At 39.2% G+C, this 72,089-nt stretch overlaps 1 protein-coding gene across 2 annotated transcripts; it reads left to right on the forward strand.

The window, feature by feature from the left end:
• Window positions 1-2,266: 2,266 nt before the first annotated feature.
• TFAP2D (transcription factor AP-2 delta) lies at window positions 2,267-58,436 on the forward strand (the record flags this gene model as incomplete). Of its 2 annotated transcripts, XM_082730742.1 has the most annotated exons (8): window positions 2,267-2,460; window positions 3,487-3,984; window positions 7,540-7,600; window positions 17,129-17,294; window positions 17,467-17,585; window positions 31,121-31,262; window positions 36,277-36,390; window positions 56,576-58,436. In XM_082730742.1, the coding sequence occupies 8 exons, from the start codon at window positions 2,422-2,424 to the stop codon at window positions 56,793-56,795; spliced, it is 1,359 nt and encodes a 452-aa protein (XP_082586868.1). In that variant the 3' UTR covers window positions 56,796-58,436. The 2 variants fall into 2 exon arrangements, with proteins under 2 accessions (XP_082586868.1, XP_082586867.1); XM_082730741.1 differs by lacking the exon at window positions 2,267-2,460 and having other exon boundaries at window positions 3,436-3,984.
• Between the last annotated feature and the right edge of the window lie 13,653 nt (window positions 58,437-72,089).

A 72,089-nucleotide genomic window follows, 5' to 3' on the forward strand; every position in this document is an offset into this window, starting at 1 on the left:
GGACTTAGAGGGACGAGACAGCTAGAGGTCATTCTGTGGATGTACCCAGCTCCAGGCCAGAGCTCATTACCAAGAGTGTCAGCAGTGCGGGGGCTGCGTGTGGATCTTCTCCCGGACGGGGACAAACACATGGGCCAAACGCGCTGGCACACCAGGCAGAGCAGGCGGCCACCGCGTCCTGAGCCTCCTGGTCATTCCCAGGGGAGAGGGTTTTGCGCCTGCTGCCTGGACCTAAGCCGGGGAAAGAAGGTCCCTTCGCCTTCAATGAAGACGTATCTGACAGTAGAGCAGTTGGGGGAGGGGTTTACAGCTTGTCTGAGAAGGGGCCATCCTTTTCCATTTGAGCTCAGACCAACATCATCTACTTAGAAAAGCGCGTCTGGCAATTCCCAAGATAACCTGCGGGTTCTACCCCCTCCCAGGATGGGGGCTGGTGGTGGTGAGAGAGGTTACACCTTCGCAGAGGCGGGGTATCCTGGGGTAAGATCGAGGGGGCCGGTCGAGCTCCCACAGACGGTTATTTATTTCCTCTGTGGGTGGAATATAGAGGCCTCACTCAGTCCTGACAAACAAAAGATTCCGCTGCAAGCATTTTGGGATTCAGCCCCTCGGTGCCAAGGGCACTCATCTTACCCCCTCCTGCTTAAAGATTAAGTTGGGCATTCTTTCTTTTCATCTTCACTGGGCTTTCATTCTCCTGACTTCATTAGACCAAAATATAGAATTTCAAGTGGGGGTGGGGTGAGGGCGGGGGCGCTTGCGCACCTTGAAAAAGGGTGCAAGTGTTGGGGGCTGACCCTTGTGCAGGACTGAAGTATCACGGATCTCCATTTCAGACAGTGCATTTCAATTCTTGTCGTGTGCCTTTGTCCATTTATATAAAGCAAAGAGCGCTGAGTGACAGCCCCAGTTAGCCTGCATGAGCAGATCCTAATAAACCCTCCCAAACCCCGACCTAAAAAAAAAAAAAAAAAAAAAAAAGCCACATGCCTGTTTGCCTGCGGCTTATTATTAAGACACCTTCCCAGCTTAAACACTTAAAAGCTAACCAAATGAAATGGCAATTAAGACTAAATTACTCCTTCTATCTCTGAGATGAGTCTGTGGGGCCAGCCAGTTCTGACGGGATAGGGTTGGAGAGCGGACCTTGCAAAGCCTCAGTATTCCCGGCATGTAGCCACCGCTACCCCCACCAGGTGCTGGAACACTTGGTGCAGGAAGCTGAATTTTGAACGAAGTAAAGCTCAAATACTGTTTGAAAGTCAAGAAATCCATCAAAGAGACAGAGATAGGTGTACACTGCCTCCTTTCTGCCCTCTCTTTGTAAAATATAACTTTCAAACATTTAAGGGTTATTTTGGGGTAGTAGTGTTCAAATACCTGGTGTCACTGCTAAATGGTCTTCACCCTCCTCCCCAATCCAGCTCTGTTTCAGAAAGGGATAAAGGAAAACACAAAAGAGGGGGAAAATGGGCTGGGTTGGGGAGTGGAAGACAACGTTTTACCTAAATGTAGAATCTTGCCACACGTCTTTATTCTCTTGTATTTTTCTTAAATATATTGCCAGTTACACCATTTCTTTATGATGAAAAGTTGGGGCTGTCCACCGTGGCTATTTATTTTAAAAGCTGCTGAAAGTGTAAGCTACCACAGGGTGTTGCCTTTCAAAAAAGGGAAAAGAACCCAAATTCGATGTAAATATGGAAAGAGCAATATTGTTTCCACTTGGGTAAAGGCAGACACCCCAATCTGGGTGAAATTGATTTGGGTGCTTGTTGGAAAAAGCAGTCTTCAGCATCTAGGGAGTGGAACCAATAGGAATGAACACTTACTCATGTAAAAGGAAGCTTTAATTACTATATATTTCTATCTCTAATATACACATATCGGGGCTGGATCTTTATCTTCACAATAAAATGTGTGCAAATGCTCTCTTTAGAGATGAGTCCCCACCTCAGTCGGTATAGAAAAGCATGATAAAGGTTGGAAAAAATGGATAAAAATGTTGAAAGAACCTCCAGTTCCTTATTAGGCGAAGATACAATATTTATTCCTTGTCTCCTGGGATAAATCTCTTCTGCCTATTGTCCTCCCAGTTCTCAGTGCTGATGCTTAATTTTCAAAACTTCTATATTACCAAGGGACCTACGACATCAGCCAAAGAAATACTCAGCAAGTACAAAATCTGTTCCAGGGAGCTGCTTTTGTGCAGAGGGAAAATTTTGTTCCTACAGGTTTTTAAGTGGGTACGAGGCAAGGAGCTATCTGATCCGGGCAAAGCCATTACAATTTAGATCTCTATCTATAGAACATTTTTTTTTTCCTTAAAAAAAAATTGGAAAATACAAGAAGTTTGGATTTTTTTCCCGATTCTTTTTTTGGAGAGGGAAATTGCATCGTAAGCTTTCGGAGAAACCCAACATGTCAACTACCTTTCCGGGACTAGTCCACGATGCCGAGGTATTATTACTTTTTTTTTTTTTTTTTTTTTTTTTTGAGCGCGCGTGTGTGTGGCGGCGGCGGCGGCGGTGGCTGCGGTGGTGGCAGCTTTCCCTGTCTCTAATCTATATTGGACCGTTACGTTTAATTATAATCTGGCTTTCGGGAGAAGTTAAGGAAGGAAAGGGGAGAAAGTTCGTTATGACATCTGTCGCCAGGAAGGGCAACTCTCTGCCATGTTAAGAAACATTTGCCATAATGAGGGGGAAAACATAATCCTAATAATAAAGAAAGGAAGGAGGGGGTGAGGAGAAAGAGATAAAGATGGAAAAAAAGATACTCAGAAAGGCAAAGTAAAGAGATTGATGGGGGGCGGTAGGTGGACAAGGGGGTGGGGAACAACGCACCCCTTTGGAATGGGCTTATTCTAGGAAAGTGAAGCCGAAAGAGGGGAGTCGGATTCCTTGCCCCAAATGGTTAAGGAAATGAACAAGTTGAACGATTTGCACAGACTGGATTTTGTAAATATATGGATAATGATTTTGAGCAGCTCTGGCGGAACAACTCAGCAAGGACAGCCGCGGAATCCCGGTGTTGGGATCTGGTTGCAGCGGCGAGGTGCCGGCCTGCGTTCTGTGCGTGTGGACTCGGGTTCTGCTCCCCGCCGCCCCGGAGTCAGGCGTAAACCTGGCTCTCAGCGCCCAGCTCCCTGTGCAAGTTAGGCTGTGTGTGTGTGTGTGTGTGTGTGTGTGTGCGCGCGCGTGTGTGTGTATGTGTGTGTGGTGTGTCACCCGCACCTATATAGGGTGGGGGATTTTTTTCCGCCCTCTCGACTGTGAGGACGAGGCCGCCCACCCCCAGTTCGCCTGCTCGCAAAGGCTCTCTGGCAAAGGCGCTGAGCCGGGGCTGCGGCTCGGCCCCAGCCCTGCGTGCTCGCTCCCCTTGGAGAGCCAGAGAAAGCTTCTGGCTCCGGGAGAGCGGCGTCTCGGTTGCAAAATGACAAACCTCAAGTTTTTCTGCTCTCCCTTTTCCCCCTCTTCCTTCCAGATACGTCACGACGGATCAAACAGCTACCGTTTGATGCAGCTTGGCTGTCTGGAGTCCGTAGCCAATTCCACTGTCGCCTATTCCTCCTCCTCTCCTTTAACTTACTCCACCACCGGCACCGAGTTCGCGTCCCCCTACTTCTCCACTAACCACCAGTACACCCCGCTCCACCACCAGTCCTTCCATTACGAGTTTCAGCACAGCCACCCGGCCGTCACCCCCGACGCCTACTCTCTGAACTCGCTCCACCACTCGCAACAGTACTACCAGCAGATCCACCACGGGGAGCCCACCGACTTTATTAACCTGCACAATGCGCGGGCGCTCAAGTCGTCCTGCCTGGACGAGCAGAGGCGGGAGCTGGGCTGCCTCGATGCCTACCGCCGGCACGACCTGTCCCTCATGAGCCATGGCTCTCAGTATGGAATGCACCCAGATCAAAGACTCCTGCCAGGGCCCAGCCTGGGGCTGGCCGCCGCGGGAGCGGACGACTTGCAGGTAAATAAGCATGCAGCGAATTTGTCTGCGCCCTCCCCTCTTTGCCCTCCCCCTCCCGAACCGTTAAAGCTCTAACTGTAAGCCGCCTCTCCTCTCCTCTCCTCTACCCTCCTCTCCTCTCTTCTCCTCTCTCTGTCTCTCTGTCTCTCTCTCTCTCTCTCTCTCTCTCTCTCACACACACACACACACACACACACACACACACACACCACTTATTATGGAAAGTTATCAAAACAATTAGAGGAGGCGTGCGCCATTCTGTCACTCTCATTGGATCAAGGCATTTCACCTGGACGCCCGGGAGTCTGGCTAGCTGCGGGCCCCCACTTTCAGTTGGTCTGCACAGAAATCGGTTGTGAATCCTCATTTCTGTCCCTGAGGGGATGGGGCGGAGGAGATCGGGGAGGCTGGGTTGAGCCGACTGGACTCCGAGTAAGACTCGATAAGATGATGACCAATCGCACCTTCAGTCTCTGCGTTTTGCTGGGTCTACCCGCCGGCGTCTTAGGTGTCTGTCCCAGACCGAGCTTGTGGAAACTTACTATGACCTGGGCGGGGAGGGGGGGCTGGTTTGTACTGCGACTTTGTTGGGCTCTAGCAAAAGTTTCCCCGAATATACTAGATTGCTGTGGATAGTAAAGAATTGCAAATGAAAGTCTCAAAATTCACACCAATCAAAGAATCTGCACAATGCAGTTCACCAGGCTGTGGAGTTGAACCCAAGTCTGTCTAAGGAGACCCAATCCCACCACTCAGTTGGGTAATTCACAACTTTATTTTTCTCACCGGGTTATTAACTTTTACACAAGATGCAACTTCTTAAAAAGAAAGAAATTAGGAAATAAATGAGGGGAGAGGGGAAAGAAATAAGGAACGAAGAAGTGAGAAAAAGAAAGGAGGGATGAGAGAGAGAGCAAAAAGAGAGGAAGGAAGGAAGGGGGGAGGGGGGAGGGATCTAGTACTGCGGAAGCCATCAATCAGATGATCTCTCTCTTACATTTTTCTTAATGTATTTTTGCGCATTTTTTTGCCAACAATAGAATTTATAATTTTTCAGACATACTGCCACAACCACATTGCAAACAAATAAACCCACAAATATCCCAAAAAAGAACTGAAAAGACATGAATTTGTAGCTTCTTCTAGCTGAAAGGACAGCTGTAGCTGAGTGTCTACTTTTTCAGTCCGCACAAAGCTGGCCACCCTCTCCTTCCTCCATAAGGAAAGGAGAGATACTCCAAGAGCACAAGTTGGAGACGTAAGAGATCCCTTTTTGCGCACGGAAAATCTTTGCCTCTCATTTACCTCCAAGCAAGGGATCATTTTAAAATTAAAGTGAAAGCCCTTACAGTCCCAACAGAGAGCCGTGGGCACAAGATCGGCACACAAGAAAAAAGATTTGGCTCCATAAACCTTGACTTTCTACATTTATATTCACAAAATAATTTTATACGCTCAGAACATTTTTACATTTTTCACAAGGATCCCCTTATGTCTCAAGGGGGGAAAAATCTGCCATTCAATGCTTAGCTCAACTAAAACCTATTTACTCCTTTTAATAGCCGCGTCTGCTGCTGATTTTTTTGTATCTGTACAAATTTTTTTTCTGTGCTAGGCACAAAGCCGGGCATTTTTCAAAAGAGGGGATTAGAACATTTGCAAGCACCAAACAAAGGGCGAATCCCGTGCAAAAGAACACCGTAGTTTATCCAATTTTCGACTTAGTGCCATTCAACTGGTCATTTATGCAATGTCATCCGACCAAACAACATGTTTTACTTATGAGGGGGAAAAGTTTGTTAAGTGTAGAGACCAAGATTCGTTTCTTCTGAGAAAATAAACATCTTAACAGTGCGCCAGAGAACGGGAGGGAGAGTGGTTCGCTCCCTTGGAGAGCTTCGAGGCTCTTTACCTTCTACATTTCAGATATTTTAGGACCTTTTCTTCAGTTTATGTCTTTTTTATATTTATAGTCTTTTTTTAGTTTTTTAGTTTATTGCTCATACTGAGGGAATATTCATACTGAGAAACACTCCAACATTTTTGAAGAAGTTGAAGAGTTTGATATGTGATGTATTTATGTATCTATGTCTATAGACATATCTATATATGTACATATCATTGTGTATGTGTGTGTATATAAATGCTATATATGTGTGTGTGTGTATATATATTATATATATATATGAAACAAGTTGTAAATCTAGTAAGTTATTTTCTTGCACTCCTCTTGGACTTAGTTGGCAGAATGAAAAGGAAAGAGAAAAAAAGTAATAGCTACTTTTAAAAAGAGAAATAGGGAGGGGATGTGTGGGAGAAACCCGTCTCTCTCCTTTTATTTCTTCCTTTTTAAAACATTCATCAGCATATGCCTCATTTCAAATGCAACAAATGTAAATATACTTTTCCCTGCACAGAATTTTAAGTGAAAGTCCAATGGTTTGCAGGGCGGTCTAAGTCTGCCTAACAGATGCAAACAGTCTTGTGGCTTCAGTTCCATCTTTGAGTCCCCTAAAAAGATTTGCTATGGCCAACAAAGGAAACTGTCACACCTTTTCCCATCACCGCTTTAATTTATGCTCAGTCTCCAAGTTTTTTTTTTTTTCATATTGATTTGATAATCACTTTAAGGCAGAACATTTAAAATAAGAAAGAGCTCGTGAGTAGGTTGAAAAGGGGGGTCTTACAGGCCTGCCTCAATATGGTGAAAATGGGGAAGCAAAAGGGAGCCAGGGCTGTAAAGGTTGTTTTGTAAAGTGGGTTTTTATTATGCACCGACTCTCTCCGCATTTACTTAACTCTTCACGGGCTGTTGGGTAGGTTAACACCCTTCAAGGCCTCTTTCATGTCCAATACCTCGTTTGTTTGTAAAGGAAAATGAGCCTTTAACACATTTCAACTCAGGGGAAAAAAGACAGAGAGAGAAATTTTTATTTTTCTTTATCAAAAATCAGCAAACCCTTTCCTTCTTCCCAGCTCAAATGATCCCTCAATCCATTAGGAGCCTGAAGATCTACAGTGAGTGAACCTGAAGGTGTTTCCCCTCTAAGGCATATTTTGGGTAGGATACTACTACTTCTGTGGTAAAGCAGAACCAACATCAGATATCTTGAAGGCTGCACTTGAAATGGCTCCTCTGAGCTCCCCAGAAACCCACAGTGCCAGACTTGACACTTTTAGTATAATTTGCTCCACGCAGAAAGTGCCGTGGAAACTGTCTGTATATATGCTATCTGCCTTGATGGGGACTCAAAGGGCTTCTCATTCCCTTATGCCAAGATGAAAGACTCTCAGGTACTTTGAAGTGTAATAGTGTATGGTGCTGCAAAATGCATACCTTAAGATTTATACAACTTTTAGATTGTGGTTTTTCTGGCACTTTTTCCCCCTTAAAATCATGTGTGCTGCCAAACTTGTTCCAGCTCAGTGGTTGCTTTTAACTGTCTACTACAGGAATATGGGGTTCAGGAATGGGGCAGATTGAAAGACTTAACTCATGTGGTCATACCTATTAGTACCTATTTGAGTGCTTTTATTTATTTTTCTTTTGTTAAGGGCTCCGTGGAAGCCCAGTGTGGACTTGTTCTCAATGGTCAAGGTGGAGTGATAAGAAGAGGTAAGTGACATGTTAAAATGAAACGTTCTTCTCTCATCTGATACTTTGAAGATCTGGTGGTGTTTTTGAGCATTGGATCCCTTGCCTGATGATTAAGAAAACAATTACTCTTGGTCGATTACTTTGGTCCCACATAGGCATACTCCCCTCCTTCACTGAGGCTTGAACCCAGACTGTGCCCCCAAAGAGCTATGATAGAAGAGATTTGCTATTCTCCATGGAACAGTGACACAATCAAAGTTAGAGGGGGAGAAAAAGAAAAAAAGAAGAAAGCAAGAAAAGAAAGGGGAAAAAATCCTTGTCACACCTCCTTTCCCCATCACCACATCCTCAAGCAGAATTTCTGGTCTCTTTTAGTCCTGAATGTGCCAGCCACAGCCTGGGTGATTGAGGTGATGGTGTTAGCTTGAGGCTTTGAAGGATTCTATGAAAGGCTAGATTCATTGAGGCTTCGGGGAAGGCTAATGAAACACCAATATTGTAGCTGCCCTTATTTTTCTAAGTGTCCAGAACATTTCTTTCTTTAAGGGAGGTGGGAGGAGGAGGTGGTGTTAACTGTACCGGATAAAGCTTTCTTGTTCCCATCTGTTGAGGAAAACATCTGAATCCAGAGTTACCCATGGAATTGGAAGGTGGGGGAAGGCAAGAGTTGAGAGCTGTTGATTTTGGCTCAGACACTGAAGGGGGCTGCATCTCAGATGTTCCATTTTGACAAAAGGTTTTGAACTATGACATTTCAAGGGCCTCAAGGCGGTGCAGATTTTGCTGGCTTCCCCACTTAACTGTACCCAGAGCCTCTGAAGCTTATTTTCCCAGCAAAGCTGAGTAACCCGAGGAGCACACAGGCAAGGGGACCAGCTGTTATCCCAACTTCATACGAATTAATAAGATGTGGCCTATTCACCAGGACTAATTCCAGCTCCAGGGCCGCAGTTGTCTTTAGTAACAGAACTACTAAAGACTGAGTCACTTCTGATGGTACCAAATAAATGTCCTTCAGTCCCTGTCCATCCTCTTCAAAGCTTATTGAAAGAGTCCAGTGCTTTTCCAAAGAAAGCAATGGATTCTTTCATGTTTAAAGTACAGGTTTTACAACCCAGTGTCCAATGTGAAATTCCATGTAAATTTAGGAGGAACAAAAACAAAGACTTCTTTTCTTTTGGAACTTAAGGATTGTCATAGTGGACACTTGGAACTTCCACTAAATGTAAAATAGCTATTAGACTCCGTTGTTTTACTCCAGGCAGATTTGAAACTATTTTTCAAAAAACCACTAGTGTGGTTCAGTAAGGATTTTTTTTTTTTTTTTTTTTTTTTTTTTAGTGAGTAATAGTAAGCTTGTCAGTTAGGCTAATATTCAGCCATGTTAAAGTGAGATGAAATAGGCCCAAGACTAGTAAAAATGAAATAAAATTCACATGCTATTGGAGGGAGGGATTAATATGCCTGGTGAAAGAAGGGTCAGATGAGGTGTGCAGACCTGGGTCTGTAGCGGCGGTCACGCTAAAGGTGAGGCTGAGCAGTCAGGGCGCACGGAGATGTCGGTGGTGCTGAAGGACAGCGCCACTAATTAGCGCCCGAAGCCGGCTCCTCCCAGAGCCCGGCTGGCGCGACTGCGGTAGACGCATTCAGTTGCGCATTTAGTCCAAGATCACCTTCTCAAACCCTTGGAAATCGCATCAGACCTTACAATAGCTGGCAGAGGGTGGGAATTATTTGAGACCGAGGGCGAGAGCTGGCAGGGAAGTGGCTGTGTAATCAGTTGAAGTTTTTGGAGAGAGATTTAGGGGACACATGCTCAGCATTCCCCCGAGAAAGGCCTACGATCCTGGATAGCTACAAAATGGGAACTGTGGTCCTGTCCTATTAAAGCCACAGAAATGGCCTTCCTTGGGTAATGTTTTATTTACAGAATTCCGTGTCACCTCGTTTCACCTGAAAATCAGCATGGAGCCTGTGATTTTAAACCAAACATTGATCTTTTAGGAGAACAGCATAGCTCCAAAGAGAAAGGGGTGGTAACTTGGGGCGTCTATCTGTATTGTTTGACTAAATCCCAGGCCTCACCCCCCCCCCCAGCCCCGCTCCCTGCAAAGGAATTCAGACTTTAGCTGCTGAATTTATTGCATTTCCACATGTCTTAGAGGAAGGCCAATTAACTTGGTTGAGCTCTGGAGACCAAGTGTGTGTCTGTTACTCTGAAACAATCAATGTTCATGACAGTTTACAAATGGAGAGCAAGGAATTCTTGCTTAAAAGGTTTTGTACATCCTACTGGAACCTGCCCAGCCCCTCATCTCAGGACTCCTCATTTTTGAAGAAAAGCTGAGGAAGGCCCTTCTCTGTCTTGTCATGGTAGTGCACCAGAATCTTAAACTAAATAGCTCGAGTCACCTTCGTTCATCAAAAACCAGGAGGGTATTACGTTAAGCACTCTGCCGTATTGCCATATTGTGTAATGGTTTTGTTTAGGTAGGAATGTCTGTTTCTCTTCTAATCCATGTTTACAGGTAACTCTCCACAGGAAACATGATTTCTTGAAAACCACAACTTTTTGCCAATTTTCCCTCCCTTGCCATGTTCTCTGATAAACTTACATTTCTAATGATTTCTAGGATTTATTGTGGGAGGAACAAAACAGATTTCACTTCCAAAGTCTCCTGAGTATTCTTCTAGAAGAAAGATCCCTAAGTGCCTCCTATGAGTTCACCAGGGAGAGGCTGTCCTGGTTTGCAGGGTGTGTGTTGGTGGGGGGGGCACTCAGTTCTTTAAATTTAGCCATCTCTATTTGCAAAGAACAAAATACCATTTCTCTGACTCACTTCAGTAAGTGGCAGTTACATTGTCTTTGCCTATAATGAAGGCCAAGGAGCCAAAGGAAGCGTGGAAGAGGGGCAGCGGCAAGGTAATTACCACCTAGATAAAATATTTGCCACCGCCTCTGAGATGCAGCTCCCGCACGCTCACTCTCACTTAATGGTGTGCGTGATTTTGCCCGCAGCTCCGCCACTCCAACCATCAGAACCAATAATCTTTACTTTACCCTGTGCTCTCCTATCGATAGCTTCTCTCGCCTCCGGCTTCGGCTTTGATATGTTAATATTTCTGAGTAGCAAATTCTGCAGAGATCATATTAATGTTGTACGTACAGAGTGGAGCTTTGCCTTCGTTGAATATTCAGATACTAGGTTTCAAAAGGCGTCTCTTGAAGAAATGAGGCTTCTATTTACAGGAGTCGTCTGTGTTTTTAATCATTAAAAAAAGAAAGGAAAACCCACTCTTCTTTTCCCCATGAATCTTCTGAGGCTCCCTCATGGTCCCCTCCTCTTTGTCAGGCACTGGTCCCTTTCATTTCTCACTCTGAGAATTTAATAGTAGGAGAACAATGTTGATGACGACGACGATGATGATGATGTTGCTAAGAATGAATGGATCCAGGTTGGAATGGCAGGGGTAGGGGTTCGAGTGGGTAGGGGGCTATGGCCTGCAGACGCAGATGGAGATGAGATGAGAAGACCCAGCTTTTCCATATGTGGGTGGGAAGTGACATTTTGGCCCTGGTCTTTTTTGAGAAATCGGAATGGCAACTCTGAAAAAAAAAAAAAAAAAAAGGAAGAAAGAAAAAAATGAAAAAAGTGAAGAGGGGAAGCGCCCTTGTTTTGCTTTGTGATCACTCTGCCTTGCAGCCCCAGGCTAATTTCAGACGCTTAAATACCGCCATAGCCTCTGGGCCACGCAGAGAGGGAGCGGACCCGGCTATGGGCAGGCAGGAGCACTTTCCGGATTGCCCGTGGCTACACAAAATACAAACTACTTTGAATCAAACATTTTGGGGGAATTAATATGATCTGAACTCTGCACGTTTTAAGGGAGCTGGAATTTGTCAGATCACTTAGAGGTGACTGGCACGCTGAGGAGGAGGCATTTACGCTGAGGTACAAACATTGTCAGATCTGATTTAATTTTTTAAAAATGCTTCTGTGAAACGGAGTTTAGCAGCACTCGCCCAGTCTGCCAATAAGAGGGTGGATGGACCTGACCGCTCTCCCCTTCTACAGTCCCCACAGCTGGCTGCCCACAAGCTGCTTGGGCAGGAAGATGAGCTGCTTCTGCTCTTTCAGTTTTGCCGGGGCTCTGAGTTTTGGAACTCGAGTTAGAAAGAGCCTCTGGCTTTTTAAGTGACTTCCAGGAGGAGTACAATTGAAGTGGGGTGGGAAGCCTTCCTCTTCTTCTTTTGTCAGGGCCCCCAGAACCTCTCTTCACTAGAATTGCCCCAAATCATCTGTATAGCTCATCCATTTTGAAAATAGAACCAGAAACACACTTCTCCTGCCTTGTTAGTCCCCAAATACAGATGCTGCAGATTCGGAATTCAATCTCCTTTATATGAAGACGAAAATTCATATACCAAAGGATCTATAGGCATGGTTTTGGGGGGAAAAATTCTGTGGGGGAGGGGAGCTCCTTTCCGTAGCCCACTGCCATCTCTCCATTTTCTTTATCGCTGTGAAAATCACCAAAACCAAAGCAATCCCTGCATTGAGAAATGGGGATTAATACACACACACACACATACAATTACACACCCACCGGCACATTAAACCAATGTCTCTCTGTGCAGACCTCCCTTTCTTTTGTTCTGCCTGGAATCTGCTCAGGGAGGAGCGTGTCCAAACCTCGTAATCCAGTTATACCTGGAAGGATACATTCTCCCCCTCAAACAGCGCAGTAAGCGGCTGATGCATCATTTGAGGCCCATTTGATTGCAGTTAAACCGCTATCCCTTTGCTGTTTGATTACAATGAGTATCTGCGGCCGGCGAAGGGGTGGGGAGAAGCGGGGAGGGGATTACCCGAGGGGTTTGGGATTGAGCAGGGCGAGGGGCTAGAAAGGAAGCAGCCGAGAATGATCCTACCCCACCCAGTTTACACGCGCACCTCACAGAAATGCACCCGCAGAACAAACAGGGACAGGAAACTCCTATAATCGCTTACACATTTTTAATGTGTCAGAAAAAACGAGCGATCACTGGAGATGAAGAAGGGGAGAAAAAAATCCCTGCCGTTTGTATTTCTTTCATTTGAATTGTAAACATCTGTTTGGCTGTAAGGCGAACAGAACATTTATTTTGCTCTCAAGATTTGGTCTAATTATGTCAACACCGAAGCGACGGGGAGTGGGGCGGCGCTGCGGCTTTGGAGAGGCTGCGCGCGTCAGGCCCGCGCCCGGAAGCCAGCCAGGAAGTATTGATTGCACCTGGAGAGCGCGCAGGGCCTCTAGCCATCTAGCTCTGTTCTTTGAGAGGAAGGCACCCAGAGGGGCTGCGTGGCTAACAGGCAGCCTTAGGGGCGCCAGGAGAGCCACAGCTCCTTGGAGACGGTCGCGGCTGTTTCCTCTGCCCTAATTGCCTGGATAAGAAAAGGAAAAGCGCACTCAGGCGTGGGCGCTTGTCTTTCTATCCCATAGCCGCGCAAAAGGTGGATGGGGATCTTGTTGCGCTCCAAAGCTCGCGCCCCTGAGCGGTGGTAGTTGCTCAACACGATGGTGGAGTTCGGTGGGCTCTATTCAGGATGCTGAGCACGTGTGCGTCCCTTTCCCGTTGCACCTCCCACGAGCTGGGGAATTAAGTTGAGCAGGCGTGAGCATCCCCATTTTTCAGATGGACAGACCAGGGCCCAGAGTTATTCATCAGAGGTCCCATGGGTCGCTAGTTGGCCAACCTCTTACTTGCAGCCCAGTCTTTTTCCCACTCCCTAGGCTGTGCCTGCCAACACAGGGCCAGATATCTCCAGCCACTCCAGGAAGGGCACAGCCCCACTCCGTTTTTCTTTGGCCTCATGAGTTCTAACAAGGTCTGGCAGCTGAAGGATCTGCTTCTGTGTGTTTTGTCCCCAGTTTTGTCCCCTGCACAGTTTCTTTGCCTGATATTTCCCTATAGCTATGGCAGAGTTATCCGTTTTATGATAGTCATGTTCTAGACAAATGACCTTAAGTAGATAGTCCCTGACTTCTTATGCTGTTTCTATCGCTACAGATCTGAGTTTGAGCATCACTGGAAATAGGAAGCCCCATGGCCAAATTTCAGTTTTGGAAATAGTGTCCTCCATAGGAGTATTGCTTCTGTGCACTATGATGGAAAAGGGATGTACTCGAGAAAAGCTCTGTATGAGTGCCCTGGTTCTGGCGCCATAGGCATCTCTAATTGGAGTGCTGGATCTAGAATGAACGTTATGTAATTTCAATAAGAGCCCACCTGCAACACAGGTACCATGAAGAACTGGTAACCCTGGGGATGAATACTGCACATGCCTTGGCATGGATGACTCTCATGGCTTTCCTTTGAAATCTCGTCATTGCTATCTCTAGTCTGGGTCCCCTCCTCGGACCTTCATTCTAAACACAAAAATCTGGTTATGTTGACCTATTAATCTCTTCTTCTTCCCCCAAAAATTAACCACTGGGAAGAAAGATATCAGGTTCCCCAAGCTGCTGTAAACTCTACAAGTTGCCAAATCTTTAGCCAGGACGAGAGAGTTCCCCAAGGCTGCAGCAATGCCAACTATCAAAGCAACAGAAATTCCCTTTAAAGATGCTGTGACATAAAAAATAAAAGACTCTAGAGTTGATGGCTAATCCTGAATACAAAATAAATCTTCCAGGCAGTTTGTGTGTGCATAAAGCATACTCTTAATATACAGCTGGTGTAACTTACTTAATAAATGCTTATTTGAGCAGGAAAGACCCAGAGCCCAGGGTGGTAGCACTTGGCTAGATAGCAGATCCAATGACTTCCCTGGAAGCAGCTAGCTTTCACCACACAGGGTTCACTTTGCCAAAAGGGGGCAATTTTTCAGTTGGAGAAAATCTTATTTGACTCTCTTTTTTTTTTTTTTCAACAAAGATCTTTTATAATCTTCTTCTGTATCTCCCTAAATTAGGTTTCTGACCCACTGTAGATTGGTGAATATAGGAAAGGTCTAAAGCTGTGTCCTTTTCCCTTGACTTACCGGGAAAGTAGCACATGCACAAATATTCTTCTCTCATAATTTACTTGAGACCCATTAGGTGAGACTGCTTGTGTCCTCAGTTGCGTATTGGCTATTTTACCAGAGAGGAAGGTTTATGTAAAGTGTAAATTTGTTTATGATTCCATAACAATAGATGGAAGCCCATTTTCAGAAGAGGGCTCTGTGAATTCTGAATATAGATATTATGATTCTTTAACATGTTTTACTTCAGATGGCCCCACAGTGACCAAAGTCCTAAAGTTACCAGGCTCCTGATTCTGACAATAGGATGCTAAAGGCCAGCTTCACTGATAGCCTGTTCATCATAATTTTTGAGAAGTCACGATTTTTCTGTAAAATACATTTTGTATCTATAGGTATAAAGGGAGAGCATCAATGAATGAGGATAATGGTAGTTCCCGGCCCCCAAATCTGGGAAAACTATGATGATGAGGAAGAGGAGGGACAAGGGAGGAGGATCAGCTTTAAAATTCTCTGTGACAAGGTTAAGTGGGATAGTGCAGATGAATTCCTGTTTGGGGCTCCCAAGACAGGCATTTGCATGGTTTTCCATTATGTTGACCACAAGTTTAATGCCAGGAAAAGGATTTCAAATTGACAGATGAAATTGTGACCTCTCAGATTTCAGACTGAGGGTCAGTTTCCCGGCACCAGCACTAACAGTGGGAATGTGGCCAAACATGCAGGACTCATCTTCCAGTCTGGAGAGGGCTGGTTACTCTAAGGTTCTCAGTATCCTCTCTTCTGTTTGGGGGAGTCATTCAGGGTGATTGCCAGCCTTAGAATGCTTAAGGAGAAAGAGTTGCAGCACTTTCAGGGGAAACTTGGATGACTCTAAGACAGCCTGGAAGAATTCCAGGTAGTACAGGGGTAGAAACATTTTAAGAGAGGGGTAAAACTAACCTGTTCTTTCCACCCAGGTCCAGGACCCCTTCACCGTTTTAAACATCCTCCCTGGTTCCTTAACCACTGTGCTCAGAGAACATACGCAAATCTGAATGCCAGAGACTCCAGCAACACAACATCCTCCCTGAGCAGCTTAGTAAAGGAGGGGAGGAGCTTTGTGGGAGGCAAGTGGTGAGCCCTAGACTAGGACGTCTCAAACTTTAATGTGCCCATGAACCCCATGGGGATCTTGTTAAAATGCAGATTCTGACTCAGAAGGTCTGGAGTTAGGCTTGGGATTCCACATGTTTATCAAGCTCTCAGGAGATGCCAATGCTGTCAGTTGAGAACCACCCTTTGTGTAAAAGGATTTGGGGCAACACTCTCCTGCTTGTTTTTCTTCTTCCAGCTACTTTTCTCTCTTTTCTCTCATAGAACTTGACCTTTTGTAGAGATGAGTCCTAAGATCTCCCATAGTTGAAGAAATCAAATGCATGCTTAGGAAAGCAAGCCTTGAATTGGAACTTGCCAGTGAACCTCATTAGCTCTGCCCTCAGATGGCTCAGTACATGAAGAGGCAGCCTTGAATGCCAGGGCTGTGTAGCCACCATGTTGGTAGTATGGACACTGGATCAGGATTTTTGCAGTATGGGAAGACTGGGCAGCAGGAAACTCTAAGGGATTACCATCTTGGGTTCTCAAGCCTCCTTCAGGTGCCTGAGGCTAGGGAATGTACTCTTTTGTCTTGGAGGAGAGTAAAGCTCTAGGGGCTTTCTGGAGCTCAGAGGTCAAAGGCAAGATTGCTTTGGTGATTTTGCTATTACCAGTTATATTGCTTTGTTCCCTAATAGTAATAATGAAAACTACAACCAAAACAATAATATTATTGGCCACTAACACTTAACGTGGCTCTTATTATGTTCTCCTCTTGTGCTGTATTTGACTGTGTGTGCCAGTCCTGAGGGCTGACATGTGATAGAGAGATGTGATCTACCATCTACCCACATGGGTTGAAAGTTTATGACAATGGGCAGATTATTTTTGGTGGTGCCTGAGAAGTGAGGGATTCTAGTCCCTATAGTTGGTAGGTGGAGGAGGGAAAAGAGATGGTAGTTTTCAAGCAATTTGGAAAAGAGATTCCAAAACTTTGGTCTGTATAATAAATCATGGATAAAATATAACCATCCATTGTGTCTATTGCACAGACAAGCACACACATATACAGAGCCATGGAAAAGTAATACAGACCCTCTGTGGGTTCAACTGGCAGAGTTTGGGATTTTCAATTAATTGAAGTGGTTTTTTTGTGTGTATGATGTCAAAATTAGCACTGATGGGCCAGCCAGCAATATGTAGGATAATTTTTGCTTAAATTAAAAAACTGTACCCCCACAAGCATGTTCTATATGATATTTGAATGGTAAAACTTTTATTGTTATCTGAAAGGACATCTTCAGAGCAGCTTTCTGAGATGATCCCGATGATGTATATATGAGAACAATTGTTGTTGTGTATTCCCAAATCCCAAGTGGTGCCTTGATGTTAACTGTCTTTCATGCAATTATCTTCTCTCACTGTGACTAATATGTAATATACTTCCCCTCCCCCCAACAAGGTGGCACCTGTGTGGTGAACCCCACAGACTTGTTTTGCTCTGTCCCTGGCCGTTTGTCCCTTCTCAGTTCAACTTCCAAATACAAAGTGACGATTGCCGAGGTGAAGAGACGCCTCTCACCACCGGAATGCCTCAATGCTTCACTCTTGGGAGGCATTTTGAGAAGGTAAGATAACTGTTTTCTGGCACATCGTGTCTTCTAATTGTACTGACACCGTACTCCTCAACCCTCAGTCCTTCGGCCTTCTGTCTCACGTTGAATTGGTGGTCAAATCTTCTCATCATTTCCCTCAGAATATGAACTTCCAAAACTTAGTTTTTATTTTGTTTTTGGACAGAGCAAAATCGAAGAATGGGGGCCGCTGCCTGAGAGAGAAACTGGATAGGCTTGGCCTGAATTTGCCAGCAGGAAGACGGAAAGCAGCCAACGTTACCCTCCTCACTTCCTTAGTTGAAGGTATGATTTTTCAGCTCAGCAAAGTAATGGTACAAAGTTAACAATTCTTGGAACTCAGGCTTGTTAGAATATGCTGTTTTATTTTTGACTATAGTATTAAGTAGGACAGGTAACAAATTGGGTGAATTTCCCAATCAATCATGATAAAGATGACTACATTAGACAGCATAAGGCTCAGATAATTCATAAAATGTCATTTAATATGCTAATCTTGACAATAATATGGAAGATAATACAAGATTTAAGTACTTCAACCAGTATTTCCTAAATAACAGTAACCAAAAAGCTGGCTGGGTTTTGTCATTTTTATTAGTGTTTATTTTAGGGTTCAGATAAATCCAGCTTAACTTATTATTCAGTGCACCCTGATCTATAGGAGAATTAATCACCCTTTATATAGGGATCACAGGAGTCTAGGCATGATACGAAGCCTGAGAGCATATTGGGTTAATCCTAGTAGGCATCTCTTAAGGTACAGTGGCATTCCATGGCTTTCTAGGTGCATGATCTGAGTCCCAGAAGGTTAAGGTTAATCAGTGATATAGAGACGGAGGTAACAATATCTTCCCAGAAGTTATTTTTTTTCCCAACTCCCCCTTTCCCTTTTGTTTCTTCTGTAAGGACTAAACTACAAAATCTTATTCCAACTTATTTTAAGAAGAGGTATTATCAGAGACTTATTTTTGACTTTATGGGAGAACTTTGGAATGCCAGATTAGAGTTCTCCCATAACCCAGAATGCTGTTATTTTCATTCTCACCTGAACTCACCTGAACACACCTGTGACACTTTTCTTGCACTGGGTACTCTCTTGTCTACAAGGCACTATGGGAAGTGAGGAGTAAGGAAAACACACACACAAACATCTTGACTTTATCCAGATTATCAATTCATACCTTTTACGGTACCACTTTCTGAAGTAGTATGTTCTAGACATTAGTCTGGGCAAAATTGGTTGGTGATTTTGCAATTCATTATTATCTTCACTTTGTTCCCTAATTATAATAGTGATAACAACAGTAATATTACTGACCACCCACATTTAACAAGTTAGTTACTGTTACTGCATTTTATGTCTTATGATGTGTTTGCTTGTCGATGCTGATACTAAGAACTAACAGACGCCAGAGGAAGTGGATGTGTCATCCACTCATATGGGTTGGAGGTACTGGGGAAGGACATGGTAGAAAAAATGACACATGGGTTGATTCTAAAGGGAGACAGATTCCTGCTCAACTTAAGGAAGAAGATAATTATAATTATAGCTGTTTAACAATAGAATAAAGCACTTCTTCAGAATATAATGAGGTGGATTCAAGAATCATATGGGTATGGGCCCGGGTGGCTCAGCCATTAAGCATCTGCCTTTGGCTCAGGTCATGATCCCAGGATCCTGGGATCGAGCCCCACATCAGGCATCCTGTTCAATGGGAAGTCTGCTTCTCCCTCTCCCACTCCTCCTGCTTGTTCCCTCTCTCGCTGTCTCTCTCCTTTCTCTCTCTCTCTCTCTCTCTCTCTCTGTCAAATAAATAAATCTTTAAAAACAAACAAAAAAAGAATCATATGGGTAGTAAGAGTTGACTAGCTTTTAAACCCAACTCTGTAGGAGAATCAGCTCTGGAGGTTTATTAAAAAATACCTGGGACCCTTCCCTAAACCAATTGAAACTCAGTCTGTAGGGGGGTATGACCCAGGCATCTACACTTCTTTTTCAACATCCCCAGTGAATCTAATGAATATGAAGTTTAAGGATCATTGGTCTAAATGTTTCTTGAGATCCTTTCCACTTCCTAGGATGCACTGACTGAATTCTTGTGAGATTTGTAACTGGTGTGAAAATTAAAGGCCCTAAGAAAGACCATTTTCTGGGGTGTCCTTGAATATCCTGGCTAATAGAAGCTGAAGAGCCATACATGAAAGGGTATATTCACAAACCTTCTTACTGATTTTTTATGGAGGCCAAGCACTAAAGTATTCTGAGTGGGAATTCTCAATCTGTGGTAACAGAGGAGGTGAAAGTTAAATATGTGAACTCCTAGGGTGATCTTTAAGGTACCACAGAAATATCTAACTGTGTTCTCTGTTCTTCTGGCTTGTGTTCATGGAGGAGTCACAATTAGCCTTGGTGGACGAAACCCAAGATTTAATTCTTTCCAGATACTTTAATTGGATCCTTTTGAAATCCCCCAAATATTCATGATATAAAGAAATACATATTTTTTGTTTAATTCCAGACTGTGATGGAACTGAGGAAAAGAACTTTAGAGGCAAAGGACCTCTTGCATCCCTTAACTCCCCACATATTATAACCCACAAATACACATGCACACTTTCTCTCTATCTCTCTCTCTCACACATACACTTAAAAGTTTTATTACAGTGTGTTATATTCTCTGATTTCTATTCTGGTCCATATTTTTGTGTTCTTTCTAATATTGATGATAAACCTACTGAATTTATTTCAAGACTCACCCTGAGTCATGACACACAGTTTAAAAAACTACAAGTTGTCTGAGGACATGGAGAGAACTTAATACTCGAAGAACAGGGACATTCCATCTAAATTAAAATAGGCTTTATTTTATCCCTGGCTAACAGGAAGAGCAGTTTTAGAGTTGAGGACTCTCCTGTATCTTTTTATTCCCTCATTTTGGTTGGGTTGATGATGACAGCCGATGACCTTCTCCAGCCACCAAGATGTCATTTTCTTTCTGCATTAGGCTCATAGTCATTGGAACGATGTAGATGATGCTGGATGGATACGAAATAACAGTGACTCAGTTTGGATTTGTCAAGCCCCTGAAGATTGACATAGCTAATGCTTCTCTTCAGTACTTTTGGAAACTTGATCTTTTTTGAACTAACATGGGTCTGATTTAGTTCTTTTGGATTTGTTTTGCTTGTGTAGTTTTAAGTGGTAAATTAAAACTTTCCCATATTTACCAGTTGGTGTCCCTAAGACTTTGAGTTGAGCCTGTCTTTGAGTGATCCTTTTTTTCTCTTTCTATCCAACATATTCTGTAAGAGCCAGCAACATTTCAGGTTGATTTTTTCAGAAATTCCAAAACTAGATTCCTAGTCATCAAGAGATGGTCCATCAACTCTCTTATGAATCTGTGGTCTTATGGGAAGGAATAGTATTTTTCTTACCATTTGTATTGATATCTCCTTTTTACCTCCTAGATTTTCTGCAATAACCCACATATATATTTGAATACCCAAACCTAGTAATTTAGCTTCTCTTAAATGGCTTTTTTAAAAGTTTGTCTTTTAATTTATTAGTTAAGTTACAGTATAATATTAAGTTCAGATGTGCAATATAGTAATTCAACAAATTCATACGTCACCTGGTGCTCATCATAGTAAGTGTCTTGCTTCATCCCCATTGCCAAATTACCCCATCTCTCCCCTGACCCCTGTAACCCTTGGTTTGTTCTCTATAGTAAAGAATCTGTTTCTTGGTTTGTCCCCCCTCTCTCTTTTTCTCCTCCCCCTTACTCATTTGTTTTGTTTCCTGAATTCCGCATATGAGTGAAATGATATGGTATTTGTCTTTCTCTGACCGACTTATTAACCCTAGCTTCCTCCATGTCATTGCAAATGGCAAGATATCATTCTTGTCTTTGACTGAATAATATTCCATTATATATACCACAGCTTCTTTATCCATTGATCAATCGATGGACACTTGGACTGTTTCCCTATCTTGGCTATTGTAAATAAGGCTGCTATAAACATGAGGGTGCATGTATCCCTTTGAATTAGTGTAAATACCCAGCAGTGTGATTGCTGGATGGTAGGGCACTTTTATTTTTAATTTTTTAAGGATCCTCCATACTGTTTTCCACAGTGGTTCCACTAGTTTGCGTTCCCACCAACAGTGTACCAGTGCTCTTTTCCTCTACGTTCTCTCCAACACCTGTTGTTTCTTGGGTTGTTGATTTTAGCCATTCTGAAAGATGTGAGGTGATATCTTACCATGGTTTTGATTTGTATTTCCCTGACGGTAAGTGATGATGGACATCTTTTCATGTGTCTGTTAGTCATCTGGATGTCTTCTTTGGGAAAATGTCTATTCAGGTCCTCTGCCCATTTTTAGATTGGATTATTTGTCTTTTGGAGTTTGAGTTTTCTAAGCTCTTTATATCTTTTGGGTGCTAACAATTTATCAGATATATCATTTGAAAATATCTTTTCCCATTCTGTAGGTTGCCTTTTAGTTTTGTTGATTATTTCTTTTGCTATACAACTTTTTATTTTGATGCATCTTAAATGTCTCTTAAGGCCCTTGATTAAGACTCTTATAGTTCTTTCTCAAACATCCTGATGGTCCAATATATTATTAGCATTAAATCACACACCCCATGCCATCCCCATTTTGCTACAGGACTTGAGCATAAGTGAGATAATATCTAACTGGCTTCATTTCTCATACACCAGACTTTGAAATAAAGTTCATGAAAGTCCGCTTTCCATGATGTTACCATACTTGTCAGGCCTTTTCTGGGGAGGATTTGAATATAGCCTTGCCATTGTTTCTATTTCGATAGAAATTTTTTTTTTAAAAAAGGGTAGTTCATGGAAACTCTGGTAGACATCCCATGCAGAAATTATATAACTGGGGCACCTGGGTGGCTCAGCGGGTTAAAGCCTCTGCCTCTGGCTCAGGTCATGATCCCAGAGTTCTGGGATTGAGCTCCGCATTGGGCTCTCTGCTCGCTGGGGAGCCTGCTTCCTTCTCACTCTCTGCCTACTTGTGATCTCTCTCTCTGTCAAATAAATAAATAAAATATTTAAAAATAAATAAGTAAATAAATAAGGAAATGTTTGAAAAAAAAAGAAATTATATAACCTTTGTAAAGATCCAATTGGTGAACAGCAGGGTGCATTTTATAATGGATATTGAAATTAGCAAATAAAAACACCCAAACATTGGTTTTTCAAGAACTATCCCTCTCACTGACATAAATAACATTACTTTCATTATGATAGTCCAAATTTCCATGCTTGCCTCGGGCTTTACCATCATTCTGTTTTTAATTGTTTTAAAATAAATCTCCTGTGTTTCTTTTAAATGGAGTCACTCAATTGATAGGACCACCCTAGCATTGTTCCCAAATCAACATATTGAAGTAATTATTTGGGGATTATTTTAGGAATTTAAGGGAGAGGACTATTTAATGCAAATTTATACTTAAATCACAACATTTGTTACAAATATCGTTGTACCTAGTGAGCACCGGATGAAGAACTTAAAACTGACTTCTTTTCCCCTCATAGAGTTGTTTGAAAAGTGAACATTCTGGTAAGGCAGTTATTGGGGGGGGGGGGTCCATGTAACAGACATAACTGAGCTAGAATATGATATGAATATTTGAATCCAGAGTCCTCAGAATGTAGTAGTAGATCATTTCCCCTTTTTATACATCTTCACCGAATGGGTTTTAGATATATAACTAATGGTTGGAACATCTTCCCCACTTTATCATAAACTTGATGTCCTTTTTCTTTCCCCTTGTTTTAGTTATATTCCTGTGACTTCTCTTTTGTCTCTTTCTGGTTATCTATGACATCAGAGAGATGCTACTCTCCAGAAAATGTGGTGGGTTAGAGCTGTTTAACTCAATGCATGATTCTTCCTGAGGAGATCGTGGGGTAATCCCTACCTCTTGTATAGTGGTAATAATTCTATCTTTGGAAAACATTCAAAGAATATGGCCAATATTATTGCTCTGATTCTAATACTCTTACTATATATTTATTATTTATGAATCAGCAGTTTCTGTTAACTGCCTCCTCTGTATTTTATTCCAGAATAATCTTTGTGGAGTTGGTGGTTGTTAAAATAAACATGAGGAGTCAATGATGTAGTTATTCGTATCCATTGCTTCCCCCTCACTTGACGTTTTCCAGGATGGCCAAAGCTGCAGGGTGTTGCACAAAACCAGAGTGTTGCTGGTTTTGTGCTCCAGAGTGGGGTGTTTTCCTGGGACAGTTCTGCTGAATTTGGAAAAGCTCATGTAACATTCTCGGGCAACACCAGGAGTTCTGAAAGCACCATTTAAGTCCCTAAACATGAATACCTTGACGTGTAGTTTGTTGTGACAGGGGGTCCAATCCTCTGTGTGTGTGTATGTGTGTGTGTGTATGTGTGTGTGTGTGTGTGTGTGTATTTCAAAACCATGGGGCAGAGAAGGATGTGAATATACACCAGCAACAGGAAAGGGATCATTTACAAATATTGTAAAATAATCTCCATTCAGGAGTCAAAGGATTTTGAGTTTAAATCCTTCTTTGTTGTTGTTTCATTCTTTAGTTTAAAAAAATGTAACCTTCCAGACCCTGCCCTGCACATCTTCACATGAACTAGTTGTCCCGCATGAGCTAGATGTATTTTCCCTTGGGCAAGTATGCCTCCCGAGTCCCCAATAAAGTCACTGTTGAAATTTTGTCAGACTTTGAGGTGGTTACTTAACCTGACTCAGCTTTATTTTCTTAGTTTATAAATAAAGATAATAACTATAATGGTTAGGATAATGTTAGTTATTATAACAGTTAATTCCCAAATTATGAGTGGCTTACCATGATAGAAGCCGATTTCTCGTCATAGTCTGATGTGGGTGTACCTCACCAAGGGCCTTTTCTCACAGTTTCAGTCAAGGACCCAGAGTCCTTCCCTCTGTAACTATTCCCTTCTCTAGGTCCTCGGAACCCCATTCATTAAGCTCACAAGAAAGAGAGACATGGTGGCAGAAGTACACAGCTTCTTACCCACTTGGCTGAGTCCTGCCTGCCCTTGCCCACTTTGGTCCTTTTCACTTCTCAGTCTTGCAGGCTGTGCTACTCAAAAACACACCACTGTGTTACTTCCCTCATGATTTTATTTTCTTCTTTCCATTATTCTCTCTTTCAACACATATGCCTTGACTAAAGTACTTTTCAAACACTCAGTTTCTTCTTTATTTCCATGATTTAGACTTATCAAAATTCATAGACATTTTAATAAAAGTGTAGAGCGTAGTTCTTCCTACTGATGTCCATATCCTGCTGAATAGCAATAGCAGTTTTAGAATTGTTTGTATTTTAATTTACGACAAATATTTGAGTTTAGAATGAAATCTCTCTAAGAATGGAGTCAAAGAGTAATTTTACTTTTGAATTAATATAATTTAAGTAGATAATTTATTCAGATATTAGAAGAAAATTTAAAAGTTACAGAAGAGCATACAGTAAAATATTTGTTTTTCACTCTATTCCCTAGTTGGCTAGTTCCCCTCCTGGCAAAAAACAAATGTTCTATTAAACAAACGGTTTCTCTATTTCCTTACAATGATGTGTGTGTGTGTATGTGTGGAATATTTTCATTTTTTTAAAGAAATTCTAGTATTCTGTACACACTATTCTACTGTTGGGTTCTTTTTTCACACCTTATAATAGTGTTTTTTCTCAGGGCTTACAACTTGCCCATTCCTTTAAACACTCATGATATTCCTTATTTGAGTGTTTCATAATTTATTTAACCAGTTCCCTACTGAATATTATATAGATGTTTTCAATCTTCAGCTATCACAGATCGTGCTACAATGAGTAACCTCACACTTACATAAATAATTCTGCAGATAGGCAACTTTCGGATCTTTGCTAATCTGATGGGTTAAAAAAAGGGGGGGATACCTTGGTTATGAAAGAGGTTGAGTTGAGTATTCCTAGAAGAATTTAGAGAGCTTCGCTGCCTATTCATTTGCTTTGTCCTTATGGGATATTTTTAAATATTTTCTTATTGATTCGTAAGTGCTCATTATGTAACAGGAAGCTGGCTGTGTGTCTCTGATCTGCATTGCAAGGACTCCCAACCACGAGCTTTGGTTTGTCTGTTTACCGTTATGAGTTTTCTGTTGGTTTGCTTATTTGTTTAGGTCTGTGTCTTACAGAATTTTTGATATGAGTATAATCATATGTCTCATATATTTTATATCATAGTTTTTAGTTTGACTTGTAATATTTTAAAAGACTTTTTTATCCCCAGACTGTGAAAGAATTCTGTCATGTTCTAATTACTTTGTGGTTCTACCTTTTATGTTTAAATTGTTGATCCATCTGGACCTTGTTGTTAGATGCATGGTATAGATCCAATTTTATTTGCTTATTTCCAGATGGCCACCCAGTTGTCCCAACACCTTTTCTTGAAAACCTATCTTTTCCCTACTAGTAAAAGAAAAGCAAGCTTCATTTCACACTACATCTCTCCATACACATAGACTTTTTCAGTAGACTTATTTCATTTCCTTAACAGCGCTATCTGTTTCTCCTTCTACCATTACATTTCAGTTTTTTTGTTTTTATTTTTTAAAACATTTATTTATTTATTTAAAGTGGGCTCTACTCCCAGTGTGGGGCTTGAACTCATGACCCTGAGATCAAAATTTGAATGCCCTATCAACTGAGCCAGCCGGGTGCCTCTCCTTTTTTTTTTTTTTTTAATTTTTGTTTTGTTTTTAGAGTTTATATTATGTCAGCCAAGTAAGGCAGAACCCTTTATGCAAAAGCCCTGATAGACAGAGATCTTTATAGTTTAAAATTGACTGTATAGTGACTGCTTTCCTTTTGTATAAGCCACAGAATTCTTGTATTTCATGACAGTGTACAATTAATCCCTACGTAACACTTTCCCTTCACCTTGGGACAGTAGGTCTTAATGTTGGCCTGAGATTATTTCAGGAGCCTCAAAATAGGCAAATACCCTGAGACTGATATGGAGTGACACCCGGACATTAAAAACAAAAACACAAACCCCAGGTTATGGGAGTAGCGAGTGTTAAAAAGTATAGGTATAGTCTATTTTATAAAATGGTTCCACTGATAGAAGGATATACTCTATTTTTGTGGATCTTCTAGAATGAACTATATGTTCATTCTTTCTACCAATTCTTTGTTCTAGTTTTTCACCATTTTCATTAGAAGTCTTCACAAGACTATTGTTGTAATTAACCAATAAGATATTTCAAAGCTTTTTCACATGACAGATGTTTACTGAGTACCTATTTTGAATCAGGGCTGTGCTAATGGCATGTGATGGGGAATAAAACTATTGCTTTGAAAAACAAAGCGTTGTTTAAATAAAATCATCATTAAACTAGGGAATTACTAAATTATAAGACAATTACTTATAACATAGGTTATATTATATGTAGTGATATAGAGTACATCCTTTTCTGAATAGTTTGGGAAACCTATAATATATTAATTTTGTCCTTCAGCTCTAGGGTTTACTATGGCTTGGTATTACAGTTTATTTAATCGAGTACCTTATCCAGGTTTAAAAATATTCTCAAATTTGTTTTTTTGTTGTTGTTGTTTTCTTTTGTTTGTTAAGATTTTGTTTTTAAGTAATCTCTACACCCAGTGTGGAGCTCAAACTCACAATCTTGAGATCAAGAGTCACATGCTCTACGGACTGAGGAAGTCAGGTGTCTCTCAGATTTGCTTTCTAATAGGTACTTCTTAGAATAATCCCACAGATAGATTTCAGCGTGCTAGTTTCCCATACATATAAGTAAAATTGAAATCATAGACATGTGACTAGAGGTTAACAAATATGAATCATTGCTTTTATCTAATAACATCGGGTATTGCAATACTAAGTTAAACAAATTGTTGTTAAGGCAATACTGTTACAGTGGCAGTATCTGGTAATCACAATATAGAGGTATTCTTTAGTGCAAATTAGTGTACTAGATGTTGATTTTTCATTATCTGAAGTACATTTTTCTCTAAAATACGACAATTCTAAAGGAAGGGAAAAGTCCTTAGTGACATAGAAGGTTGACATGCTGGTTATTTATTTCTATTTAAAAATACATTTAAGGGAGCCTGGGTGGCTCAGTGTGTTAAAGCCTCTGCCTTTGGCTCTGGTGATGATCTCAGAGTTCTGGGATCGAGCCCCACCTTGGGCTCTCTGCTCAGCGGGGAGCTTGCTTCCCACCGCCCCACCACCACCTGCCTTTCTGCCTACTTGTCATCTCTGTCTGTCAAATGAATAAATAAAATCTTTAAAAATAAATAAATAAATGTACATTTAGATCTTCTTGTAAAATAATGTAGGAGCCCAGAAACTTGGTAAAACAGGTAATCCAGAAAACATTTCCCATTAACTTTCTACTTCTAGGCTGCATCAGTGAAGTTCATTTAAACTTTTCTTAATAATTTCCCCTAGTTGTTAACTTTTTGCTTTTGAGTGAAAAATGAGTGCCCTGACATCAGGGAGCAAATTCTTTTTTAAAAAGAAAGCATGTGTATAATATTCTAGGGGATCTGACTGATTTGTGAAGGTAAAGATCAATGGGCTTCTGTGTCTCCTTGGTAGGGCAAAAGCAGGTATAGCAACCTGTGGTAGAAGAATGATTCAGGAAGCGCTGAGAACATTTTTTCTTCTGTTTCCGTATGGCAAATACTGCCATGTCACCTCATAGCCTTGTAAGATGAGGTAGGATGCCCTAGTTTTTGTTTGCAAAACAAGTTTAAGTCATTTTGAAATCTTAATGCACTGTGCCACTTGACCAACCAGGACCTTCCACCCTTTTTCACACGACCAGGCAATACACTGACTCCAGCATGGATGACCACCTTATACTGTATTATTTCAAGGATATTTTAGATGTAGGATGGATGTTTGGGGTTAGGGTTATTGTTTGTATGAGAGTATGTTAAGTGCAAGTCTTTAGGGTCTATAATCTAAGTAGTCCTTATCTCCCTTTCCAAAATGAAATAGAAACCCCTAAGAAGTATTCATTTTTTTCAATGCTAACATCAGCAGTAGGTGACACACTGCGTAACTCTCTCAAAAAGTTAACAGAAGTAAAATTACAGAATATGATATGAGCATCAAACAGACTCCCCACTGAGCATGGACACCCCCCCAACATTGTGGGGTTTGATCTCATAACCCACAAGATCATGACCTGAGTGGAAACTAAAGAGTCTGATGCTTAACTTACTGGGTGCAGGCTCCCCTTCAAATGCTTTTTATGATCCTAAAATTTCTATTTTTCTTAAACTTGTTCATTCTAAGGTACCTGCTGTACAGAATTTAAATACAGATTTGTCCTCCTTGCTGGATATCATGTGTATTTTAATTCACGATTCATTTACTCATTCATTCTTGGGTCCTTACACACAAAGCTTTTGTGGCGTGATACACATATTTTAACTACGTATCAGAGTGCCTTCACTTGCCATTTCTTTTAATGTAACATAGCTATACATCCAGTAACAATGTTACATTGCAAACCAGAGAAAGCAGTAAACAGAACTAAGGAAAAGAAGGATCTGGCTGTCAGTGTAAATGTAAATAGCAGCTGCTCCATTCAAACTGCTTTAAAAACTACACACGGTGAGAGCTTTGCATATAATGGACCAGAGTCAGGTTTTAACATCAAATTTAAGGGACATGCGGCCACCCTCCCATTTGCACTGTTTCATTTCTCTCACTACTGCAAAAGCAGTAGAGGACAAATTGTGTGTGTGTGTGTGTGTGTGTGTGTGTGTGTGTGTGTGTGTGTGTGTCTGTGAAAATGCTTTCCAAATATCTGTGACAGTATTGCAATATGCAGATATATCAATATCCATAACTCAACACAATGTACAAAGATGACACTGCGAATGGGTTATTGTGTTAGTGGCAAGATACTTGTAAATCCCAAGATCACACGAGCTTATCCTCTGTCATGTGTTAGGGTCACTGCTTTAGACTATATGCCTCAAATTTGAAATGTCTTGAATTATCTCCCTTCTGTCATTTTTCTAGCAAAAGTGACCGTCCTATATGGCATTGCAATGTCTTTTTTTTTTTTTTTTAAGATTTTGTTTATTGGTTTACCAGAGAGAAAGCGAGCATAAGCAGGGGGAATGGCAGGCAAGGCGAGAAGCAGGCTCCCCACTGAGCAGGGAGCCTGATACAGAACTTGGTCCCAGAACCCTGGAATCATGACCTGAGCCAAAGGCCGACACTTAACCGACTGAGCCACCCAAGCATCCCACAATGCCTTTATTTATTTTTTTCCAAAAAAAAACTTTGTGCCATTTTTCTGTCAAATATGCATAAATTTTCTTTCTCAATTGGTTAGGGGGATAAACTGCTAGTAATAAGCCCTTTAAAAATATTTCTTGTACATTGCAGCTTTATCTAAAACCGTGACCCTTCAATAACCAGCGCTATCCAGACTCCTCAACATAGGGACCCTCTGCATGTAGTTATGCCCTCTTCCTGTTTAGAGTGGATGACTAAGAAGGATATTTCCTACCATGTGAATATTGAATCTTAACTAAAAACTGGCCACTGCTTTGAAATTGGGGGGGGGGTGGAAATCATGATCCCTATCACAAAGCATTATCTGACCTAATTCCCCCATGTTGACCACCTTTTCCCCCTTTGAACATCAATAAAACGTTTTCTCTCTAACACTCACATGATGCTTGTAGTACAATAGCTTGTGTTATAAATAATAACAACATGATGTCAGTAAACATGAACAGATGATAGTGCTCATAAAGGTTGCTGCGTGAATTAGAAAGTGCTACTAAGGTGTTTTTGCTACTGTTATGGGAGTGGTTGTCATTGTCCTTTTATATCCCTCGTTACTCCTACATATGCACTGCACCTTGAGCAAAGTAGGAGCTCAGTATATGTGCAGTGAAAGCTTGTTTTTGTTTTTGTTTTGTTTTTTTGAGTTTTCGTGCTCAAGTGAAATTTGGCTTGAGCTTTAAAACTACTATTGTTTTCAAGGTTGAACTTTATCCCCAAATCTTACTTGGCAGATAAGCCATTTTTACCTCATTTCTTACCAATTTATTCAGGTTTAAGATTTTTGTGGAAGACTAAAAGTTACTTATGATTTTACTATACTTAAAAAGCACTATGTTTTTATTAGTGTGCATAAGAAGCATTGCACACTGTGCTAAAAGGTACTGAAGACTGCCATGAAGCCTGATATGCTGGTACTATGATCACAGAATATTGCATCCTTGCAAATAGAGTGGTGTGAAATCGATAAAATTCATTGTTCTCCCTTTTCCAATGTGTTCCAGGTTCTTTGGAAAGTTACTTGGACCCTTTGTCAATATTTTGATAGATCTCCTAGGAAAGATATCTGAATGTTTCAAATACACTAAGGTTAGGTTTTAGGTTGATCAACAACAGAATGGCAAACCCATTGAGTTTTTCCCTCTGGCATTAACCTGTAGGATCTGAGAAGCTAAACTGGTCTCTAGGAAAATCAAAACTCCTAGATTGTTTTTCTTGTTTTCCCCGCAGTTTTTCACACGCCCCTGCCTGGTAAGTAGCTTCTCTGTTCCTCAGTTTCTCCTCCTCCTAATCTACCCCCACCCCAAAAGTCTTCTCCTTAGTATTATTTAGAACAAATAGGGAAAAAATGATCTATCTGACCACAAAGAAGGAGGAGGCTTGAGGAAAATATAAAGTGTTACTCTTACTGAGTTTAGACATTTGTGGAAAACTGACTTTTATTGTCTGCCAACAGGGGAAGCTTTACACTTGGCTCGGGATTTTGGCTACACTTGTGAAACAGAGTTTCCAGCCAAAGCTGTAGGAGAACATCTTGCCAGACAACATATGGAACAGAAAGAACAGACAGCACGAAAAAAGATGATCCTAGCGACCAAGTAAGCAGAATGGGAAGCTCTGTATGCCTTCTCTCAGTTTTTCCATTTTCTTTGAGTGAGAGAAAGAGTCTAGAAAGTACCAGCTCTCTAAAGCAGGGGGTCTCACGTTTCAGCAGATATATTACACAAGGACACACCTTTAGCCCCGGCCTTGTGCCATAGCAAGATTTACAAACTGCCTTTGTTTAGTGATGATGAGTTTTTAGAAAACCTCTTCAGAATATGCAGGCATTCTTAGGAGAAAAGTATTAGGAAATGTAGATTCCAGGCAAATATGTCATTAACTTCTATGTGATTTGGTCTAAACCACTCACTGCACCTTGGTACATGAGGATGAAGATCTCTAAACACTGTGAATGTCTGGAGAATATGAAAAAAGAGGACCCAGGTATGTGAGAGGTAACACAGAGTCCTCTAGGACCAAGGGATCACCATCACTGCCCCCATCTTTTCTAGTGTATAATGAAGCAAACAATCCCTATCCTGCCCCACCTGAAGTGTTGATACTGTCAAAAAGAAAAGATGGCATGTATGAGAAAGCTTCTGAAAATTGTAAAAAGTCCAACAAAAATGTGAATTAAAATAATGACAGAGATGATGTAAGAAAGGGGAAGCTTGCATAAGATGAGTTCACACTCCCTCAAACTTGACAGTTCTTTGATAAGGAATGGAAGAACTACCATAGAATCTGTGAAAAGCCAACAAAATAGTCAAACTGTGCTGCAAGTCATGTTCAAACTTTTAGAGAAAAATCTTTCAGACAGTAGCTAATTCTTACTCTCTTCTCTTTATTAAAATAAGTTATGCTACATAATAGACTTAATAATCTTGCTAATTTCCTAACTGTATATTCAAATTTTAGAACTAATAGTCTCAAGTGGGTTAAACTATCATCTCTAAATTAGTTTCTTATTTGGGGAAAACTTTCAAAGAGAGAGTGTAAGGTAGATCGCATTAAAGACGTTGGTTCTTAGAAACTGATGGAAAAAGACTTCACAACAGGTTAGCTAAAATCTAAATGGCCTCAAAATGCATAAAATCAAAACTAAATATTTCTTCTACCAACTTCTAATGTCACATAGGTCTTTTTGTGTGTTTTTACAAGTTTAAGGGCTTAAATGGGATACCTACCATCCAACAGTCTTGCTCACGATATTGAGTCCCTTATTTGGGATTGGTGCTGCTTGTGGCTGCACTGTTTGGGTTTGGGATATACCTTTGTATTACTCTTCTGAGAATAACTTAGATGGTTCGTCTTGCCCCAGAGAGAAGGAAAACAAAAGGTGGAGGCAAAAGGAGAAAAAAAAGTAAAACAAGAAAACAAAAGGGAAAGGAACAGCTGAGAAAGAAAATGAAGACCAAGAGTTAGAAAAGAAATTTATAAGGCAGGTATAAAATGTGGATTTAAGATTTTGGAATAGATCTTATTGTGTGCAAGCTCCTGAAAACTTGCTATTAGAAAGAGCTGAACCTGGATTTTTTGTGTGGCTTATCTCCTGGGGGATCTTTTCTTCGGTTTTGCTTCTGCTCTTACCCCTTACACGGAAGGACCTAGAGGGGTCTTTATCAGTAATATTTCAGTTTCTCCAGGAGGAGCAGAAAGTACACATAGTCAGTACGAATTCTCAATATCATAAAGACATGTTCAGATCAAGAGAATAATACACTGCTAGAAGTTAGCTACTGTCCTGCAGGTGTTTCCAAAGCTTGGTCTCTTTCTAGCCAGCAGGATTACACAGATTTTTCCAATATGTATACCCATAAGACACTTATGAATGACTCGGTTATCCCCAGATATGCGTTATCCAAGAGAAGTCACCTTTATATTTTCTACCTCAAAATTAGTTTGTTATAGTCTCATCAGGCTTATTCTAAGACTTTCTCTCCCTACTCTAGAGCAGTCCTTCCTTTTGTGCCCCTTACCCCATAAGGGTTCCATAGCTGCTCACCTCTACCGCCCACAGCAATGCCACCATTAACATTCAAGTATCCATTTTCTTGAGAGTTCCCGTAACTCTGTTTAAATGTCTGTACATTCAAACCAATGCAGAGATTTTGTTTTCATGGAAGTCCAATGTTAGAACTTGAGGAGATTAAGAGAAGTATTTTCATATTTGCCCAAGTTGTGCTGAGACATTTATTTTACAGTAGTGGAGTCAACTTGGGAGTAGTATTTTCCTTTTGCCTAGGTTCTCAAAAATGTCTATTTTTAGATGATATTTTGAACTTTGGTTTCATAAAATATTGTGAGAACAGAAAACATGTACTTTTCTTCAATCTTTCTGCCCATAGCTGGACATTTGTAAACCATTAAATAATCAAGAATTGGGCTCACTGATTTCAGTAACCTTAAGTTTTATATGAGTAAATAGGTCATAAACATTTAGAAATTAGGAGAGAGCCTGTATAATTTTTCTTTGTCTTTTTGGTTGTGTATATCTGCCCCATCTTCTTATTGGACAATGTGAAACAAGAATGAGAGACTGTGTAGTCATTACAAATATATACAAGACAAGGAGTTATCAACCTAAGTGGATAAGTTAAGGGATGTGTAGGAATAACAAGCTTTTCCTACAATATATGAATGGATCCAATATGTGTTCTGAGCAGTTTCTAATTTTCTAATAGTGAAGTTTTGGATATTTTCAATTAAAATCTTCAACATTGAAATTAAATAGCCTACATGGATACCCATGCATTCTAGTTAGCTCGTCTTTGTTCACAAGACTGTGACAATGGCATCAAAAATACATATGAATTTCAAAATCTTTGGATAAGAGATCCAATAACTGATCTGCATTGTTGGATTGGCTTACATGTTTCTCTTTTACTTCTATGAATAATGGATTCAGTTGTATGTAATTGTGTTGCCAACTGTATAATTAAATGAAAGGCCTATTGACGAAGGGTAGAGCCTCCTAATTCCCCTTAATTTCTTGTGTTTTGTTGATTAACCAAATATCTTGGTGTAATTAGACAATTATATAGGAAAGACAGACACTGAAATAGACCATTTTTGAATTCTAAAAATGTACTGGACAAAACATTTGATTCATAGAAAACACATTAAACTTCTTCATTGAATTTAGAACTAAATATGCTTAACATTTGATCTGCATTAAGGTAAAGCAGAATCATTAACACGTTTTAATTGTTACCATAACAATAATTGTCAAAAAGGGAAACACAAAACTTGAAATTCAGACATCGGCTTAAAAATTATGTCCTTATGGACAGTGACGTAAGTGATAAAGTTAGAATTTATGATTCACCGAAGATCATCTTGTGTTACATAATTCATAATGTGTCATTTTGTTTTGAGAAACGAGTATTTCTTATTGTAGTTTTATAAATAAAATTTAAAATAAGGACGAAACTAGTCATAAAAGTAATAACTCCGTAACTGTCATAATGAGATGATGATCATAATTGCCCAAGGGGAGTCTACAAAATTGTCATCTGTTTTTAAGTCAAGAAGCTGTCCTAAATCAGTGAGTTAAGAGCAGCAGAATCAAATACCAGAGGTCGAGAATTCTGGAACTGCTCCTGGTACAGCTTCCTTTATAGTGTAGCTGAATTGCTTAGCATAAGTTCAATTTTTCCACACTTGGCCTTTTTCTCGTTTCTTCAGCAACTTTAAGTTTATTATAACTTGCTGTATTATTTATACAGTATAAGGAAGTTGATTTACCAGCTTATAAGCTAATTTATTCAATCATCCAAATAATTCCAATATCATACCACAAGAACTAAAGCAATGTTTTGACATTCAAATTTTTAAATATATTTTAATCTGATATAAAATTAAAAGACTCATCTTAAACAACTCCAATATTTTTTATAATAATGGTTCCTACTGATGACCTACCAAATAGTAATTCATATTGCCAGTCTGAAAAATGATAGCATGAATCTGGATTTTTTAAATTTTATTTAGAAATTGCCTAAAAAATAAAGATAACAGTATATCTAACTCTATTCAGTAACACAAAGTAACAGATAATGATGCCCTACCAAATTACATCATTTGAGGCTACCGACTGGCATCAAAAACTTAGTTTAAATTGTAGTAAATCTGAAAGTCAATCAACTAAGTCTAACTCAGAACAGAAAAAGTAATAAATTCAGATCAAATATTCTTAATGAACATATACACATGCAGTTGTTAAAAGCATGCATTAAGATGCTATATCTCAGAGACTAAAATATTAGCTGGAGGATATGGAGGATCCTGTTTGATTTAGAGCAGATCAGGGCTCTTTCTGGTTTTTTGTTTTTCCTCTCCTTATGATCCGCTTTTACTTTCAATTAGGTTCACAATGGAAAGGGCAATTTCCGTGAACTCACACTATCTGAAAATCACACTTAAGGGTACCTTTTGCAAGAAACAGTATTACATGGGATATAACAATCATTTTTGTGAACCTAGTGGGCTGAATTGTAGTAAATGACTTTGTACTTTAAATAGTAAAATATGAATTCAGTTCACAGCAGTCTAAATTCTAATGAAATGCTGGGAAACAGAATTTTCCAAAGTTTGCTTGAATCATGGCCTTGAAAGGAAACTGTAACTTGATTTAAACTTTTTACAAATGTGATATCCCCTCCAAAACTCATATTTTAATTTCTTAAAAAAACAATGGTTCAGTGCGATTCTTTTATATAGATATTTTTATGCTGAGGTTGATCTTTGAATATTCACCTTTAAAATGAACACAGTTTTGTCAGTGTCATGGGCTGTTGATCACTTCCAAAATTTTTACAGTTTTCCTCTAGTTTGGGAGCAAAGTCACCATTGTGAACCTCATCTGTTTGTTGTAGATGGAACTTTGGAGGTTGCTTTATGAACATTAACCTAGTCCTCTTTTAATTAATTAATTAGCTAATTAATTAATTATAATTTTTTAATCTCATCCTCCTTTAAGTGAGAAAACAGACTTTTGGTAAATATCGTGGGATGAAATTAAAGCCCCATATTAAGAGTTCAACTTCAATGATGAATCTTTTATTTTAGACAAATTTGTAAAGAATTCCAAGATCTCTTGAGCCAAGACAGATCACCACTGGGATCCTCCAGACCCACTCCAATTCTAGACCTTGACATCCAGAGACACCTAACACATTTCAGGTAAGACTAGTTTTCCAATCTCCGCAGACTCTCTTTTAAATTCTTAAGTCATCTTTATGAACCCAGATACTTTCGTATTCCTATCACAGTTCTATTTAAAGACAGCACTTATATATTCATATAGTGACTGACTGGATCTTTTGAAATTGTAAGCATATAAGATCAAATTATAAAAATAACTAACGCATGAAACATTTTAGATCAGAAAATTTAGCGTCTTTTTGCAATTTTGAGGAAATTGTGACTTTGCAAGTGAACAATATTATTTCAAGTAAAGACACTTTTGTTTTTGTGTTTTTTTTTTTAAGATTTTATTTATTTATGTGACAGACAGAGATTACAAGTAGGCAGAGAGGCAGGCAGAGAGAGAGGAAGGGAAGCAGGCTCCCTGCCGAGCAGAGAGCCTGACGCAGGGCTCAATCCCAGGACCCTGAGATCATGACCTGAGCCGAAGGCAGAGGCTTTAACCCACTGACCCACCCAGGCGCCCCAAGTAAAAACACTTTTGAATCAGGATTCTGAAACCATTTAAATAACTTCTTTATCTTGGTGAGGTACATTGTTGAATGGACAGGTGATATGACACAAACTAATGGGACATCATACACTGATTTTACAAGTGTATATTAATAATTTCTGCCCAATTAGAAGCTGCAAATGACTCAAATTAGACCACACACGTATATTTTAAAGCTCCTGGAATGTGTTATTCAAAGCACATTTAATATTTTATTTTCTGATTTGCTTTGGAGAAGAATAGAATTTTTTTTCTGGTTAATTTATACCCTACATGCAATATGGAAAGGAAGAAGATAATTACTCAGATAACTTCCAGTTTCAAAGCCCTAAAATTCTAAGCCTTACACGATATTTCTCATCAATGTAAAAAAATATTTTATCCTCTTTTAACTATCACTATTTGGTTTAAAAAACAATGTTAAGCAGGGGGTCCTGGGTGGTTCAGTTGGCTCACCATGTTGATCTCAGCTCAGGTCTTGAGTTCAAGTCCCACGTTGGGCTCTGCACTGGCTTGGAGCCTACTTAAAACAAAACAAAGCAAGCAAACAAATAAAAACAATGTTAAATAAAGACAATTGTACATTAAATTTTAAAATGTTTTCAGTACCTCTCACTAATGATAATGCTATCAGGGAGGACACTGCATTATATAAAATAGTAGATATTTTGATGAGTTGGAATTTTATCTGCAACACCAGAAACTTTTAAATAGAGTATTTTATCTGGCATCATGCCACAAGTCTCCTTAAGATATGGTAGATACATCTTTGAAGACTATATTTTGGGTTTACTTTCTAAAAATGCACCAGATAGACCAAAAATCTATCTCACAGGAACTTTTCTCCCAGCACTCAATTGGGTTAGTGAAAGTGAGTATAATAACATTGGTAGAAATTGCAATGCCCAGAAGTTAAGGGGAAGAGGCTTCAAAGTCCATAGAACCATCTTCAAATCCAGACCCTCATTCTGGTGAGCTGGGTAGTTTTGGGGTGGCATGCATTCTTTCCAACCCTCAATCTCCCTAGCTTTAAATCAAACAAGAACCCTTCCATTATATGACAGTAGTAAGCTAACATGACAGAATGCATATAGGGGAGCCGGCCTGGCTTGTAATTCTGGATCTTGAGGCTGTGAGTTCAAGTCCCACCTGGGGCATAGAGCTTACTTTAAATAAATTAATATGTGAAAAATAAAGTGAGATAATGAATATAAAGTAAGCATTTAGTGAATGACGGGTTGTTTACTTTGCTGCCAGTCAAGGTTTAGAAGGTATGGTTTGCTCCACTGTCCTATCTGTACAAATATTTTTCATATTTTTTATCCACACTAAAGATATTTGTAATTTTTACAGAAGTACAGTTCTGAACTTAATTTTTATGCAAAATCAAGTCTTGATTTAAGGAAGTTTGTGAAGTGACAAATACCCTCTATAGAAGAATTTACTGTTAAAACACAAGGAATTCAGATTTTATATCATAGCTACGAGGTTATTTCTAGTTACAGGTACCACAACCTTTGTCAGACAGTGAGCTGTCCTTTTTCAGACTCAAAACAAAATATAGCATCAATGTGTAAATTGAATACTAGCGACAGTGTAAAATAAATAGGCAAGCCATGTATTTGCTCAGCATAGGCACAATCTGCTAATTTATTGATACTGTAGTTAGTTGCCAAATCAATGTCATAGAACTCCTTAAAGAGAAAACTTTGACTTCTAAACTTGAGCTGAGTGTTTCCTTCCTAGGCTTTATTTGCTTGTATTTACCTCCCCCCTATGCAGAATATGGTAATAAGCTAGTCTGGTGCTGTCCAGAAAAAAGCTACATATACTGAAAATTGCTCCCCCCTCCTCCCATCCTCAGTTAAAAAAGAGATTATATTTTGGGTTAAAACTCTTAAGGTTACGTATGGCTGCAGATTCTTAGTCACAGCAACTCGAATTATACAGCCATATGTTAAAAGAATTTAACACTACATGGTCTATCTACTTATAAAAGTATCATCAATAAAGTTTTGGTATTATTATTTATATATTAATATATATGGGCACAAATATAATATATTATTATTATGAATATTGTTATATATTAAGTATTTTGTTATTTTAAGTATTATTTAAGTATTATAAATATTGTTATATATTAAGTATACTTAAGTATATATTAAGTATCAGAAAGTTATGATTTCCTATTTATTATCCCTTTTTAAGATTCTCCAGATTTTTTATTTGCTTTGCTTTCACTACATTCCAGATTATTTATTTTGATGAGATGTTCCGATTTCATAATGGAAGGTCGTAGGAGGATAGAAATCACTTAACTAAAATTCACTTTATAGCAAACTTCCTAAATTATATCTTTTTTAATTGTGATAATAAGCACTTACATAAAATTTACCATCTTAACCACTTTTGAATGAACAATTTAGCAGTGTTAAGTACAGGCACATTGTTGTGCCAACAACTCTCCAGGACTTTTTCATTTGGCAACTCTGAAACTCTATAACCATTAAACAACTCCGCATTTCCTCTCCCCCTAGCCCATGGCAGCTCTCATTCTACTTTCTGTCTCTGCGATTTTAATTTTAACTCTGTGTCTCTAGATGACTCATGTAAGTAGAATCCTACAGTATGTCTTTTTGTGCCTAGTTTATTTCACTTAGTATAATGTTCTCAAGGTTCATCCATATTGTAGCGTGTGTCAGAATTTCCTTCCTTTTTAAAACTGAGTAATAGTCATTGTCTGTATATGCTACATTTGCTTATCTACTGGTTCCTTAATGGGTACTTGCTTCTACCTCTTGGCTGTTGTGAACAGTACTGCTATCAAAATGGATATGCAAATGCCTCTTTGAGATCTTGCTTCAATTCTTTTGGATATATACCCAGAAAAGAATTCGTATATTCTATAGTAATTCTTTTTAATTTTTTCAGAAATTATCATAGACCTATAATACATGAAAGAGATTTTATAATAGAAGATTAAGCAGAGTACAGTAACTACCTGGGGTAGTTAGATAATGCATTCATCTTTCTATCCACAGTACTTGACACATGGTATGTACCCACTTAAATATGTTAGTTGTTTTTCTTAGCGTCTGCACCATTTTACATTCCCACCAACAGGACACAAGGGTTCTAATTCCCCCACATCCATACCAACACTTACTATTTACTCTTTCTATTTTTTTTAGAAGATTTTATTTATTTATTTGACAAATACAGATCACAAGTAAGCAGAGAGGCAGGCAGAGAGAGAAAGAGGAGGAAGCAGGCTCCCTGCTGAGCAGAGAGCCCGATGTGGGGCTCGATCCCAGGACTCTGGAATCATGACTTGAGCCGGAGGCAGAGGCTTTAACCCACTGAGCCACTGAGGTGCCACTCTATTTTTATTTTTAATAGCAGCTATCCTAATGTGTATGAAGTGATATCTCATTGTGGTTTTGATTTGTATGTCCCTAGGGATGAATGATGTGAGGCATCTTTACATAAGCCTTTGACTGTTTCTATGCCATTTTTTGAAGAAAGGAGTATTCACGTCCTTTACCCATTTTTAATCTGGTTATTCCCTTTTTGCTATTGAATTGTAAGCTCTTTATATAGTCTGGATATTAGCCTCTTTTAGATATAGGATTTGAAAATATTTTCTTTCATTCTGTCGGTTGCCTTTTTATTCTGTTGATTATGTCCTTCGATGTACCAAAATTTTTATGTTGTTCATCTTGCCTTTTTTTTTTATTTAACTTTTGTTGCCTGTGTCATATCCATGAAATCCTTGGCAAATTCAAAGTCATGAAGCTTTCCCCCATTTTCTTCCTAAGAGTTTTATAGTTGTAGGTCTTATGTTTAGGTCTTTGATGGATTTTGAGTTAATTTTTATATATAAGATAAGGTAGATGTCCACTTTCATTTTTCTACATGTCTTAAACTATATGTCCTTTTAAACAAAAGATACATGGTTAACATTTCCAGTTAAAACCCAAATCAAAGTCTCCTGATGTATATCAAGTTTAAATGTATGTCTTTTTTTTTTTTACTCTGCATATTTATCTAAAAAATCCTCAAAAGAATAGCTTAATAGGGCAATAAAGGTCAGTTTGTAGCCTGACCTTGAAAAAGACTTCATTCACACTTTTTAAGTGTAGCCCTTAAACCTGGTTTCACAGCAAAATCTCTCTTGGAGCTTCTTAAAAAAAAAAAAAAAAAAAACTCAAAGACAGGAGTACAATTTAAAAGTTCTAATTTAACAGGTCAAGTCTAGCAATTGGACTTGAGCATCTGGGTTGTTTGCCGAATTCTGAAGTTGGTTCTAATAGTTAGACAGCTTTAGGAACTGCAGCCCTAGGATGTTTCTAGACTATTAGCTTTGTTTTTTTTTACTTTGGAAGAAAAACAGTTCTAATTCATTTTTAAAGTGACACTGAGAATTATATAAAGTTCTGTCTTGTATACCAATGTATTGAAAGGATTCTACATTTATTATTCTGCTAATAATCTGGGTAAAAACATGTCAGCATGGAATGTGTCTCTTTCACAATTTCCTACTGACAGCGGTAACTTTAATTTTGATAGAAGGATAAGGTCAAGAGAAAAATGAGTTAGAGAAGAAGCATAACACATTCGATTTTGAGAATAGCCCATTGGTGGAATCTGATTTTTCTACTGTGTTTGCTGAGTTCTGGCTGGGAAAGAAGTAAGGAGAGAGTGTAATCAGATAAGCATAGAGAATGCTCTGATTAGTAACATTGACTTTTGCTATTATTTTATTTGGTCAAAAATACTTCCTAATGTGGACCACTTGAATTACACCTTACAGGGTGGTTGATTTGGTACCTCAAGGGCTGTGGCTTCCTTTCAGTCCATTGAATATGTCCAGATAAAGCTAGGGAATGATCTGACCTCATAAAGCACAGATAACTACTTCCAGTCTTCTGTGGTAGTTGACATACCTGTGTGCTCTGGGAAACTGTACAGCAGTGACCTTTCTCACAACCTATAGCCTGGAAACCTGCTTGTTTCCATCAAAATGACAGCAGTCAGGCTCATTCATTATTTATAATGTACCGAGTACCACCCAAAGTGTAGAGCACACCGCAGACACTCTAACACTCCTGGAAAGGGGAAGAGAATTGATTGAAATCTGCACAAGACCCCACAGATACAATTCCCAGGAACAACAGTGGCAATTAGACAAAGGTGGTATGGGGCCTCATGGACAGAACAGATTCAGCTCAGACAGAAGCCCAGGGCCCTCATTTTCTGCAATGTTAAGAACTTCCCTGTTTGCAATCTCAAGGAGGTCTTAGCAACTTTTCCCTTCTTTATCTCTTACGTTCTCATAATCACCTTGAATCTGAAGTCAAGCAAAAACATGTCTGACAATATAAGGAAGGGGAGGGAGTCAGACTATCTTTAATGCTCTGTTCAGAAAAAAACAGCCAATCAGAAAAAGGAGGAAGCTTTCTTTCTCAGCACCCACCTTGGGAGCCTGAAATGTTATTGTTTCTTGTATTTTACAGTGGTAATGGCCAGTGGTGCAAAGATTGGGACTCAAGGATTGTCCCATTCTTAGGAACTTGCAATGTGGAGGAAAATTACTTTCAAAAACTTATAATATATGAGAGATTTTGTAAGAAAGGATTAAGCACAATACAGGTAATTACCTGCAGTAATTAGGAAATACTTTCCTCTATCTATCCATAGTACTTAGCGTGTAGTATATACCCGATAAATATGTTCATTGATGTGGATTATGATAATATCTTTATTAGGTCCTGGATGTATTCTCCACTGGGTTATTCCCAGGGCCGTGATGTTTTAAATGAAGCATGGGTTAGGGAAGTGAAATAATCAATAGGCTCAATTCTTCCCTTTTAGTCAAAAAGTGAATTGACATCACACCTTCTTAGAAATAAACCCTCCTACTCTTCCCATAATTCCTGAAAGCAAGAAATAGATAGGTACTTCCCAGAGATCTGTATATTTGCTGGTGACAACATCTTCTTCATTGATTCTCAATGTTAGGAGGTCCCTTACAATTTCTACTCTCCTTCAACATTTGGATCTTCTCTCCAGGGTACTTGTTAGGTTGTCACCCATTCCAGATTTAAAAACTTTCAATGATAGGCTGTTCTTTCATTGCTTACATGTCCTTTCTACCTCTGACAATCTATCTGAAATGCCTTTCTTCCACTGAGGCAACATCTGTCTCCTTAATGTCCCACTCCTTGGGGGCCTTCCATAGTCATTTTAATTCCATTTCCCTCTCAATTTCTGAGACAGCTCTGGTGTCTGAGTTTTCTCTTGCTGGGCCGTTCATCCCCCTTTTCTTTTCTTTTCTATTTTTTTTTAATTTTTTATTTTTTATAAACATATATTTTTATCCCCAGGGGTACACGTCTGTGAATCACCAGGTTTACACACTTCTCAGCACTCACCAAAGCACATACCCTCCCCAATGTCCATAACCCCACCTCTCCTTCTCCCAACCCCCCTCCCCCCAGCAACCCTCAGTTTGTTTTGTGAGATTAAGAGTCACTTATGGTTTGTCTCCCTCCCAATCCCATCTTGTTTCATTGATTCTTCTCCTACCCACTTAAGCCCCCATGTTGCATCACCACTTCCTCATATCAGGGAGATCATATGATAGTTGTCTTTCTCTGCTTGACTTATTTCGCTAAGCATGATACGCTCTAGTTCCATCCATGTTGTCGCAAATGGCAAGATTTCATTTATTTTGATTTTTTTTAATTTTATTTACTTATTTGAGAGAGAGAATGAGAGAGAGAGAGAGAGCACGAGAGGGGGAGGGTCAGAGGGAGAAGCAGACTCCCTGCTGAGCAGGTAGCCCAATGCGTAACTCCATCCAGGGACTCCAGGATCACAACCTGAGCCGAAGGCAGTCACCCAACCAACTGAGCCACCCAGATGCGCCATCCCTGTTTTCTTTTTGTTCCACATATGACATGAATTCCAGTCAGCTACTCTCTTCTAAAAGCTATACTTTCGGCAGCTGACACAGGAAAGTGCACATGTCTCTACTTGAACGCGACGTGTTTGGTTGCCTCTAAGGAGCCTAAAGTGTATATAGATTTTTTTTTCTCCTTTTAGTTGAATGAGAAAGTGGTAGGGAAGGTAATCAGCAATGGGTGATTCTATTAATCCTATGAAATCACTCAGCGTCAGAAGAGAAATGAAGAAATTTCCATTTAATCTCTAATCTCAAAAGAAAACAACATGAATTGAATCATACAATGAGGCTTCTTAGCATGTAAGAAATAAAATTAGTAAGCCTCCTTCTGGATGTTCTGCGCATTCAAGAGGACTTCCAGGACCATTTTGTTTAAGAATATTCAAAATAACAGGACTGAACTATGAAGGAAAAAAAGTCCAGTATTTCCACTTAACCTTTTCTATGTAAGATTGAAATTCAACTTTAAAACTCAAACTTCAAAAACTGTGTGGCATTCCCAGGTGCAAAGAAAAACATACCTGTAAATGTTCAGGTCTTATTCACTAGTTAAATATGGATAATTTCTATTTACATAAGAGTAAAAATAGTCTCCCTTGAAGTAAAATTTTCACTAGTAAAAATGTCGGCTAAAAATAAAACAGGCAACAGTTTCCACAACCTTAGCAGACAGGTGGAACTATGATGAACTTCTTGTATGAATCTACATTAAGTTACTTACGTTTATTTAACATTAAGCAGGAAATTGAATAAATCAGTTGCCAATATTTATTGTATTTCACAAGTTGCATGGCACCAAACCAAAGCCTGCTGGAGATCTATGTATAAAGCATCCCTCGAAGATCACTTGATGACATGTTAAATGATTTTTAGGTATAGCACATGGGAGACTGGTAATTCAAACGACAGAAATGAGAAGCAACTGTTTCTAACAAGTTCCAAACATGGCACATAGAAACAACATGTGTGAATAATTGGGGAATGCATAGTTGGTGAAGATATTTGGGAATTTAAATAATTTCTGTCTTTGTTGAACTGTGGATTGGAGGACAGTCTGGAGAGAGAGAGCACAGGACTGCAGGAAGCACTCAGGATGGGTTTCAGGAACCTACCTCGGTGTCCTCTTGTTACCAGTTGATAGTGTGGATTTAGAGGAGAACTTTTACCAGTCTGGCCTCTGTACATTCATCCACATATTGATACAGTTAAGCTGGATGATCTCTAAGGCTTCTTCTAGACCAATGATATTTTACCCCATTCTCCATTCACCTTTCTGCGTTAGTTAAATCATTATTTATGCTGTGTTTCTGTATGATCTCATCTTTTCCTCTTTATGTTTTAAAAATTTGTTCATTTTAAAAAGTCAATAATTGGGGCACTTAAGTGGCTCAGTCAGTTAAGAACCTGCCTGCAGCTCGGGTCAGGACCCCAGGGTCCTGGGATCAAGCCCCACATTGGGCTCCCGGCTCAGCTGGGAGCCTGCTTCTCTCTCAGACCCTCTGCCTTGTTTGTGGTCATGCATGCTCTCTCTCTCTCTTTCTGTATGAAATAAATAAATAAAATCTAAACCAAAGAGAGAGAGAGAGAGAAGTAAAAAAGTCAATAACTGAATAGAATTCATCTAAAAAAGCACAAGAGCCCTAAACTCAGCCTTTCCATTCCCTTATTCTATATAGAAAATATGAATTGTCTGATAGGGAGAAATGTAAGGAGATAGTCCATTTATTCCTAATCTGTATTCTTATATGCAAAAGTAGGGTGCAAGTGTTAAAAATGTCTTTACCTTCAGAAAGTTGACTTGAATGTGATTGACTTTGGTGTTTCAAATGCGTGTGCATTGATTATATCCGTAGCCTCCTTTGCTAATGAGCTGGACTGAAGTAAAATGGAATCACAAGGACTCAATCCCCTTTGGGACCTGAGTAAGTAGCTGAGAAGAGCAGGAGGAACATGACCTTAGGGCAGTAGATGGGCAGCACATATCCCAATCTGGCAGAGATTAAGGCAATCATAAATAAACTTCTCCAAAGAGAGGTTTTGAATTTTGTAGAACTCTAGCCCCATGAGGTACTCCTTGAAAGTGTCTCATGGTCAACTGTTATATGGCTCAGGAAACCCTGCCTATTATAATCTGCTTGACATATGCCAGTTACAAATTAGCATTTCAAAAACTCCCAGTACCCTTTTTGAATAGAAGAAATACTCAGCTCCATGTTTCCAAAACGTGATCACAGGAACTCTTTTTATCTCAGAGTCACTATTAACAGCCCATGGAACTAAGGTTCTACAGACGTTCTAGGGGAAAATGCTGAAGTTCTTCATTCTGTTTTTCCTGGGAAGGATAGCAGCCTATCCTTCCTAAGAAGGGTTTACTTCTTGGGAAGGATAGCAGCCTATCCTTCCTAAGAAGGGTTTACTTCTTGGCCCTATGGGAACATACCCAGCTTCCTGGCTGCATTTAAATTGAATAGGTATTATTTTAACAATGCTGATGTTTTGGACCTATGCCAAGTAAATTAAATCAGGATCTCTGGAAGGGAACCTACACATTGATATATTTTTTTAATAAGCTCTCCGGGTGACTTTTCTATGTATCTGTGGTTCAGAAGCACTAGCTGAAGGAAGCACAGAAAGTTTGTGAGTGCTGTCAAGGTCTTGCTAGTGAGTAGATTTCAATAATTTCTCACCACCAGAGAACTGTATACCTTCATTATGCACTTTAATTAAACCCCACTGGAACCATTTAATGGAGTTTAATTAAACTCCACTGGGGCCATGGGACAATATAATCTATGTAGAAAATCAGCACAATCAGACAGTCCCTCTCTTCCTCTGTGTCCATGGCCAAGACATAGGCTACAAAGGGTAGATATTATCAACTTTTAAGAGGATAAGCCCCAGCTACTTTCCTCTACTCTCTGTTCACGACTTATATTCAGGATTTGCGCTGCTTCCAAGAGATGAAGTGCCTTACCCTCCTAGCTCTGAAAAGAAGTAAGGTTCTGCAGAGAAGCCCCGTAATCCTTTGCTGGTATTCTCCAGGGGTGTTCCCCAGCCTGCTGCACTCACCACTGTTCTCATGAGTGGAAGAAGGCATTTTTCTGACTGCCCCCTAAAACCATAGTGGGGAGTACAGACTGAGCCTCAGGCTACATTTGGACCTAAACTTGTAGTAGCTGAATAATCCAGGAGGGAAAGAGACAGAGGCTTATCTTCCCTTTAAAACTTGCTGCCTGCCTGCCTCCCGGGCGGCCAAAACAGAGCTGAGGTTGGTGACAGTTGCATCTGTATGTAATTCGGGGAATCAAAGATACATGATAGCAAATACCCATTGGAATGATGCAACATAACAAAGTAATGAGAATAATAACGCAACTTTTTCAACTTTTATACGCACTGAAAGAAGAAGAGATGGTTGCTTGTCAGACATTTTCCAGGTAGAAAGTTGAAATTTGACAAAATAAAGTCAGCTTTTACTCAGATACCTAAATGATGACAATGGGCTATTTTCTACTCATGTTCCGTCTCCTAGTTTGTAGTATAAAAAATATCTAAATACATTCAGCTTTTTGTATCTCAAAAGAAAGCTAGAAAAATCCATCCACTGTTGTCATAGACACATGAAAATGCTAACGAGACTGGCATTTCCTTTTCGGTATGTTTTATTTATTTATTTGCTATTCTTTACTTTTTTTTCTTTTTTTAATTATTAAGTAGACTCCACCCCTGATGTGGGGCTTGAACTGACAACCCCAAGATCAAGAGTCACATGGTCTACTGACTGAGCCAGCCAGGTGCCCCACCTTTTCAATACATTTTAAACTAGTGTTTCCTTATTAGTATTTAGAAAGGATGTGCTGGACCCTAGGCCGAACTCTTTAGGTAGAAAGAATTCAGGGGGAGTTTCCATAGGCATTTGCTCTAGGCTATGTTTTAGAAAATAGCTTTAGTGTTTTAATTTAAATCAGTTTAGACAGATCAATTAAAGCATTTCTGAAGGACAGCTAGAGCAATATGGAAACAGTTTTGTAACATTTCTCTAGCATACAACAAAGCTACTGAAGTATAAACCATATTTACTTAGATTACGGGAAGTAAAATAGCTCTTATTCCTTAGGCAGTTGTCTTTTCAGAATCCTCTATTAATTTATATTCCAAGTAAGGGCTGAAGCTTTGGAGATTGTCTCCTTCTTTTTTTCTAATATTTTATTTATTTATTTGGCAGAGAGAGAGAGGGAGAAGCAGGCTCCCTGCTGAGCAGGGAGACCCATGTGGGAGTTAATCCCAGAACTCTGGGATCATGACCCAAGCTGAAAGCAGACGCTTAACCAACTGAGCCACTCAGGTGTCCCTCCTTTTTTTTTTTTTTAATAAAAGATTTTATTTAGCTATTTGACACAGAGAGCGCATGCACAAAAGCTGGGGGAGCAGCAGGCAGAGGGAGAAGGAAAAGCAGTGCCCTCATGGAGCAAGGACTCTGATGCAGGGCTCCATGTGAGCTTACTGCCTGGCTTAATCCCAGGACCCCAGGATCAGGACTTGAGCTATAGGCAAATGCTTAACCGACTGAGCTGCCCAGCCATGCCTGAAGATTTTCAAGAAAAACTTACTTATAAGGCCTTAGCCACAAACAAAAAATGCACTTAATGAGATACCACAAGGTGTGATGAGAAGTTTGTGAAATTTCAATTATACAGAAGTTTCCTGATAGATTCTCCTCATTCATGGCAAGTAGTTTATAAGCATAAACCCTGAGTTAAAGCTGGATTTTTCCTAATGTCTTATTGGCAAAACCACACAGGGAAAAAGAAGAGGATTATAATTTATTCTCTCTCAAATAGCAATTTCTTCTTTTCCATCTTCTATTATTACCTCTGTCATTTCTGTCTCCATTTCTTCATTTTTAACCTTATTGGTAGAGGATACAGTTTGAACTATGATAATATATTTTCCCTTAAAAAGTTGAAGTCTAGGGGCACCTGGGTGGCTCAGTGGGTTAAGGCCTCTGCCTTCGGCTCAGGTCATGATCCCAGGGTCCTGGGATCGAGCCCCACATCATGCTTTCTGCTCGGTGGGGAGCCTGCTTCCTCCTCTCTCTGCCTGCCTCTCTGCCTACTTGTGATCTCTGTCTGTCAAATGAATAAATAAAAAAATCTTAAAAAAAAAAAGTTGAAGTCTATAATCAGTAGAATTTATTCAGGTCAAGCCCATTGGTCAAGAGGAAACCAGAATGCCACCTTATATTTTAATTATTTTATTTTACTTTAATTTTATTCATTCATTCATTCATTCATTCATTTATTCATTCATTCATTTATGTATTTATCTTAAGGAGTCTCCCTGCCCAGCATGATGCCCAATGCAGGGAGCTTGAACTCACAACCCTTAGATCATAACCTGAGCTGAGATCAAAGAGTCTGATGCTTAACGGGCTGAGCCACCTGGGTAACCCCGGAATGCCACCTTATAAAAGACAAAGAACAGTATAACTCGGCAGGTACATGTGTACACACAGTCATATTCTCTCCCTAAAAAGGATGGTTATGCTCTGAGCCATCCCTCCAATTGCTGTAATCTGAACATATCCTAACACTTAGGGGAAAAGTCAGAAGTAGAATTTCATCTTTTAGATCCAGCCATAGTTACTGTCTCTGAGCTCAGCCAATTTGAAAAGATGGTTTATGTTGCAGAAAGATGCTCTCGAGAATGTTTATTGGCGGATCTAGCAGAATAGGAGTTTTTAAAACCATGAATAAAATTAAGACCATGACAATTAAATAGAAGTTGCATTTTCTCTGACATCAGGTGCCATAAACTTAGCAGCCTGGATTTTCTCAATGGGTAATTGTGTTGCTCACAGTGAGTTGTCAGAACCTTCCTGTTCCTCGGTATGAAACTGTAATAGGAAAATGAAATCAATGAGCTGGAATCTAGTTAGGGAGAGAGAGAGAGAATAGTTCAAGGTAAATACAGCTTGTAAGCCTGACTAGTTGTGATCCAAACCTAAAATTTGACTCTTGCTTTTTTTTGTTTTTTGTTTTTTGGGTTTTTGTTTTTGTTTTTGTTTTTAGCTTAGATTTACTGATTTGCTGAGCCTTTCCCAAAGAATTGCTCTTGGGTCAGATCTCTCTGTCAGGATACTGCAAATGGATATGTTTTTAATCTCCCCTAAATTTCACACCTTTGATTTTGGCCCACCACAATGCTTTTTTTTAACCACATTAAGATATTTTAAAATGTTGGTTCCATTATCCAAGGCAGGAATTTTCCTCTCTATTTTAATGCCAGCACTTAAATCTAGGATGCCTTCAATCTTACTGTCAGTTAACATGGCAGGCAGAGGGGGATGCATGGGAGAGTCTTGGGTGCACTCATCCAGAAACGTCCTTCAAGGCTGACAAGTGCCCTAGGTCTACACTTTGGGTCTTATTGTCCAACCAGCTGTGAGTCTCCCTAAGTCGGCCTTCATCTATTCACGTGTCCTCTCAACTTATCACATGGTATTTGGGGAGATTTTTGTAAGATGCTTTGTAAAAAGCCTATAGTAACATGCTTTTTTAGTCCTTGATAATACTTTGTTAAAAAATACTACTACTGGGGTTTGGCTGCCTCAATCAGTGGAACATGCAACTGTGGATCTCAGGGTTATAAGTTGAAGCCCCATGTTGGTGTAGAGATTACTTAAAAATAAAAAAATCTTTTTAAAAAATGCAGTTACTTTATTGGGCTCCTTACTGAACCCTTCCATGGTCTCTTAAAATATTAACATTTCAGAATTGTAAGGGCCCATTATATGAACAAATGGTAATTAAATCCATTCAATGGAATACTTAACCAGCAATAAAAAATGATCTATTGATAAGCACCGCAACATGGATGAATCTCAAAATTATTATGCCAAGTTATAACAGTCTACAGACTTTATTATTCAGTTTATATGACAGTTGGGAAAAAGTAATAACTACATGGATAGAAATTAGAGCACTGATTCCCAGGAGCTGGGAGAGAAGGCATTGATGGGCAAGGAACATGAGAAAACATTTTGGGTAATTGTAGTGGTAACACAACTGCATGCGTTTGTCAAAATTCAACAGTCTGTGTTCCTTAAAAGGGTCAATCTTACCCTATGTAAACTAACATTCAATGCTCCTGATTTTAAAAATGTCCCATTACCGGGGCGCCTGGGTGGCACAGTGAGGTCAGTATGCCACTCTTGGTTTCGGCTTGGGGTTGTAACGTCAGGATCCTGATCCAGCCCAGCCCCAAGCTTAGCTCATCAGTGTCTGCTGGAGATTCTTTCTCTCGTTCTCCCTTCTCCTCTGTTCCTCCCTTCTCCTCTGTTCCTCCCTTCTCCTCTGTTCCTCCCTACTCTCTTTCTGTCTCTAAAATAAATAAATCTTCATTTTTTTAAATGTCCCATTGCAAGAAACTTGTTAAGGGATGAATTAAATGTAATTTAATAAACTAGAGTTCCCAAAGTCTGTCTCCTTCCACTCCCCCCCCTTGATTATTAAGGAAGATTGCTCTGTTCTCTTTCACACCTTCTCTCCCATCTTCTAGATTTTTTAAAGATTACTTAGCAACTCCAGTCTCTCAAAAGCACATGCCTATTTTCTTTATCCTGAAATAAGAGTTTCCTATACTTAAAAAAAAAAAAAAGTCTCAACTCCATTCATTATATCATTGCCAGTTTTAACATTAAACTGTTTGAAAAGAAGGCCGAGTATCTTAATTACCATTTAATCTTTCTTCTGCTAACATAGCACCATCTCCCCTCCCCTCCTGCCCTTCTCTGCAGCATTCCTCTTTCCCATTCTTGGAACCTAACCTTACACTGAATCTTACTACCATGGGCTTCAGAGACTCCCAAATGAAGCCTGGGAAACGTTAGCCTTTCACCAAGTCAGTCATTCCAGACACTGAGGTACCCCGCCCCCTCTCACCACTCTCGCCTGAGGCTCCTGCCTCTGGAGGTCAGCAGTAGTTAAGTGCTGGCCGCTGATAGAGTACAGGTTGATGATAGTGTCCTAACACAGCCCTGTTTATTTTTGTTGCTGTTGTTCATTCGTGGTTTATTTTTATTTTAACAACTTTGTATTTTTTAAAGAGTTTTTAATTTTCTTTCTTTTGAAGATTTTTTTTTATTTATTTGACAGAGAGACACAGTGAGAGAGGGAACAGGAGCAGGGGGAGTGGAAGAGGGAGAAGCAGACTTCCTGCTAAGCAGGGAGCCTGATGCGGGGCTCGATCCTAGGACGCTAGGATCATGAACTGAGCTGAAGGCAGACACAACGACCTAGCCTCCCAGGTGCTCCTGTTTTTTTTTTTTTTTTTAAGATGAGACTATAACTTTAGATTACTGATTTAGATTTATATTACCACAGAATTTTAGAGACACATATAGCATATTATTCATCATTCTACTAAGATCTAGCATACTTGGATTATCAGTGGACTATGAGTCCACGAATATGGCTCCCAGGGCTTTTCATCCCTTTGTGACTGAGATCTAGCCCTGTCCTCCTGTGATCCTTCCAGGCTCTGGTTTTACACTTTGGTAGCAGGGGGAAGAGACGTTATTCCTTTCTCCTAAAAATTCTATTTAAGTTCTTTTATCACTTTGGCAAGTTTCTATCCTTCGGCAGGAGCACATCTTTTTCAATGTCTTAATCAAGGGACCAGGAAACTAACTCCCCCCCCCATATCATCCAAGGAGCTTTAGTGGGTCAGTGGACTTCAAGTTCAGCTGAGAAAAAAAGGGAGGTCAAATGAAGGTGCCCAAGTAGGAATGACCAGGTTTGGGGATAGAGAAGTGAGGAACCTGAGATCAGCCTTTCAAAAATAAAGACCTAAAACACATCATTGCAAAGAGGGGAGGAAGGAGGCCTGAGAAATGCAAATATGACAGGAAATCTGATACAGCATTTATCTTGGCTGCCACCTTCAACAGTTTTGAAAATGTGGCATGATGAGGACACGTGGAGCACAATGCTACCTGGCTCTTTCACTTGTTTTGTTCCTGAGGATACACTTTTAGATGAATTTGAATTTAGAAGAACTTCTAAATTTTGCCTACCTACTTCAAACCGTTCATGGCTACCATTTAACCCAGGTAATACTTGCCTGTGAAATGCCCTCTCCTGTTGATCTGATGAAAATATGTGCACATGCCAAGTATAACATCAATATTAAGTCTGTGCTGAAAAATATACTTCTAAAGGCAAAATTGATCTCTGTTACCAAAGATTTTAGAGATCATAAACAGATGACCTCAGTTTATTTTCCAAGACTGAAAGTCAGCCTTAATATTTCTCTTTTTTCTTTTATTTTTTTTCTGTGGACTCTACATTATTCCTTTCCACCTTTTTGTCTGCCACTATGAATGAGATATGCACCTGTTTTCAGCACTATTCTTTTTTTTTAATATTTTATTTATTTATTTGACAGAGAGAGATCACAAGCAGGCAGAGAGGCAGGCAGAGCGAGAGAGATAGGAAGAGGAAGCAGGCTCCCTGCTGAGCAGAGAGCCCGATATGGGACTCGATCCCAGGACCCTAAGATCATGACCTGAGCCGAAGGCAGAGGCTTTAACCCACTGAGCCAACCAGGTGCCCCTTTTCAGCACTATTCTAACACAATATTAAATTGCTTTAATTATTGGATTAGTAAACCTCACTGAAAACTGCTAGAACAGAGGCTATATTTTGTACTTATTATCATCCTACATAGTGTCTTTTTTGATATGCAGGTAGTGTTAAATGAAAGAAACTAACAATTTATGTGGTGTTTCCCATGTTGAAAGATAACATTCCAAACTTTTTTTTTTAAGTTTTGTTTATTTTTATTGAAGTACACTATTATATTAAGTTTCAGGCATACAACATAAACAGTTACTTTCCTGGTGTTGAAGATTCCACAATCCATTTTAGACTTCTCAGTTGAGCTCAGTGGTCTTCCAGTTTTCATAACCTTCTTTCCATGTCCTGGCTTTAAAGAAGAGCATTAGCACCTGTGGGTTGAAGGTCAGGGTTGGAAAGAACTTGCAGATGTCCTAGTCAGACTATTGTCATCTTACCAAACTAAATAACTTCTTCCAGATCACAAAGTGCCTACAGCCAGAGCCCGTGTGAAGACGGCATGGTGGGTTCTGAGTGCAGGGCACAGATGAAAGTGTATCCTACTAATGATATTGCATCGTGTAAAAGCAAGCAGGACCATCAGCAAGGAAGGAGACCATCTTAAGTATCTTTCATTATGGGGATACTACTTCTTCACATGGAGAATTAAAGCATTTCTATAGACCTACCCACTTTGTACTTGATTTTTAAAAACCTCAGTCTTAAAAGAGTAAGAAGTATTCTCATTTTCCAGGCCTACAAGTCTGCCTACAGAACCAACTTTGAAAAACAAAGCTAAAACTGCCAACGGAATGTGATTTCTAAAACAATAAAATAAAATAAAATAAAACACACCCACATCCTGAGAACACAGGCACAGAGGCAATGCAGAATATCAGATTTCCCAGAGAAATTACTTAACTCTGCACATTATTTTCATATGATTATATGGAAATAATCATACCTAATTCTTAGCATTGTTCCCAGGATTGTAGAAGGTGATACAGAAGGAAGCATGTAGAGCAGGGCCTGGCATATGTTCTGAACTCAAATATTGGCTTATTAATTTTAATATTTAACCTAGTGAAACTGAATTCTGCATACTCTGCCGTAGATAAGAGGGCAGTCTTCATCAAGAGGACATGGCACTTAGAAAGAACAATAAAATTCATCCTGTGGTACAAGGAGCTCAATCAAAGGAATTAAGCATGAGCAGAGAGGCCAATTGTAACCAGAGCCAAGTATTTCAACACTAATGAACGGGTTCACTCAGTTGTTTTTGTGGCAGCCACCACGATTAATTCTTCTACCACTCCAATCAATTCCATGTGTTGTCCAGATTCCCTGATAGATCTTAAAGCATATGGGTTCCCTTCTAGTTATCTCACTGAGAAACAGAGCTGAGATCAGTTTTCCAGGTCAGCAATGCAAGATACTGTAACAAAGATATGCAGATGCTTGAATTATGATAATGTCTTATACTACAAATATTGGCATGCATAGTTGTCTAAGCACTACCGGTTCTTATTCTCTAAATAATCGAAGACTGAAGACTTTCCTTTTTAATGTATATTGATTATGACCCAAGCACAGATTATGACATTTGTAAAATGTTCAGTTGAAATGTGCTGGCAACCTGTGCAGTATAGTGTGAGACATGCAGAAAATTTTACTCTTACCATGAGTATGCCATAGCCAACAATACCTACCATTTATTGTCCACTTACTATAGGTCTGGCAACATCCTGAGCCCTTTTTATGGACTAATAGAAGCAATTTCATTTGATAGATCCTGTTATTATCACCATTCAGGCATATCCACAGGCTACCTTGGACTGTAAATCCTTCATTTGCATTGTTTTAAAATCTCCTTATTTTTGCTTTTAATGATTACATAACTTACGAGGGATAGCAAGCAAGTTAACACATTTTGGAGGATGATACTGTCTGATTTAAAAACATAACAATGATACTAGGACTTGTGAGCAGTTACTAGCTCTACCTATTGAATGTATAATACATATTATGTTGTATATAACATATGCATTATATATGCCAAACATATATTTCCATATTATTACAAGATATTAATTTGGGGGAGCAGCCAGGCAGAGTCTCACTTCAGAAACAATTGACGAAATGAACAAGCTAGGGGTGTTCTGTTCACAACAGTGAATCTACAATGACGTATTTGTTCAGCTAGAGGTGGTCATGACTGGAAGGGTTACGTGTGCTGCAGTTGCCAACAACACTCTCTACATTTACTCACTACTTATGATTATTAGTTAATTGGTTAGCCACTAAAACCCAAACATGAAGTGGCTTACATAAGAGAGAATTTTGTTTTTCTCTCACTGAGGACACTGAAGGTGAGTGAGTTTCTTCAGTCGTGTTCTACCTGTACCACCAAGGTGATTATCTTCGTCTGCAGAGCTGCATAACTATTTTGAGAGAAAAATAAAGAGCACTCAATTTCCTTGTAAGCAGGTGGGAATCACATACAACTCTTCCCTTCATGTTCTAGTGTAGGAAGGTTGGTCCCATGTCCAAACATAACTACAAGGAAAGCTTAAAAATGTCATTTCCAGCTAGATGACTGTGTACCCAGATAAACCTTTGTTACTATGAAGGAGAGAAGAATGAAGTCAAAGGAACAGCTAACCATCAAGAATACTCAGCCAATCTTTAGTTCTTCTTGTGTGAACTATACTCATACAAATATAAATGTTATTCTTAGAAATGAGATGCTTCCCACGTACAGAAAGTTGTAATTCTGCCTTTTTTTTTTTTTTAATTTTGGCTTTCTTAATGAGATAGAGAATCAGAGCCAAATCCTGTGTTAAATATTTAGGTTTGCTGATCATTAGTGTTTTTCCAGTCTCTCCATGACAAGTCTACATGCATCCTGAATTTGTTATGGACAAAAAATATACCTTGACTTGTGTTCTATCTTTCCTACTGCTTGACACCCCTTAGGAACACAATAAATGCCTGTTTGATTGAATGTTCTGGATCAGATGCTTGTTCTGTATCATACTGCAAGTTGTTCATTTCTTTTTCCTTACCACTTCTCATTTCCAGTTTGATCACTCATGGCTTTGGGACTCCAGCAATATGTGCAGCCCTAAGCACTTTCCAAACAGTCCTCAGTGAAATGCTGAACTACTTGGAAAAACACACTACCCACAAAAATGGCGGAGCAGCGGATTCTGGCCAAGGACATGCCAACTCGGAGAAAGCCCCCCTGCGGAAAACTTCAGAGGCTGCCGTGAAAGAGGGCAAAACAGAAAAGACAGACTAGCTACATCAAACAGAATCTATTTCTAGAGAGTCTTGCTGCTGATATTTTTTCTAATATATATATCATTGAGGGTGATTAATCTTCAGTGGACCAAATCTCTACCCTCCCCCAACCCTCCATAAAAAACAAAAATGGAAATGAAAAATGAAACAAAAAGGACAACCCCCCCCAAAAAAAAAGAAAAAAAAAAAGGAAAACAGCAGTGTAACTGTGTGATGAAATTGTCACTTTTTAATTTTATGTTATGATAAACTCTTTTTGTGCACGTAATTTATTGTTCCAGATGATATAAATCACAGTTTTTAAGAACTTCTGGACTCTGGAGAGACAGCACATGTTTTTTCACATCTAACTGATGCACTTTCTTATCCAACCATGTAGTTAGGGATTAGAAAGCATGACCAACTGGAATCCACCACCAGTGCTTACCGCTCCAGTCTTTCTTCACTTAATTCCCTGGGTACAGAAGAGTGCCTCTTCCCATTAAATAGACCAGTCTGGCAATCAATCCATCAATAAATGCTTTGGGAACTGAAAAGGGCAGTCACGAATCTTTGTCTTGTGGATTGACAGAAATCCTGAAATTTTGGTCACCCCTACCCTTCTTAACTACCAGTGCCTTGGTGGTATTTAAAAATTCCAGAAAAATCTGCCCTGTTTATGTATGGCGATTCCCAACCCACCCTAGGACCTCCCTCCACCCAAAACTAAGAAGAGACAGCATAATATGGAAGAGCTAAGAGATGAATTCTTCTATTCATTTTCTTCACATCCCCAACCTCACAGTTCAAAGAAATAGACTTGCACTTAGTGGCTTGGGGCAGGATGGATACAGGAAAGGGTAGCTTTGCCACTCTTGGGCTCCTGAAGGAAAGCAGTGCTATTTTGCTGCCTGGAAAAGCACAGGAATAGGAACAGTGATGTTTCCAGGGATCCTTGCCCCTCAGAGATAGGAGACAAGTCCAGGGGACCGGTGGAGGCGCCTTGAAGCGCTGGTGGCCAATGATTATCTGGTTACAATAAGAGCCATTCTTTTTCTGCCTTCTTCTTCTAAATGCCTGATGGCTGTGTTCTAAACCTTTAGAGGCACAGAAACATCCGGGTCTGTGTTCGACAAAGAAAACAAATCTAGGATGATCAGAGAAGACTTTTGCTTTTAAGATCCTTCCTTTTTTTAATAGCTTGTTCTTATACCTTCATTGTCCTTTAGTTAAGACACTGAAAATAAGAGCTTCCTGGCTGCAAAAGCCAGGTGCTAATTGAATGAAAGTTTGGTCCATTTAAACTTGAATGTGTCAAGAAACCTGACTGGTATCACATTGTACTGACCTTTCTATTGTTAACAATTTTCAGACTTCTAGGCAAATAAAGATATAGGTCATCATCTATGAAAGAATTATTTTAATAATATATGGACTCCTGATACACGTTTAGCATGAAAATATGTCCTCTTACTAACACATTTTAATTACTTTCAAAAAGTGTTTGCCGTATTATAAGCCCACGGGAATATTAGTATTATTTTTAATTGAGAGGAAACTGCTTGAGATTTTTCATGGGGAAAGCACACAAAATATTTTTACCTAACATTAATTCTTAAAATTATTTGATCTTTATCTTCAATCTTGTACAGAAAAGAACCATAATCAATGAAACTCTAAATTTTCTAAACTAAATTCAGTTAAGAGAAGACACTACTGAGGAATTCTATGATAAAGGTGTTTTATAGTTATACCATAGAAGAGCTTAAAATAAATGTAAAAGTAATGAATTGTGATTTCATGTGTTTATCTAGTTCCATTTTTTAAATTTTGCCATTGTTCATGGATTAAAGTTTTTGAAATAAAATAGAATAAAGCAGGGATTCTGCTGCCGTTCCAAATTTCATCACAAAGTGAACAATTCCATTTTACATGAAATTTCCCATATTGTAAAATATACACATGAAACAAAAATGATAAATATTTCAGCTTGTTAAGTAATAGGAAGGCTCTATACAGATAATACGGGCTACTAATATTTCCTTAATGAATTTTCCATATTCACTTTCTTTTATTCCTTTTATTATTACCAATTACATATGTATTTAATATGGCATTTTGATATGCATATCTGCTAGATATTTAATGTAGCTATATACCATGTCAAATGTTCACCCATAATCAGATAAAAAAATTAGATCTGACTTATAGTACCACCTTCTCCACCCATAGTTGTGACTAGCTGGGGTTCTTAACACCTCAGTGGGGTGTTATTATCTATTAGCCTTGGAAACAAAAGCATAACTATAAATAACTACAGTGCATATTATTTACCAGGACTCTGGGTGTCTTAAGAGCCTTAAAAGGACAGCACCCATTGTTTAACTTAACCAGCCATTAGGCCATAAATGAATTGATGGACTGGTCATGTTTAGAGTCATTTATTATCATATTCTAATAGACATTGTTAACATACCAACTTTTGCCTTGTATATAATAGGTACTCAACACTTTTTAAATAAATGAGTAAATGAATGTGTGTGTGTTCTTTGTCCAAGATGGGCCAAAGGACCAATTACTTTTTTTCCTCCCCAAAACTCAGTGTTTCAATCTGGATTGCTTCTTCCATAGTAATTTATAAATAGCTCTTTTTATTTCAATAAGTTAACATTTTCACTATATCATATTCGTTTCAAGTAGATATACTCAGTATAGGACAATAAAGAAAACTATGTAGATACCCGAACTTTAACAAAAGTATCACAATTTATAATCAGTATCACAATTTATAGTAAAGGAAGGTTACCTGAGGAGAAACTGATTTCTAGATATTAAAAATAGTTTGTCCAAACTAAGTATTAGATACAATAGCTAACATTCACATAGCACTAACCATGCCCCTGTTGGCTCTTAGCCGATGGGATAATTAACTATGGTTCTGACAGTAATTATGAGCGTAGGTATCTGTTAGTGTCCTCACTTAACAGATGAGGAAATGGGTGTACAGAGAGGTTCCAATAAAAATCTATTTGATTTTCAGTGTTAAAAGAAATAATAGAGCAATGGAAAATTTTTCAGATTAACTATTAGTTGCCTAGAAAAACTGTCCAAATTTCATACTCACCCACAATTAATAAATGTACAATTTTTATATTTAAACTTGTGAAAGATTAGGCCAAATTACTATGAAAATAAATGTCTAAGGCTGTTTTAAAAACCAATTTATAAATGCCACCTCCATGGCTATTTCATTAGAGTTACCATTTGACTTAAGTTTAGTGGTTCTAGAAAAGTAAATGAAACTGAATTACACTATATTTTTCTCCTCTGGAAAGATCAGAGCACTTGGTAAGATTCCTAGTCTATTATCCTACTCCCCTCTTTTCAGATGCTTTAAAAACAGGGATAATTCTTCATGGCTTTGCAGTTCCTTTTTCTTTTCCCTTCTTTGAGGGTATATTCTCTTTAATGTCTGGGACAGAACATCACCCTTTAGCACACCTACGAGATCCTATGGTGACAGTGATAAGAATTTGACCCTCTGTCACCTGGTGCTTTTCAGGTAAATGTATGAGTAAATTGTCCTTGTTAATGATAAGTAAAATAATATTATTCCATTTCCCTGTATGTTCTTCCTTTTATGCCTCTTTGGGCACATTTTAGAGACTCCTTTACACAAGGAGCATACAGTGTCCTTAGAAAAGCCAAGTCACTTGCACAGGCCCAGAAAAATTCACTATGCACAAGGTGGCCTGGCCTCGTGACTAAGAGCATAGACTCTGAAGCTAAATAACCCAGCTCAAACCATGGCTTTTTCCACTTGCTACAGCATGACCTTGGGCAAAGTGCCAAATGTCTCTGTATGCCCACTTCCCCATCTGTAAAGTGAGGACACTAATAAATACCTACTTCCATAATTACTGTCAGAACCAAAGAGTTAATGTATCCCATAGGCCAAGAGCAAACAGAAGCATAGCTAGTGCTATGTGACTTAGCTATGGCCTCTAATACTTAGTTTGGACAAACTATTTTTAACCTAGAAATCGGTTTCACCTCAGTTTACTGAACCTTTTCTATATGCCAGGCTCTGTCCTAGAGGCTGTAAATACAGAGTAGAATAGAACATTGTTTTGCAATCTTATCACAGTCTCCTGTGAAGACCCCAGCCCTTAGAACATGGTAAGTGTTATAGTGAAAATATGCAGCAGTTGCCCCAACACAAACCAGAGCACTGTCCAGGAAACTGGAGAGGAGGGGTGGGGATTATGTCTGGGGACAGGGAAAGAAGATTAGGAAAAGAGACATTATGGTTCTGGGTGAATTGAAAATAGTTGGAGCAGGATGCTATTTTGAAAACTAACGGATGCACCTTTTATTTCTGGTTATTCCTACCTTCCTCCCCCATCTTTGGGCAGCTAACATTTTGCCTGTACTGCCTCAAGGCAGGAAGGTGACCCGATGGAATGCAGGTAATAAAAGAGTTGAACTTTTGTAAAAGTTTACAGTTTTAAAATCTTGGGCCCTAAGGAGGAATGGAGGTTTAAAAGCATCTCAGTCAGGAGATTTTTCTTACACAAACATACACAGGCCCAGAAAATAGTCCCTGTTTTGGGAAAAGAAGAAAACAAAAATGTAGGGAAGTTCAGCTGTGATCGTTCTCTCAGACAAGGGGCCATGTCCTGGGCAGAAGGAAATATGTCCCCATCCCCAGAGGAAAGGCCAGGGAGGAAGAACTTCCAGCAGAGCTCAGAAACAGTTAGCAGAGCTGTGTATGTGGTAGGGTGTATGTGTGTGCGTGTGCGTGTGTGTGTAGGCAGATAGGTCTCAGCCGCATGGGCTTTCTCTCAAAGAGTTTCTCTTCAACATGGTGCAAAGGTACCAGGATGATGTGGGTGGAAGCAGACAACAGAACAGCAGGAATTCCCCCACCCCAGAGAGGGTGCAGCACAGAGAGGGTATTTTAGGTGCCCCCAGATGCATACAGAGTCCTCACAGGCTGGACACAACCATGCCCAGGAGAAACCTGAGACCTGTGTCAAAGACCAGATGGGAATTCAAGCACATCAATTAGAGCCCATTTAGGAGAACAGAAACCTGCTAGGGTTTTCAAGGAGAAAGGATTTATTGAAGAAAATAGGTTGGTCAGGGGTTAAAAGTTAAAAGAGTGAAAAATGAAACACAGACTCACCCAAATATTAATAATTGAAAAAAGCAGCGATCACTCTTACAGATACAAGGACATAAGGAAAAAGGTGAGGTTACCTGCATGTGGGAGCTCCTGAGACATCCCTTCCCCCACAATTGTTGAACCTCAGAAATAGATGCTGGTGGTACCTCTGAGGGCTAGAGCATGGCTAACTCCAGGAATACAAAAGGAGTTGGGGGCTGGAACCACAATGTTCTGCTTCTGCTCAAAGGAAGCTGACAGAAACGAGAAATACATGGAGCATTCTTTTCACCTCCTCCTTCCTTTGAATTCCTACCAGTGTCTCCATTGTCAGAGTCCAGTTAGAAGCCAGCTAGCAAAGGGTTGTAAGAAAGATGGCTTTCAGACTTCTACCCCAGCCTCCCACAATATAGAAGAGGGTCTCTTGAGGTGCCAGTAGACAAAGAATCAATAGACAAAGATCCAGACCATATATTCCTCCACACAGCATGGTTCTACGTAAGCCTTCCTCCCCCAAATGTGGGACGTTGATGCAACCCAAGAAGACCCTAAATGGACTAATACTAAATTTCTGCCACATTGAAAAGAAGACTAATATATAAAAATTGCATCATGTCACAGAAAAAAGTGAAATTTCTCATATCCAAATTGGCAAACACACATGCATATCCACTACACTTAAAAACTAAACTTCAGCTACTTTCCATCTGCATCACAGAGAATTCAAAAAGAATGAGACACAGGAAAATCTGAAATAATAATTTCCATAAGAGGCAGAAAAAAATAAAAATAAGTAAACCTGTACATGTGAGTTATTGCCAGTCTGATGTAAATTTCAAAGCTATTCTTCCTTTAACATTGTGTTTCCTCAATTACTTCATTTATGTCAAGAGGTATTTGGAGCAAGGACCTTACAGTGATATTTCTTTTTAGTGTTCCAAGTCCAATCAGGATGCTCCTGGAGTGAATAAAAGTTAATAAGGTGCATAAATAGTGGGATCTTTTATCTTCACACCCCACACATTCTCCCTGGGCAATATCACCTTGTATTATGACTTACTTGTGACAAAGACCAATAGCCATCTAAGAAAGCCCATTTTACCTTTATCCAGGATATATGTCTATCCAGACATTGGTAAACTTAATCTGTTAAGGGCCAGGTAGCAAATATTCTAGGGAATGCAGGCCATATGGTTTCTGCTGCAAGTAATTATAGCATGAAAGTAGCTATAGACAATCTGTAAACAAATGTGCATGACTGTTCCAAGAAATCTTTCTTTACAAAAATAGGTATTGGGCCTTCTTGAGTCTGAGGACTGTTGTTTGCTACCCCTGGCCCAGATTACATTTCTCAACATTTCTTGCTGTTTGTGGCTATGTGCTTGAGTTCACTCCAGTGGGGGAGTGAAAGTGATATTTGGTACTTCCAGATCCTACAAATGAAAACCAGCCATGTACTTGCCTCCATGATAATGAGTCTGGAGGGCAAAGATTCTCAACCTTGGCATTACTGACATTTTGGACCAGATAATTCCTGATTATGAGGGGCTATGCTGTGTGTTGTAGGATGTTTAGCAGATCCTTGGCTTCCATGCACTGGATGCCAGTAGCATCTCTCCTAATTGTGACAATCAAAATTATCTTCAGACATTGCTAAACGTCTCCTGAGGGACAAAATTACTCCTAGTTAAGAATCACTGTCTTAGAGATGTCAGAAACAGAAGATAGAAAGTACCTGGATCCATGAATGACCATGTGGAAGAGAAGTACCTATTACTCCAACCTAAACTTCTAGTATGTTAAGCCACTGAAATTGTGGAGTGGGCAGCAGTGTCTGTCTGCTGCTATTCATTAGCCTAGCTTAACACAATCCTGATGAATTACAAATCCATATCTTCATCCCAGACTCCTGCTGTGCTCCAGATCTGTGTGATCAATTTTCTAAGGGTATTGCCCTATGAAAAACGGTATCTTTAAATATAGATATAGACATACTGACATATATTAACATATATCAAAAAAAAGATATATTCTTTGGATAGTACTCCCTGGTCTACAATGAAGGAAAATAAATCCTTTTTTATGGTTCCTTCTAAAAAAATAAAAACAAAAAACAAAAAAAAATATTAAAATAGGGATTTCTATTCAATCCCCTCCCTCAATCTCAATCAAACTTCCTTCTCCTGAGTTTTCCTTTTCTGTTAGTGATGCCCTTATTCAATTGCCTAAGATGTAAATCTGTGAGTTATCTTAAATTTTTAAATTTAAATAAATCTTAAATCTATCTTAAATTTTTCCCCATCTCTACCACTTCCTAGAGTTAATAAATAAATACATAAATAATGATAATAAATAATAATATATAATAAAATATATAAATATGTATAAATATATGTCATATAATATATAAATATATTATAATAAAATATATAATGAAATATATAATAATAAATAAATACAATAATATTATAAGTTAATTTTTCAAGGCCTATTGGTCAACTGTATGAAGCAGCCATTCTCCTAGTTCAAGACAACATCAGCTCTTGATTGCGTTATTACAATAGTCTTCTAACTGGTTCTCCTGCCTACAGTGCTGCTCTTCCTTATAAAAATCATTCTAAAAAGTAACCAATTTTCACATCCTAAATAAAACTCTCTAAGGCTTTCTGTTCCCTTTAAGTTAAGTCAAACTCTTCCAGAAGATTCATAATATCCTTCCTACCTGGTCTTTGACCTCTCCTCCAACCTCCTCCAGCTTTAATTTATATCAGGGCTTCCCTCATCATATCCCCTCCTATGGCCCACCACATACACACTCCATGGTCCAGTTACATCAAGCTTCTTTGAATTCCTGAAACTATCCACAAGCTAAGACTGACTCTATAGTTGTCTAAGCTTGGAACATTAGGTTCCACCTAACCTCCTTAACCAAGCCAGCTTCTACTAATGTTTTAGGTATCAGCTTAAAAGTCACTAATTCAGTGCAACTATATAGATTTTCTATTGTTACGTAACATAGTACCACAAACTTAATGAGTTAAATTAGCATCCATTCATTAGTGCCATTTCTATAGGTCACAAGTCCAGCCAGGCTCAACTGGGTCGCTGCCTAGTCTCTCATTAGACTGAACTCAAGATAACAGCCAGCCCAGACTCTTATCTAAAGCTTCTAGGGGGAGTATCCACTTCCAAACTCCTTCAGGTGGTTGGCAAAATTCATTTCCTTGTGGTTATCGAATGAAGGCCCTCTTTCCTTGCTGGTTTTCAGCCAGGAGTCACTCAGAGCTCCCGGACTCCACTCTCATTTCGTTATTACATGGCCCCCTCCTTGTTCAAGGCCAGCAACAGTGCATTGAATCAACAGTGAATTTGACTTTCCCTTCAGCTGTCAGGTGGAGAAAACTTCTGCTTTTAAGGGGCTCACATGATTAGATTGTGTATCTCTCTTTTGATTTACTTAAAGTCAACTGATCAGTAGCATTAATTACATCCGCAAAGCTCCTTTATCACCTAAGATGTAATGTAATTATGAATGTGATACTACATTATATTCAGAGTCCTGGAGAGTAGGTGGGAAATCTTGGAAGTTCATCTTTAGAACACTTCCTACTAAAGAGGCCTTCTCTCGTTCTCTAAACCAAGTTGCTTTTCCCTCCTTTGTACTCCTCTACTACCATTTCTCCCAGCATGTCACTTACTAAAATTTTTTAAATAATTATTTACTTAATTATCTTTCCTATTAGATAATCCCCAGTTGCCTTAACTGCTAAATGAGGACAATCATAATATTTACATCATTGATGTAAATACTCTATTTATATTACATATATTATTTATATATGTATATTTATATATAATATATTATATTTAGTATTATATATATTAATATTACATTTAGTATTTATATCAGTGTAAATACCATATTAAATATGATTATATTATTTATATCATTTACACACATTACATTATTATAAGAATTAAATTAAATTTTCCACGTAAAACAAGAATAACGGTGCCTGAGACATAGTAAGGGCCCAAATGAGTTAGCATTAATATATTACTGCAAATAGTGGAATTGTGTTGCTTTTTTTTTTTTTAAGTTCTATCTATTTAAGTAATCTCTGCACCTCATGTGGGGCTCAAACTCACAATCCCGAGATGAATAGTCCCGTGCCCTTCTGACTGGGCCAGCCAAGTGTCTCCATGGAATTGTTAATACTATCATTAGGTTTTGAGGAGGGAATCCATGTATCTTGCCTATCTTTGTAATTCCAGCAACTAGCCCAGTACCTACCTAGCAAACTCCTGCCTGGCAGGAATGACTGATAGACAAATGAATGAAGATGAAATTCAATACCAATCCAAGTTCTATAGAGAAAATACATCATATGCTTTTGGAAGAAATGGTGAAAAACTATAAATTACTAGAAGCCCTAGGAGTGCTTTCAGATTCACAGTGTCAGAGTAGAAAGTGATGGGCACAAAACATCTCATGCATTAACACAGAAAGTCATTATCACACTCATGTCTCCAGAGTATAAATCCTGGAAGTGCATTGTTAAAGCTACAATTTTAAATAAAAGAGTAATGGAAAATAAAACTGACAACTTATTGTCTCATCTACAGCAAAGCATTCTTTGTACAAATTATATCCTCAAACAGCACTGAAATCAGTATAAATGCTTATTGTTCCCAATTATCCTAATTATCTATTTGAAGCCTATTTACTAACACAGTAGAGATTTTTTTTTTCTGAGGGTAGTTGAGGGGGTATGAAAAGGCTGCATTTCCTTTCTGGCTTCATAAATGCTTTCTCTAATTAGTTAACTTCATTTTAGAGTGGATAAGTTTTTGTTTTCTTAATGAATGACAGAATTCCACTGGAAATTATAGTCTTTTATCCTAGAGGTTATAAAGCTATTACAATGACTTTGAGACAGAAGACTGTTGTAATGGTTTTATGGAAAAGGATTTGGAGATTGCCTATAACTTCTTTAGAACGTGAAAGAAAAAGCACTCCTGTGTTCGAGGCACATTGTGTATGTTTTCCCCCTGCTGTCTGGCTAGACGCGCATTATACTAACATATGTGTAGGTGTATTTTATTAACATATGGACATGTAACTCCTGGAGCACATAAAGATAACTTAGGAAATTCCAGATTTTTTTTGCAAATTAGGCTAAAATTCTAATCATCAGCAATAAATCATATTTAATCAATGAGACTTTCTTGAACCCAGAAATGCTTAAAATAAAATTCTTTCACAGCCTGTATCATAATGGAGACTAATTAAACCCATTCATTCATTAATTCAACAAATATTTCTTGAGAAGTCAGTATATGCTGGTCACTATGCTAATCATATACCAGAAGATGTCCCATATGTTGGGCACAAGAACTTTAAATCTTTTTCAGTCCTTTGTTTTCATTGGTCTTGTTTCTTCAAGATTCGTATTACTTTCAAGTCCTGGATCTGAGAGCTCATGCTCATTTCCAGTGGCTATAAGTAGCAATTATCATTATGTATTTATTGTTAAGTAAGTCTTGGTCACAGACTAGAAGTACTTTATTTTATTTTATGCATTTATTCATTTATGTTTCTAGACTCTTCAAAACTAAGATTTAATATAACTTTCAGGAACTTATGCAAATAATTAATTACTATTAATTAGAAATAGCTGAGAAATAAAAAGGCAAATAAATGGTAAAGGAATAAAAGTAGAATCAGAAATGAGGCTAATAAAAATAGAATTATGAGTATTTGCTACATACAGGTATATAACAAATTTAACTCTGAGCTTCCTTTTTTGCTTTGTTTGTTTGTTTGTTTGCTTTGTTTTGTTTTGTTTTGGGGGGGAGAAGGAGGAGAGGGAGAGAGAGAGAATCTTAAGCAGGCTCCATGCTAAGCATGACCCTGAGGTCATGACCTGAGCCAAAATAAAGAGTCAGACACTTAACTCACTAAGCCACCCAATAGACATGGAAAAATGGAAAAGTTGATGACTGATTCAATTTTGTGTTGTATTTGTATTTGTGTTGAAGATTAAGCCAAAACAATTGCTCTGCAGAAATGCAACTATTTCTGACACTTAGAGGGCAAAAAGAATTTTCAAAGAATCCTTGGAAAAAGGTCCAAGAATAACACTCTTTCAGCAGATTGAAGTTCCTCAACCTTAGCACTCTTAACATACCGGCTGGATAATTCTTTGTTGTGCAGTTATGTCCCATGCATTATGGGTTTTTTAGCAGAAATTCCTGGACTCTTCATTTAATGACAGTAGCACTGCTCCCCAGCTGCAACAGCCACAAATGTCTCCAGACACTGCTAACTGTCCCTGGAGGCCACACCCCCTGGCATGCTTTGTCCATTAAGAATCACTTTAATAGGTCCAACAAAAGAAAGACTGTTTTGTAGACAAATGGCATTATATCAAAACATAGTTTAGCGAAAACAAGACCGTTTGGGGCCAGAACAATAACCCAGTTACTCAGCCCTCTATTGGCCTAACTTAATTCTAGGTTATATTTATTTATTTATTTATTTATTTATTTATTTATTTATTTTAAAGATTTTATTTATTTATTTGAGAGAGAGACAGTGAGAGAGAACATGAGTGAGGAGAATGTCAGAGGGAGAAGCAGACTCCCCATGGAGCTGGGAGCCCGATGTGGGACTCGATCCCGGGACTCCAGGATCATGACCTGAGCTGAAGGCAGTTGTCCAACCAACTGAGCCACCCAGGCACCCCTCTAGGTTATATTTAGAGTAACTAACTGATATCCATCAGTCAGAACTTAAAGAAAACTATTCCTCAGAGCTGAACTTCTAATGGATGCTGGGTTGCAGTGATTACCTTCTAGGTAAATATTATTTGACCTTTTGCTTATTGATACTGATGGTTCTAATTTTCCCACATTCCAGTACTCTTACACCCTTTGGAGGTGCCCTCCCACACCAGCTCAGGGCTTAGCCATGTAACCTTCTTTAGTTCATGAGAAAGTAACAAACTCAATGCAAGCAGAGCCTTGAGAAAGAACTTGTTTGTTCTCTTTCTCCCTTTCTCCCTCTCTCCCTCTGCCACCCTTTGAACTCCTGCCTCTGTCTAGAGGACAAATCTAGACTCGCTAACTGGAAAAGAAGGGACTTGTGGAAAAGAGATGAGCCACCAGGCAACCTACCACATGATCACCTGCTCATGCAAATCTGCTCAAGCCAGATACATGACAACAAGACCCACCAAGCACAATGGAGCTAACTCAGGTCAGCAGGATGGCCCAGCAACCATCAGACTTACAAGAAATAATAGTTGCTGCAAACATCCACTAAGTTTTGAGGTGGTATGTTACCCAGCAATATGCAACTGACAGTTGCCAATTAAAAACTGTCAACAGGTTGACATCCTTTTTGAAAAACAGAGAGACAAAGGAAGAGTGCGTCACCTTTGCTCTGAGTGAGACAGTTTTAATTTGTCTGTTGGAAATGCTCCACAGAGTTGTCAAAAGCACTGGACCCATGGTCAAAGGGAGGAAACTGTTTCAACAGCTTACTATAACAAATGTATTTGTAAGTTTCTGGAGAATAATTTCTGATGATAATATACATGTTGATTTAAGCAAACAAAATTTCCAGCCATGATTGAAAAAACGAACACTGTCTTTTCATTCATAGGACAACTTCACCTCGATTTACTCTTCTGACCTTGGCATTGTGCTGGGTATATGGTACTAAACGAAACTGACACCCATAGCACCAGAGTTGGAGAGCATCCCTGGGGGGCATATATAGACTGGTTTAAAGCAGAAACTGGAATCAAGCTGTCTGGATGGTGATCCTGGCTTAGCCATGTTCCCATGAGGTCTTTTGCTTGTGCAAATAGACACTTTCAAATTGGATATAACCTAAGGCTAATTAGTCTCGATGCTTTATTTTTCTTATCTGTGATATGAGGATGTTTATACTAACAGTACTACCTTCCAGGATTGTGGTGAGGTTTGACTGAACAAGTACATGCAAGTTGTTTACCAGAGAGCCTCACACAGAGAGAGTTATTTTGGAGTCAGTTTTGCAAAGGGTTAAGAGTGATGGGGGTGCTGGAGTCAGACTGTTTCAGTTAGAATACGGACCTAACCCCTTGGAGCTGTGTGCCCTGGGGAGTTCCAAAGCCTCTCTAAATCTTGTAAGGTGGGATAAATAATATAAGGAGAATTAAAAGAGATAAATGATGGATAGTACTTAACCTATACCTGACTCACAGTAAATATTCATTAATCTATAATTTTATAAAAAATTAGTTAATAAATAAACAAAATGGCAGAGAATTAATTCAGATGAAGAGAGAGAGGGCAAAACTCTCCAGTGGGTCAGAGAATGACCTGAAGGATAAGTCATAGTTAAACAGTCTAAGGGGGAAAGAAAGAGCATACCTGGTGGAGGAACACTATCTGCGGAGCCCCTGAGTGGGGCGAGAGCTTGGAGTTTATAGGAGCAGTCAGAGGTAGTACATCAAAGAGAGGTCATACTGCAGCGGTCAGAGGTGGCCATACAGCAAATCAGTGCCAGGTGAACCAGGAGTAAGGATGAAGATGAGGCTGAAGAAATGTTCTGGGCTGTGTGGCCCTATGGAAGATCCCATATTCCATCACAAGTACAATAGGGAACCAGCGAGAGTTTTAAAACCAGAAAGTGGGCAAACCAGTTGAGGTTTTCGGTCCTAGAAGTCTCTTAACATCTACCCTTTAGACCTCTTATCCCACTCGTTCTTTTTTCCTCCAACTTGTTTTCTAGTTTGAAAGCAGATGGGTGATATGGAGAGCTTGGAGGTAAGTGTAAGGTCATTGTTCAGCAATAACACAAATATAATTTTTTTTTTCTGAGACTATCATCATACTAAAAATAATTTTGGTGCCAAATTAAAAAAAAAATCTATGGAGTAGAAATGGATTTTGAATTGGTTGTGTTACAAGTGTAATTCACATTGGGTCCAAACAAATTGAAATATTCTAAAAATCAAAATAGAATTTGTATGCGCCTGAAACTAATATTAAAAAATTAAATAAAATCTTATTAAGAAAGCAGGTGTGTGCCCATGAGACTAGGTAGACAAAGAGCATTAGCGAGATCCCAAGGGCAGAATCTAGTATTTGCCCTGCCCTCAGCACCCATCCTAACCCTGAGACACAGAGACACACATTCACGTGAGCAAGATGATGCTCATCTTCAAAACCCAGGGTTGCTGATGTCCTCAGTGCAGACACGCAACCAAAGATCATCATGGAGCCACTCCTTTCGGCGTCCAAGATTTCCAGTTCCTGGGAGGATGCTTGTTGATAGTGGCTCTGACAATCAATTGATTTGCAGACTTAAGCAACATCTTCTTTTACCTTCAGTGTTGATTCCTTAGAAAGTGAACTTGACATTTTAGACATATTCCAAGTATTTCTGGAAACAATACTCCATGTTTTTTGTGGATTTGTTTGTTTTTGTTTTGTTTTTATTTGAGATATAATTGACATATAACATTATATTAGTTTCAGGTCTACAGCATAATGATTCCATATTTGTATATATTATGAGATGATCAACATGGTAAGTGTAGTTACCATCCATCACCATACATACTCAAATGTTTTAACTCAACTTAATTTTCCATACAGACAAGGTCAGAGGTGCCTGGGTGGCTCAGTTGGTTGAGCAACCCACTGTTGAGTTCAACTCAGGTAATGATCTCAGGAATTGGAGACCAAGTCCCAGGTCTGGGGCAGCTCCACACTCAATGTAGGGTCTGCCTGGCTGCTTGGAATTCTCTCTCTCTTTCCCTCTCCCCCTCTCCCTGTGTGCATGTGCAAGCATGCTCTCTCTCTCTTTCAAATAAATAAATAAGATCTTTTAAAAGAATTCCAACCTTATCATCTTTGAGAGAAAAAATGGAAAAGCTATACTGGTTTAAATATTTCAGGTAAAATTCTTCTGGATTTACCATGCAATTGTTTTTCAAAAAAAGAGAGTATTCAAAGTTGAATATTGCTTTGGATTGAACAACCATTTTAAACAAAATGAATCTTTCAAGAGTGAATTTTTCCAATGCCTACCTAAGTAAGTCATTGGTCTTGTCTCCTATAGTACTTTGAAAATACATTTATCCAGGC

The sequence above is a fragment of the Mustela nivalis genome, assembly GCF_964662115.1.
Source record: "Mustela nivalis genome assembly, chromosome: 5".
Lineage (NCBI taxonomy): Eukaryota > Metazoa > Chordata > Mammalia > Carnivora > Mustelidae > Mustela > Mustela nivalis.